The sequence below is a fragment of the Misgurnus anguillicaudatus genome, chromosome 14, assembly GCF_027580225.2.
Source record: "Misgurnus anguillicaudatus chromosome 14, ASM2758022v2, whole genome shotgun sequence".
Classification (NCBI taxonomy): Eukaryota; Metazoa; Chordata; class Actinopteri; order Cypriniformes; family Cobitidae; genus Misgurnus; species Misgurnus anguillicaudatus.
The window spans coordinates 4,491,312-4,563,400 of NC_073350.2; the positions used below are offsets into that span (position 1 = coordinate 4,491,312).

The 72,089-nt window shown below is 36.8% G+C and overlaps 4 long non-coding RNA genes across 7 annotated transcripts; 2 read left to right on the plus strand and 2 right to left on the minus strand.

Annotated features, from left to right (window-relative positions):
* Positions 1 to 7,852: 7,852 nt before the first annotated feature.
* LOC129442846 (uncharacterized) lies at positions 7,853 to 10,226 on the plus strand. Of its 2 annotated transcripts, none has more exons than XR_012373112.1 (5): positions 7,853 to 8,154; positions 8,737 to 8,796; positions 8,897 to 8,987; positions 9,084 to 9,163; positions 9,334 to 10,226. It is a non-coding gene; the product is annotated as an uncharacterized lncRNA (long non-coding RNA). The 2 variants fall into 2 exon arrangements; XR_012373113.1 differs by lacking the exon at positions 7,853 to 8,154 and adding an exon at positions 8,296 to 8,319.
* Positions 10,227 to 12,969: 2,743 nt separating this feature from the next.
* LOC129419354 (uncharacterized) lies at positions 12,970 to 14,732 on the minus strand. Of its 2 annotated transcripts, XR_012373114.1 has the most exons (5): positions 14,260 to 14,732; positions 13,610 to 13,669; positions 13,420 to 13,510; positions 13,244 to 13,323; positions 12,970 to 13,066 (listed from the first exon to the last, which is right to left on the minus strand). It is a non-coding gene; the product is annotated as an uncharacterized lncRNA (long non-coding RNA). The 2 variants fall into 2 exon arrangements; XR_012373115.1 differs by lacking the exon at positions 13,244 to 13,323 and having other exon boundaries at positions 13,024 to 13,066; positions 14,260 to 14,725.
* A 15,382-nt stretch (positions 14,733 to 30,114) lies between these two features.
* Positions 30,115 to 46,433, plus strand: LOC141369435 (uncharacterized). The gene is made up of 5 exons (XR_012373116.1): positions 30,115 to 30,167; positions 31,342 to 31,392; positions 37,309 to 37,363; positions 45,455 to 45,536; positions 45,738 to 46,433. It is a non-coding gene; the product is annotated as an uncharacterized lncRNA (long non-coding RNA).
* A 15,995-nt stretch (positions 46,434 to 62,428) lies between these two features.
* Positions 62,429 to 66,196, minus strand: LOC129428951 (uncharacterized). Of its 2 annotated transcripts, XR_012373117.1 has the most exons (6): positions 65,507 to 66,196; positions 65,118 to 65,415; positions 64,446 to 64,483; positions 63,740 to 64,270; positions 63,478 to 63,602; positions 62,429 to 63,353 (listed from the first exon to the last, which is right to left on the minus strand). It is a non-coding gene; the product is annotated as an uncharacterized lncRNA (long non-coding RNA). The 2 variants fall into 2 exon arrangements; XR_012373118.1 differs by having other exon boundaries at positions 63,478 to 63,808; positions 64,255 to 64,483; positions 65,507 to 66,191.
* Positions 66,197 to 72,089: the final 5,893 nt, after the last annotated feature.

The window sequence follows — 72,089 nt, forward strand, 5'->3', positions numbered from 1 at the left end:
AGCAGGCCATTTCATCTCCAGTCAACTCTGTCAATCACTCAAAATTCCAAAAAACCCACCCAGAAAGCCCACTCCATCACCGAGAAAACATGAACCCGATCTATTCAATTTCAGGCAGACTCCATCACATGAATTGTCGGAATGCTACATTAGGACAGAGGCTTGTGGCCCTGTATAGATTACCATTTACTCAATAAGATTTAAGTTAAGTTTGTTATCCCCTTTCCCTTAGCCCTGGAACAACTACAAGGATCCAAAATCTTGTCTAATCTGGACCTTCACAGCACGAATAATCTAATCCGAATACATGAAGAAGATGAATGGAAGACATCTTTTTGTTATGAAATCCTGATATCCTAATCTGCTCACGAAATCTATCTGAACATCAACAACATGTTGCTGAGGTCCTGCAAAGACTGGGGAAGTTCAATCCTCAAAATGTCATTTCATCAATCGGAAATTCCGTTTCTGGGATATGTTGTGAATGAGAAGGGAGTATACATGGAAGAGAGGAAGGTGGAAACCATCCAGACTTGGCCAACTCCTACAACCATCAAGTAACTGGATTTGCTCATTTTTATTGTTGATTTATCCACAACTACAACTTCATTGTCAATCCTCTTACCTCTCTCTTCCATGGCAAGCCTGAGTCCTGCAAGTCGCGTTCTGTTTTGCTCCTTTACTTACACATTCAGATCCAAACCTACCCTTCATCGTAGAAGTATATGCATCACGAACAATAGTAGGAGCCATCTTCTCCCAGCGGCAAGGGAAACCACCCATTCTTCACCCATGTCCCTATTTCTCTTGTAAGTTCAACCTGCCAAAGAAGAATTAAGATATTGTAAACTGTGAATTATTGGGCATAAAGTTGGCTTTGGAAAAGTAGACATTGGCTGGAGAGAGCCCGACATCCATTTACTGTTCAAAAGGGCCACAAGAACCTACAATCCCAGATAGCATGCAAACCATTGAAACAATATTAAAAACAGTTGATTTGTCAATGTTAACTGCATTGAATCAATGTCAGGTTTGCACCCTCCATTAATATTGAAAAAATATAAAAATTTCAACAAACCACCATTATCGTGATCAGTGTTTGCTTTAGTTGGGTCCTTGACTCTTGACATTCACTAAGTTAAATCTTTCTTTTCTTTTTTAGTATTTGTGTGTGTTTATGTAGAAACGCATGTACATTGGAAAAGAAAAATGTGTTTCAAAGTTACGTTGAAAAATATTTCTTTTTATGAAGATGTCAAGATGATATAAAATTAAGCTGCTTTATGTGATGATGTTGATCCATATTTGACCATTATAATTGTTCTGGTTTGTAAATCCACTGTGACAAGATAAGCAGAAAAAATGCTGACACATTCAGATATCATTACTCATCCTACAAATCTCAACAATGGTGACAATCGTCAAACAAATTCAGATAAAGTGATCAACTGCAATGCATGCTGGGAATTATAAATTAGTTTAGTACTACGATGATACCCAGCATGCATTGCAGCATGAAGCTTTCTTTTGTTGATCGTCACCATTGATGAGATTCATAGACCAATTCATGATGTCAGAGGTAGATTCAGTAGTCTAACCTTTAATGTGTTTAACACCTAAATGTGTTTTTATAATCCTCAAAATAACAGACCTGACACTGTTTCAAACTAGTACTGTAAAATCCATTTTTGCATAACTTTAACAGTATTTCATTAATATTATTTAGGTATATCTACAATAATTAAACTGTTTGATAACATTAGATCTTTGTTTTCCTTGCAATAGCAGATGTGTTTAAAACACTGCTTCAACAGGCAAAGAAAACTTAACATTAAAACACAAAAGTAAAAGGCCCAACTAAAGCAAACACGGATCACAATACTGGTGATCTGTTGAAATTTCAATATATTTTCAATATGGAGGGTGCAACATGATATTGATTCAAGGGTATTAACATTGACAAATCAACGATTTTTCACATTGTTTCAATGGTTGCATACTATCCGCGATACCTCTGTGATACCAAACGTCTAAATCCCCAAGAGGCACGCTGAGCTCTATTTTTCACCTGTTTTAACTTCACCATAGCTTACCGTCCAGGCTCCAAGAATGGAAAAGCTGATGCTCTGTCCCATCTCCACTCTCCAGATGATGACTATAACCACACCATCTCCTGGCTATTATTAACCCAAATTCAATGGAGTGACGAAGACACTCTACAGCAGGGGCCTAACCTTTTTTACACCATGGACCAGTTTCAGCTTGAATTTTTTTTCACTAACTGGGGGTGTGCTGGGGTGCTGTGCGAGTGATACTCGCGTATTTGTATCCAATAATAAAACCATGCATCTCCCACATAAAACATTGTACTGTCAGAACCCTGCCATAATGACTAGATCTAAATACAAACAAGGATCTGGCAGGATTCTGACAGTACTGTCTTAGGGCTCGTTAAGTAGGTACTCAGTGAAATTCAGTACCTACTCAGTAAGTATGCGATTTCGGATTTAGCCATTCGTTGCTTCCTCTAAACCTTCTGCCATAACCACCAGAACTCCTGGAGCTAGTCCCTCCCCTGAGCTGGGTATGCACAAAAGTCCTGGAGCCAACGGGTTAAATTATCAACCACCCATGTACCCCTGGTCAGGTGAGCCATTGGATGTATCTGTTAATTATAGGTTCCAGGAGAGTGAGAGGGTCTGGGACTCAGTTCACCATCATCTGCATAGAGCCATACAAAGACACAAGCAGCATTCTGATCTACATCTAGCCACTATCCAACTTATCGTCCTGGACAGAAGAGATGGCTATCGACAAAGAACATCTGACTGCATCTTCCATGCAAAAACTCCCATATACATTGGTTTATTTAAAACCATTAAGATTCACGTCTTTCAGCTCAAGCCATTTCACTCACCTGTTTCTCTTTCTCCCCAGGGCTGGGAAAAGTGATGCACCCTCAATTCCTTCAGTGGAGCATAACATAACAGAAGGATTTATACAGTCTGGACATCATTAGCTTCAGATGTTGAGGTGAGGTGCTTGTATACCTCAAATACTGGGAAGGATATGATCCAGAGGAATGTTCATGGGATCCTAGAGATGACATACTAAACCCAGATTTATTCACTACTTTCCACAATGCTCACCAAGAGAAACCTGCACCACACAGCAGAGGGTGCCCACCTTGTCATCGCTGGAGTCCTCTGCCCTTATGAGTGGCCCATGGAGAGGGGGGTAATGTCACGGAATCACCTTTCTCACTTACCCCGCAATGCTCACAATTACCGGAGTACTTATTAGTGCCAGCTGTCACCATACACCCACACAGTATAAGGACTCTGCATACACATAGACATACACACACACACACACACACACACACACACACACACACACACACACACACACACACACACACACACACACACACACACACACACACACTGCCTGATCTTGTTTGGACTTACCCTATATTCCTCCTGAGAGTGCTACTTATCAGATCTCTTACTTACCCTCCAACGCAGAACCTGAATTCCTTGTCCTCGTCCTCCATCATCTGGAAATACCTGAAAGTTAAAAAAGGAAGTGTTATCGTTCATTTCAGTGACTGTAAAGAACATTGTGTGTGTGTGTGTACCTGATAATTATGACATTGTGGGGACCAAATTTCCCACATATATAGGAATACAAGTATTTGTTTACCTTGTGGGGACATTTTGGGGTCCTAATGAGGAAACAAGCTCATACATACAAACAGAATAATGTTTCATGAAAATCTGAAGTAGCAGAAAGTTTTCTGTGATGGTTGGGGTTAGGGGAAGGGAAAAGAAAATACAGTTTGTACCGTATAAAAACCATGATGTCTATGGTGCCCCCCCACAAAACATGGAAACCTGTGTGTGTGTGTGTGTGTGTGTGTGTGTGTGTGTGTGTGTGTGTGTGTGTGTGTGTGTGTGTGTGTGTGTATATATATATATATGTCTATGTGCATGCAGAGTCCTTAAAGATAGGAATACCAGTATTTTTGTGACCTTGTGGGAACATATTGATGTCCCCATGAGGAAACAAGCTTATAAATCAAACAAAATGATGTTTCTTGAAAATGTGAAGTAGCAGAAGGGTTTTTGTGATGGTTGGGGTAAGGGACTCGGGTAGGTTAGGGGAATAGAATATACAGTTTGTACAGTATAAAACGCATTGCGTCTATGGAATGTCCCCACAAAACATGGAAACCAGAGCGTGTGTGTGTGTGTGTGTGTGTGTGTGTGTGTGTGTGTGTGTGTGTGTGTGTGTGTGTGTGTGTGTGTGAGTGTGTAGGCATATGTGGTTTATGAGACCAATTTTCAGGTTTACATACCAGCATTACAAGACCATTCGGTTTATGAGACCATTTTGTGTGGTCTCGTAATTCTGGAAATTTGAATTGTTATAATTAATGACTAATAATAATTCTAAAAATTATTAATGCTTGTATGTTTACTATATTAATACTTTTATTAAGTATTGTCGCTATTTTACTGTTATGACACTCCCTACCTTTTTTATGACGTTTATAAACATGGTCCTCTTAAACCATGATGTGTCTGTGTGAACTCGGAACAGTGCCCCTGTAGGTGGGAATTGGTATTGCGTGGTATACACATTCGCGCCATATTACACACATATTCGCGCCAGATTACACACAAATTCGCGCCAAGTGCCATTGACGGAACAGTCAAGGAGATTTGCAGCAGAACAAACGCAGCAGCTGGATCTGTGGGGATAAAAGTAAGTAATATCTTTTATTTTTTACAAATAGTTGAAACTCGTAGTTAGTTTCAATTGTCAAATGTTCATTTGATGTTATTTAATAACTTAAAACTCTAGCAATGGCGTGTAGCACTGTAACGTTAATGTATAATAAGCTCTCAGACGCAAAGATGATGTAGATCTCAACTAATGTGGTAAATTAATCATTAAGAAATACAATTTGAATGAAATACAGTATATCGTTGTAAAATAAAGTGGCCTTGGGCACAGCAGACTGTCACGGGGCCTAAAAAAAACAATGCTGCGATATATTTTTTTATTTGATAATTTAACAAACTCCTAATAATACAGTAGTTTGACATCTGAGTAAGCACAATTTTCTCTAATGTCGCAGTTCACGCGGTTTGAGCGAAGCTGGCTGAGGTGAACTCTACACGGGGCAATTGTCTCTCGCTTCCCTTGGCACGGAGCGTGCGATTTTCTCACCATGTCACGATTTCTGTATTTGATTTGAGACCTCGATTTAAAAAACATTGATTGCATGATTTTGCCCGTGGCAGTAACCATAAAACATGGCGAATATGGCGAATTTCAAGGATGAGAAAACATTAAGCATTATGAGACGGTTTTCCAAGGCTGCATTATATGTTAAAACCATGAAACGATTAGTCTACAACGCCGACAATAATTAAAATTGTCGACACATCTTTGTTGTCGAGTGGTCGTTTTCATCTCATTTTGACTTAAAAAAATATAAATTCATGTAATATAGTGATTTGACCGCGACGACGCTGTAGCGCTAGAGTGTAATGCAGCCCTAACAAATCTGCGATAGAAGAAGATGGATGAAAAAACACAGCGCAGGTTATGGCGAAGTGCAAATGAAAGTTTTACAACACTTAAAAACCAAGAATGCTGTCGTGTGTAATACATAAAAGACAGATATTGCCTTTCACGGGAGCACATGGTGCATGTTGGAGCACTTACACTGCATGAAAAGAGCAGTATACGGACAAATACAGGATGGGAAATCCCTGCTAAACTTTAGGTTTGCCAGATTTTTGAGGCAGAGTGCTTGGAAAGGTAATACACCAAAGTAAACTTGTGAAACATCCAGAAACTTTACGTTTGTGGATGTATATAGGAACTGGTGGAAGTTTCCAGTAATCCTTACAGCTGGTTGTGAGGAGAGGTGGGTGTGAGGTGTGAAGGGCTTTTTATATGTTAATGACCCACAGGTAGAGGTGTCTTCTTTGTTTTCAGAGCTGAGTGGGGTGGGGGGTTAACCATGTCTCAAGACAGCACATCCAGTATTGTGGTACATAAAAACTGTTTTCTAAATACGTTTATTATTAATAGAATTTAATTAGTCTATTTAAGAAACTTAGCATCATTCAAAATAACTAAAATTCAATGGACACAATTACAATTTGAATGTGTGACAATTATGTCTCTGACTCAAGAGAAATGCAACAAATGTTATTTCAGAATATATATTTCCAACACTTTGAAAACATGTCTCCAACTGCCCTAGGTCAGAATATTGTGCACGTTTCTCTCAATGCTGCATACATCGTTTAAAAGAAGCCGTTCAAATGACATCATGTAACACATTTTTGCTAGCTAGGATATTGATAAATTAGTCAGTGAAATGTAAAGCTGCTTGATTTTGCTGATGTCTCATGATTTGAAGTTCACTGTTTCTATTGTTATTATATTCTACCCTGACATTTCATTAAATCTTTTAAAATAGAAACAAAAATATCAATAGACAGGTCCATAATCTAAAAAACAGTCTTTCACATGTGAATGCAAAACATGTTCGGTGATACTGACTGACAAACTTGGGTAAACATATCTGCAGATACCTGTCAGCTACTGTACTTCTAATCCAGAGGTGCCCAAAGTTGGCCCACAATAGATCTTTAATTTGGCCCATCATGCCACGTGAGATAAGGAAAAAGAATAAAAGTCATTGACGCAGATGTTCATATTTTTAATTAAACATTTTCTAAAATGTATCATTTTTTTGTTGTATTTTTACATTACAAAAATGTAAATTAATATTAAATGCAAGGGATTAAAGTGATTTTTTTATGTTTCATGCATACTTGAAGGTGTATAGAATGCACCACAAAACTTAATGAACTCGGGTACTACAGGCTAAAAATGAAGAGGTTTTGGCAGTGGCACACAGAGAAAAGGAACTTTAAAATTGATTGGCAAAATGATTTCTTTTTTTTTTACAAAAGCATTGGAAAATAAAACTGCATTAGTTATGCATAAACAGAGTAATGTTTGCTTATTTATTTTTAAAATATTAGAAAATTATAAATTAGGGGTTATCAGAGCAACTTTAATTTTAATATAACACAACACCATTTACTTTTGGCCCACGGCCCTCAGTCAGGTTTGGCCCTTGTAAGGAAAATGTTCGGGCACCAATCATGTGTAGTCTATCTGAGGAGGTAACTGTTAGCATATGATAATGCGTGCTTGTACAAAGTCAGACCACATATTATCATGTTTGTCTTCAATCAATCAATCAATTTAAATAAAAGAGATGGGGACTTTATAATATAATAAGTCCGAACTGTCCATATATCACAGTGATAAAAGACATACATGTATTTTTACTTTAACATGAACTAATGCTGAGTTAAGGCATATACTATCATAAAGTAATGAAGAGTCATCATTAACATGACATGTTTTTCATTGTTAGTTAATGCATTCATTTACAATAAATTAATTTGAGTTCATGTTGTAATTAAGTAATCTCAGTAAGTTACATGTCTTAACTCAGCATTAGTTTATATTTACTTATATTTAAGTAAGAATTCATTTAGGTATACGTTCAATGTTTCCAATGATGAGCAGTTAATCCACTAAACCCAGAGATAATTCCTGAGGCATGTTTAAAGAGTTTTGTATTTCATCAAGTAAGTCCTGATTCACAAAGATTTTATATTTAAGAAAATCTGAGCATCATTCAAAATAACTGTTAACATGTTTGTCAACTAAACATGTTTTGTCAACGTTTTTAACTTTATAGAAATATTTTTTATTAATGACCAAGTATAAGAACAATGCATAGTTTGAAAACGCGGATTATATAAAAGTATATAATAAAGTGCGAGCAGAGGATCAATCAAACTTGGGCTGGAATGATTGTAGTGCATCTTGGAACTCGTAGTTTACATCTACAGCAGCATATGCGATAGCAGTGACAACGCCAAAGAAAAGGACTACATTTCCCAGAATGCACCTGCACCCACTCATCTGCCCTCACCCTTCAGGTGCGACTGCTTGACCTATGGGCTTGACGGGAAAATTCAAAATCGCGAACCGTTACAGCCTGGACTACTCGCTGTCTTTGTTTGTTTGTTCATCAACAGTAAGGTAAGTTTGATTTAATAAGTTTGTCTGCATCGCGCTGATCGAATGCCTATTTGTTCATATTATGTTATTTATGATTCGTTTTTGTCTTTATACTAGAACTTTTGAATTTAAAACACAAACAGTAAAACATTAAGGGTATACATGGTACACAGCGGTAAACATGAGGTTAAAAATACGCGAAGTAACATTCAAACCGGGCTGTTAAAAGAATCAATTCGATGTTTAAGTTTTTTAAAAACAATAAAAGAAGCCAAGATGAGACGTTCTTTGCTTAAAACAAACAAAACAGTAACTTGTGTGTTGGAAATGTTAGCAGCTAGCAAGTGTGTCTCTGCTATTTTAAATGATACACAGACGATCTTTTGTTGTTTAAAAGCTCATTGCTTTAGTTCGGGTAGATGTTGCTTATTTTTCAAGACGGTTTTAATAGCTTTTTATTGATTTGTAACAAAGCCAGCTTCACTTTGAGAGAACCTACATGCTAATTGTAAAGAAGCTTGGATTCATAATATATTTTAACGTAATATGTTTGCTGTTCTTCATCTTTTTAAATATGAAGTCTATCCATGTTTGTGTTTACAGAGGTCATGTACACTGTGGTCAACTTTGTGGACGCTGAAGAGGTTTCTGGGTAAAGATGATGTAAGTTTTTTCATTCAATTTTAAAAATCAAACAGGTTAAATAGTAAAAAGATGTGTTATGATGTATGTGATTTTTGATTTTTAATTCTGTGTTTGACAGAGAAATATAATGAAGTAACAGTGGAAGCTAAAACATCAGACTGATCCAGACACTGAAGAAATTGATGTCACTGCAATCTGGCCAAAATGATGTAAGTTTAATAATGAAATTATTAAATCAAAGAGGTTAAATAGTAAATAGATGTGTTATGATGTATGTGATTCTATTTTTATTCTGTGTTTGCTAGACAACTATATTGAAGTAGCCTACTGTAATGAAGCTGCAGAACAACACAGAGACTCTGAGGACATCAACACAGAAAATCAAGTTATGAAGACATTATGAAGTTCTTTGATAATATATTGTTGTATCTTTGTACAGTTAAAGTAAACTTTCTAAAATGTACAACTTTGTCATTTGATTTGTCGTGTGTGTGTGTATCTGTATATGTGTATTAGTATTATGCCAAATACTTATGTACTTTTATATTTCCAAAGGGCTCCAAAGAGATGTCTGTCCAGATGAGGGTGCATCAACGTTACCTTTGCTGACAAGTATATGCTTTTAGCAGTTAACTTAACTCAAACCATTTAAGGAAATCGGTTGCCTTAAACCTTTAAGTTTAAAAAAGAACATACATTTGAGTACTGTGAACTTAAGTCTTGTGCAATTATGCACTTATATTTAGGTAGTGTGAACTTAAACAAATTGAGTCACATGCAGTTAAGCACTTATATTTGGGTTCACAATACTCAAATCTATGTGTTTTGAAACTTGAATGGTTTAATGCAACCGGTTTTCTTAAATGTGAGAAATTACAGTGTTACAGTGAGAAATGTTTGAATAATTCCAAGACGGAGCTCTGTGATTAGTTCTGCACTGCAAAAAAATCACTTTCTAACACTTTTTGTCTTGTTTTCAGTAGAAAAACTAAAAATTCTTAAATCAAGATGTATTTTCTTGATGAGCAGAATTACCTTGGAAAGTATGTCTAGTTTTTAGACAAAAATATACAATTTGAGATAATTTGTGCCTAAACAGGAAAAAATATCTAACAATGGGGTGAGAAAATTGTGTTTTAACTAAGTTTTTAAGGTAAAAGAAAACGTAAGATTTTTTTCTCACACTATTGGAAGATATTTTTGCTTGTTTTAGGCACACATTCACTTAATGTATGTGTATTTTATTTATTTTGTCTAAAACTAGACTTATTTTCTTGGGTCATTTTGTTCCTCAAGAACAAGCATTTTAATTTAAATAATATTTGTACTGAAAACAAGACAAAAATACTATGTAAGAGTCATTTTTTGCAGTGTAGGACTGATTTCTTAAGAGCAAGATCAATATAGTTGTTGTTCATTTTATTTAGATATTTACTACATTAAAGTGGCAGCTGCACTGCATGAAAAGAGGTGTATCCGTACTAGGAAACTCCTGTAAACACCACTGATTTTCGGAAGTATCTACTAGTTCCACTGAGGGTAAACTACTAATTCCACCAAGTTAGGAAACTCCCGTAATGATACCAATTCGGATGTATCTTGCTGAGGGGATATCCCCGTGGAATATGCAGCCATTTGTTGCCATGGCAAGTAATCCCATTGAAGATTTTGGCAGGGGCCACTTTCACACCTACAGAGGTACTGGAATTTCACACCTTTGCACAATTCTAGTGTCCCCATTGGTGTTTAATCTCAACACTGATTGGTTGCTTTTAAAACCCCTCCCAAAACTCTGACAACTATTGGGACACAACTTTGAAACTTTCCAGTTGAGATGATTTGATTGGTTACACTTTGTTTTAAGCCCAACCCAAGCCCTCATAGCTTAGTGACTTGATTGGTTATTTGCCTGCTATGCAGATAGACTACAACCCCCCCCCCCCACTATATACTACTATACATCCCCAAAACCATTAAAAAAATAAAAACTTGAATTGAGTTTGAAACGTTTATTTAAAAAAACCTGAACAATCCACAATTGTCACAATCACAAAATAATATAATACGCAAATATTAAAAGTTGCATACATAAACAATACCATTTAAACTCATAAATATACAGACAGAGAAAGCAATATTAGAGTAAAATAAACAAAATAAAAGCAACAATGAAAACTACATTCAAAGCAGTACAATGTAATGTAGCAGTGGCGGCTCGTGACTGCTCATCCGAGGGTTGCAAATTCAAAATAAGTGTTCGGAGTGTCATGTGTGTTGCTTGTGTTTTTAAAATATGTGTTTGTTGCTTCATGTAAACCACGTGCATCACATGTTTAGTCAAAACACGTGATACACATTCACGCAGAACACATATTTTGAAATTGAGAACCACATAAATGACGGGCTATATACATGTTGTGACAAACTTCGCATCGAGTGCTCACAAAAAAAAAAGAAGTCACCAGCTGCCACTGTAATGTAGTAAATATCTAAATAAAATGAACAACAACTATATTGATCTTGCTCTTAAGAAATCAGTCCTACACTGCAAAAAATGACTTTCCTACATAGTATTTTTGTCTTGTTTTCAGTACAAATATTATTTAAATTAAAATGCTTGTTCTTGAGGAACAAAATGACCCAAGAAAATAAGTCTAGTTTTAGACAAAATAAATAAATAAAATACACTTACATTAAGTGAATGTGTGCTTAAAACAAGCAAAAATATCTTCCAATAGTGTGAGAAAAAAATCTTAAAGTTTTCTTTTATCTTAAAAACTTAGTTAAAACACAAATTTCTCACCCCATTGTTAGATATTTTTTCTTGTTTAGGCACAAATTATCTTAAATTGTATATTTTTGTCCAAAAACTAGACATATTTTCTAAGGTAATTTTGCTCATCAAGAAAATACATCTTGATTTAAGAATTTTTAGTTGTTCTACTGAAAACAAGATAAAAAGTGTTAGAAAGTGATTTTTTGCAGTGTAGAATTAATCACAGTCCTCTGTCTTGGAATTATTCAAACATTTCTCACTGTAACACTGTAATTTCTCACATTTAAGAAAACCGGTTGCATTAAACCATTCAAGTTTTAAAACACATACATTTGAGTACTGTGAACTTAAATATAAGTGCTTAACTGCATGTGACTCAATTTGTCTAAGTTCACACTACCTAAATATAAGTGCATAATTGCACAAGACTTAAGTTCACAGTACTCAAATGTATGTTTTTTAAAACTTAATGGTTTAAGGCAACCGATTTCCTTAAAGGCAGAATAGGCAGGAATTATCTAAAAAAACTTTTTTACAAATTTGTTTAAACTGACTTTATATATCAATACATAAGTAAAATGTAAGTACTCTGAAAAAGAGAGTATAAAAATCGAGTGTCTGTATACCTCTCAGCACTGTTTTAAACACAGCTAACTTTTCCATTCACTCCACCCCCTCCCTTCTGGGTTTCTTCTTAAGCCACGCCCCCAAAACACATGAACGCGCGAATTACCTCAGACAAGCGGAGAGGAAGGAGCGCGGTGCATGTAATAACATCAAGTCACAATCACATGTAATAATACACCTAACTTTATCACTAGGAATATAAACAGATGGCTTTTATAAACGGATGGCTTTTAGTACTCACTATTAAGCCAGTGTTTTGCATGGAAGAGTTTCTGTGATGAAAGCATTGTTGACTCTGACGAGGACTACACTCCGGAGACAATACCGCTACCGCATCATCGACTCGAGGAAAAGCCACGCGATATTTCCTCTCGTTTGATTGCTTCATTTATTCCTTTTTTGCCTTCGCTGACTGGATATGCAGGTACTGTAAGATGTGAATGCAGTTTCTGTGAGTTGTGAATGCTATTTCTCTGCTGTACTGTTGCTCTTCCTATTGCCTCGTGCACGTTCAAATCAATCGGGTGTGCGCATGTCTGGGCAGATCCCATAGCAACGGGTGGAGCCATGGTCGCGAGAGAGAGTGATATTTGAGCAAGCTAATCATATGTTTCGTCCCGGATGGAAATAATTAACTGTGTTTAACACAGTCGTGAGAGGTCTACAGACACTCGAGTTTTGTACTCTCTTTTTTAGAGTGCTTACATTTTGATTATGCATTTGTATATAGGGACGGTTTGGACGAACTTGTAGAGAAGTTTTTTGGATAATTCCTGCCTACCCTGCCTTTAAATGGTTTGAGTTAAGTTAACTGCTAAAAGCATATACTTGTCAGCAAAGGTAACGTTGATGCACCCTCATCTGGACAGACATCTCTTTGGAGCCCTTTGGAAATATAAAAGTACATAAGTATTTGGCATAATACTAATACACATATACAGATACACACACACAAGACAAATCAAATGACAAAGTTGTACATTTTAGAAAGTTCACTTTAACTGTACAAAGATACAACAATATATTATCAAAGAACTTCATAATGTCTTCATAACTTCTTACTTGATTTTGTGTGTTGATGTCCTCAGAGTCTCTGTGACGTTCTGCAGCTGCATTACAGTAGACTACTTCAACATAGTTGTCTATCAAACACAGAATAAAAATAGAATCACATACATCATAACACATCTATTTACTATTTTACCTCTTTGATTTAATAATTTCATTATTAAACTTACATCATTTTGGCCAGATTGCAGTGACATCAATTTCTTCAGTGTCTGGATCAGTCTGATGTTTTAGCTTCCACTGTTACTTCATTATATTTCTCTGTCAAACACAGAATTAAAAATTAAAATCACATACATCATAACACATCTGTTTACTATTTAACCTGTTTGATTTTTAAAATTGAATGAATAAACTTACATCATCTTTACCCAGAAACCTCTTCAGCGTCCACAAAGTTGACCACAGTGTACATGACCTCTGTAAACACAAACATGGATAGACTTCATATTTAAAAAGATGAAGAACAGCAAACATATTATGTTAAAAATATATTATGAATCCAAGCTTCTTTACAATTAGCATCTAGGTTCTCTCAAAGTGAAGCTGGCTTTGTTACAAATCAATATAAAGCTATTAAAACCGTCTTGAAAAATAAGCAGCATCTACCCGAACTAAAGCAATGAGCTTTTAAACAACAAAAGATCGTCTGTGTATCATTTAAAATAGCAGAGACACACTTGCTAGCTGCTAACATTTCCAACACACAAGTTACTGTTTTGTTTGTTTTAAACAAAGAACGTCTCATCTTGGCTTCTTTAAAGTTTTGTTTTTAAAAAACTTAAACATCAAATTGATTCTTTTAACAGCCCGGTTTGAATGTTACTTCGCGTATTTTTAACCTCATGTCTACCGCTGTGTACCATGTATACCCTTAATGTTTTACTGTTTGTGCTTTAAATTCAAAAGTTCTAGTATAAAGACAAAAACGAATCATAGTAAATAACATAATATGAACAAATAGGCATCCGATCAGCGCGATGCAGACAAATTAATTAAATCAAACTTACCTTACTGTTGATGAGCAAACAAACAAAGACAGCGAGTAGTCCAGGCTGTAACGGTTCGCGAGTTTGAATTTTCCCGTCAAGCCCATAGGTCAAGCAGTCGCACCTGAAGGGTGGGGGCAGATGAGTGGGTGCAGGTGCATTCTGGGAAATGTAGTCCTTTTCTTTGGCGTTGTCACTGCTGTAGCATATGCTGCTGTAGATGTAAACTACGATTTCCAAGGTGCATTGGATGCACTACAATCATTCCAGCCCATGTTTGATTGATCCTCTGCTCGCACTTTATTATATACTTTTATATAATCCGCGTTTTCAAACTATGCATTGTTCTTTATACTTGGTCATTAATAAAAAATATTTCTATAAAGTTAAAAACATTGACAAAACATGTTTAGTTGACAAACATGTTAACAGTTATTTTGAATGATGCTCAGATTTTCTTAAATATAAAATCTTTGTGAATCAGCACTTACTTGATGAAATACAAACTCTTTAAACATGCCTCAGGAATTATCCCTGGGTTTAGTGGATTAACTGCTCATCATTGGAAACATTGAACGTATACCTAAATGAATTCTTACTTAAATATAAGTAAATATAAACTAATGCTGAGTTAAGACATGTAACTTACTAAACTTACTTAATTACAACATGAACTCAAATTAATTTATTGTAAATGAATGCATTAACTAACAATGAAAAACATGTTATGTTAATGATGACTCTTCATTAGTTTATGATAGTATATGCCTTAACTCAGCTTTAGTTCATGTTAAAGTAAAAATACATGTATGTCTATTATCACTGTGATATATGGACCCTTATTATATTATAAAGTCCCCATCTCTTTTATTTAAATTGATTGATTGATTGAAGACAAACATGATAATATGTGGTCTGACTTTGTACAAGCATGCATTATCATATGCTAACAGTTACCTCCTCAGATAGACTACACATGATTGGTGCCCGAACATTTTCCTTACAAGGGCCAAACCTGACTGAGGGCCGTGGGCCAAAAGTAAATGGTGTTGTGTTATATTAAAATTAAAGTTGCTCTGATAACCCCTAATTTATAATTTTCTAATATTTTAAAAATAAATAAGCAAACATTACTCTGTTTATGCATAACTAATGCAGTTTTATTTTCCAATGCTTTTTGTAAAAAAAAAAGAAATCATTTTGCCAATCAATTTTAAAGTTCCTTTTCTCTGTGTGCCACTGCCAAAACCTCTTCATTTTTAGTACCCGAGTTCATTAAGTTTTGTGATGCATTTTATACACCTTCAAGTATGCATGAAACATAAAAAAAATCACTTTAATCCCTTGCATTTAATATTAATTTACATTTTTGTAATGTAAAAATACAACAAAAAATAATACATTTTAGAAAATGTTTAATTAAAAATATGAACATCTGCGTCAATGACTTTTATTCTTTTTCCTTATCTCACGTGGCATGATGGGCCAAATTAAAGATCTATTGTGGGCCAACTTTGGGCACCTCTGGATTAGAAGTACAGTAGCTGACAGGTATCTGCAGATATGTTTACCCAAGTTTGTCAGTCAGTATCACCGAACATGTTTTGCATTCACATGTGAAAGACTGTTTTTTAGATTATGGACCTGTCTATTGATATTTTTGTTTCTATTTTAAAAGATTTAATGAAATGTCAGGGTAGAATATAATAACAATAGAAACAGTGAACTTCAAATCATGAGACATCAGCAAAATCAAGCAGCTTTACATTTCACTGACTAATTTATCAACATCGTAGCTAGCAAAAATGTGTTACATGATGTCATTTGAACGGCTTCTTTTAAACGATGTATGCAGCATTGAGAGAAACGTGCACAATATTCTGACCTAGGGCAGTTGGAGACATGTGTTCAAAGTGTTGGAAATATATATTCTGAAATAACATTTGTTGCATTTCTCTTGAGTCAGAGACATAATTTTCACACATTCAAATTGTAATTGTGTCCATTGAATTTTAGTTATTTTGAATGATGCTAAGTTTCTTAAATAGACTAATTAAATTCTATTAATAATAAACGTATTTAGAAAACAGTTTTTATGTACCACAATACTGTATGTGCTGTCTTAAAGAGACATGGTTAATCCCCACCCCACTCAGCTCTGAAAACAAAGAAGACACCCCTACCTGTGGGTCATTAACATATAAAAAGCCCTTCACACCTCACACCCACCTCTCCTCACAGGATTCCTGGAAACTTCCACCAGTTCCTATATACATCCACAAACGTAAAGTTTCTGGATGTTTCACAAGTTTACTTTGGTGTATTACCTTTCCAAGCACTCTGCCTCAAAAATCTGGCAAACCTAAAGTTTAGCAGGGATTTCCCATCCCGTATTTGTCCGTATACTGCTCTTTTCATGCAGTGCTGGTGACTTCTTTTTTTTTGTGAGCACTCGATGCGAAGTTTGTCACAACATGTATATAGCCCGTCATTTGTGTGGTTCCCAATTTCAAAATATGTGTTCTGCGTGTATGTGTTTAGTCAAAACACGTGATGCACATACACGCAGAACACATATTTTGAAATTGCAACCCTCGGATGAGCAGTCACGAGCCGCCACTGCTACATTACATTGTACTGCTTTGAATGTAGTTTTCATTGTTGCTTTTATTTTGTTTTATTTTACTCTAATATTGCTTTCTCTGTCTGTATATTTATGAGTTTAAATAGTGTTGTTTATGTATGCAACTTTTAATATTTGTGTATTATATTATTTTGTGATTGTGGATTGTTCAGGTTTTTTTTAAATAAACGTTTCAAACTCAATTCAAGTTTTTATTTTTTTAAGGGTTTTGGGGATGTATAGTAATATATAGTGTGGGGGGGGGGGGGTGGTAGTCTATCTGCATAGCAGGCAAATAACCAATCAAGTCACTAAGCTATGAGGGCTTGGGTTGGGCTTAAAACAAAGTGTAACCAATCAAATCATCTCAACTGGAAAGTTTCAAAGTTGTGTCCCAATAGTTGTCAGAGTTTTGGGAGGGGGTTTTAAAAGCAACCAATCAGTGTTGAGATTAAACACCAATGGGGACACTAGTATTGTGCAAAGGTGTGAAATTCCAGTACCTCTGTAGGTGTGAAAGTGGCCCCTGCCAAAATCTTCAATGGGATTACTTGCCATGGCAACAAATGGCTGCTTATTCCACGGGGATATCCCCTCAGCAAGATACATCCGAATTGGTATCATTCAACCCAGTCTCACCCCATGGCGTCAATATTTGACGACACTTGACCATGCGTCAATATGTTGACGCGGAGGGTATACCTTTCGCGTCATTTTTTGACGAACTGGGGACCTCAACACCACTAAGTCCGTTGCATTCTCTTTCCTATTTTCTTACCATTTTCTACCATTTTCGCGTCGGTTTAGGGTCAGATTTACATAATGACATCACTACCCAAACCTTTCCCTAACCCCAATGCCAGGCGACAACTGTTTAATTTCGCGTACCTAATAGTATTGAAGTCCCCAGTTCGTCAAAAAATGACGCGAAAGGTATACCCTCCGCGTCAACATATTGACGCATGGTCAAGTGTCGTCAAATATTGACGCCATGGGTGTGAGACCGTGTTACATCATTACGGGAGTTTCCTAACTTGGTGGAATTAGTAGTTTACCCTCAGTGGAACTAGTAGATACTTCCGAAAATCAGTGGTGTTTACTGGAGTTTCCTAGTACGGATACACCTCTTTTCATGCAGTGTTAGGTGGGAGGTAATACCCTAAATCTCTTTATTAGATAAATGAGAATGCAGTACTACCTATAATAATAATAACATTAATAATATAATGGTTACACTTTATAATAAGGGTCCATGAATCATAATGAACTTATTTTTACTTCAGCCTGAACTAATGCTGAGTAATGCATGTATTAATTATAAATTAATAAGGATTCGTCATTAAGTACAACATAACATGTTTTTTAGTTGTTAGTTAATGAATTAATAAACAATGAATTTATGTGTTGAGTTATGTTATAGTTAATGATGACTCATTATTAGTTTATAACTAGTACATGCTCAGCATTACTTCATATTTCAGTGAGAATTCATTTACATCAGTTCATGATTCATGGATCCTTATTATAAAATGTTACCAATATAATTACAGTAATGTGATGATTTATTTTCCAAAGATTAAAGCCTTTATCGAGCCTAGGAGTTTGGATAGTGATAATAAATAGTGTTATTGTAGTAACTCTTTTAGATACTATAGTCTGTTTTAGAAAATAGGTTCTTAATACTGCTGACAAGAGATGTTTGGGTTAAAAAATATTTTGTCTGTAATGCTGCTCAGTTTTTGTTTATTTTAATTTTTAAATATATTTAAACAATGCTTAGAAAGCATTTGTGTATAATTTGATCTAGACAGAAATCTGAAAACTTGAGAGAATGACCTGCCCAAAATTCATTAAAACAACTATTTCATATGCTGAAGTGATTTTCTTTTTCATTTATTATTAGTAAGAATATGTAAAACGTAACTTTAACTGATTAAAAAAGCTGAATAATAGTTCAAAACGCACTGATTAGTCATCAAAATAATCGATGATCAGTTGATGGTCTAATAATCGATAGATTATTCGATTATCAAAATAATAGTTTATTGCAGCCCTAATTAAAAATTATAATAATGCATAATGCTATTGTGAATTCACAAACACTGATTGATTCAACTAAATAAATATATGCAGTGTCAATTTCAGTTAGAATAACGTATAGCTAATGATGAAATCTTTTATATTAGTAACTATGAATATGAAAAAGCAGCCATTTTGAAACAAAGCATTACCAAATTCTCTCAACTTAAGCACTTATTAATATTATACTGTTTATCTGTAAAGATTTACTTGACATGATATTTTGTAGTGATTCGGAGTCAGCGGAGAAGAGGACCAAATCCTCTGAAAGATGCAGAAATCCATGAACAAAAGGGCAAGGACAAAGACAACATAACCAGAAAATATATTAATCCCATCAAAGGTAAGTTTTTCTTTGTGTGTGTGTTGGCCATAAATAGGGCTGTGCAAAAATATCGATACAGCTAACTATCGTGATGTCTCAGAAGTTAGAGGGAGTGAGAAAATGGCAGAAAATTTAAAAATACCTGCAGCTTTCAAAGAGCTGTTCAGCTTGAAAAAGTATTGCAATGTATCGCAACATGCAACGTATTGTATTGTATCGTGATACGTATCGTATGCCATATACGGCCATTCAGCCAATGTCTCAGAAGTTAGGGAGTGAGAAAATGGCAGAAAATTTAAAAATACCTGCAGCTTTCAAAGAGCTGTTCAGCTTGAAAAAGTATTGCAATGTATCGCAACATGCAACGTATTGTATTGTATCGTGATACGTATCGTATCATGACCCATGTACAGTGTTGTATAAAGTACTAGAAAGCAGTACTTGAGTAAAAGTACAAGTATTGTACTAGAAAAAGACTTTGGTAGAAGTGAAAGTTGACTTTTAAAATATTACTTAAGTAAAAGTCTTAAAGTATCTGATATAAACTGTACTTAAGTATCAAAAGTAATTTTCTGATATTTAATGTACTTAAGTATTTGAAGTAAAAGTAAAAAGTTTTTTTTTTTAAACCAAGCAGTTAGAACTTTGATTGTGAACTTTATTGTGGCTTTCTTATGGTAAAGCATATTCAGGGTTCCCATTATCTTCTTAATCTCAATCATCAAATAAAAATCTGTCTTTTTTTCAGCACTTTTTAGGCACAATTCTCTTAAGTTCAAAGAGCAAACAGCATATTTTTAGAGCTGACATCAAATAAAAAAGCAGAAATTTCACTTTTGTATGAACTTAAGGTAAAAATGAAAAATACATTATAACTTATTTCTTTCAAAACATGAGCATATTTTTGAAAAAAGTGGAGTATCCCTTTAAGTTAGCTGCTCTACTAAGAAAAAAATGCCAACTCGTTGTGTGGCAATGAAAGCACTGTGACTTTGATACAATGCAAGCATACATTCACAATGTATAACATTAGCACAACATTATCCTATAACCACTGAGTTTTAAGTTAATTAACATAAAAGGAAATCTCAAGTTTGACAAAACGTATGATGCTTTTAAAGACGTGAATATAGTCCTTAACACTTTCTTTCTAACCTGCCACTGATTAACATGTTTTTAACAAATATTTCTCAATCTAACATTAGCCTACCGGAGGGAATATTTGGCTGGCAGTTATGCTATAATGTTACCATAAACAGTTAACGTTAAGCGTGTTTCAGTTGAGAGTTCTCTGTGAATTAAATAAATCCATGGGAAATCAGCGGTGTAATGTTAACGTTTATTAAACATGCGCCTGGCCATCACATTAGACAGATAATTATCTAATACGGCTTATGATAACTAATGTTTAATCACATTGACATTGTGGCTTTACTTAATAACTATTATTTTAACGTACCTTGATGTGATTCTTCAGGTTGGACGGGGAGTTTTTAAATGACAAAATGTAAGTGATTTTCGCTAGGCATAAGAGGCACTTTATTCGGTAATCGGGAATCTTTAATTCCAATGTGCAAAAACATTTCTTACAAATACGGCCACGGATGTATAACGTTAGCTTTCTCACCCTGTTCATCGTCGGGGTGGTCGTTTACTAGGGATGCTCCGATCGATCGGCCGCAGATCGGTATCGGCCGATAATGGCATTAAATGACTCGATTGGTCCTCGTTAAATTTGCCGATCTCGTGAACCGATCTTTCTGTTTACTTTTGTCTGTCATGATATGGCTCCTCAATGCGGCTGCACGTAGAGACAATTTTTACGCACTGAGAGCATTTTTATAACCCGTGGCTGATGAGCGACGTGTAGATTTGCATTTCTCTCTTTACCTTTACAGAGATATGTGTATTTTCTATGAGGACGCGGTCCGGTCCTAACATCGCGACCCGTCTTCACATCCCCATCAAACAGCGTATACAACACATATCTATCGCAGACAATTGCATCCTCATGTCAAAAGTTTATTATTTGCATGTGTTTTAAAGTTTTGAGCGTTTAAACTTTAATTTTCCTCACAGCTGCTCTCGTCTGCATACACCCGCCGCGCGCACACACAGCAGCCTGTCATCAGTGCACGTGAACAGAGCGATCTCTGTCAAGTCTTAAAGCTACAGTAACCTAATTCATCTCTCAATAAAATCACTCTCTGCTCTTCACTAAAGAACTGTTGTACTTCATACGAATGCGTGTATATTTAATTCATACAGTAAAGACTGTTAACTGTTTTATTTTCATTAGTTTTTACAGACATAAGCCTTTTTAAAGGCATATTAAATTTATCTTTGCAGAAGAAATATTTGTTGTGCTAATTTATTTGATTCTCTATGTAAGGACTAATTGACGACGGGCCATTGAATTATAAGAAAATAATGCACACCAAGGTGGTAATGCGGCACGACGCGAAGCGGAGCACATTCCGCAGGTGTGCATTATTTTCAAATAATTCAAAGGACCGGAGTCAATTATTCCGCTTATACCACGGTTACCACAAACATTGCTCTGGTGCCTATTTTTAAGACATTTGAAAAGTTAGGTGTGCGGTTTACAGAAAAATAATCAACACCCATAGAACACTTCTCAGCCAATCAGAATGCAGCATTCAACAGACCCGTGGTATAATAAAACAATAATATACCTAATTACTGCAAGTAATATAACAAAGACAACATCTGTGGTTTTACTTTATCTAGAAATTTTTTTAAAAGTTACAATCATCAAAGAGCTTGCATATCAGCTTGAAAAATCGGTATCGGCATTGGTATCGGCCGATCACGAAGACAACAAATCGGTGATCGGTATCGGCCTGCAAAAATCCTGATCGGAGCATCCCTATCGTTTACGATAACGGGAGGTCCTCCAGTAGGTGCTTTCGTTGCACTTACAGTTGTGCTTCCTCATCCTTTGGCAACACTACGCTAAAAAAGAGTGTGCGTGAAATAGAGTGTGCGGAGCATGCGTAAATCAATCTAGAAGCACTGATTCGCTAAAACCTCCTTTATTGAGGTCGCACACATTTGTTCTGATTTTATTTTGTAGTAACGAGTAACGAATATGCTTAGTGAAAATATATCGGAGTAAAAGTATACATTTTATCTAGAAAATGTAGTGGGGTAAAAGTGAAAGTAGACATAAATTTAAATAGCGAAGTAAAGTACAGATACGTGAAATTTCTACTTAAGTACAGTAACAAAGTATTTTTACTTTGTTACATTACAACACTGCCCATGTATCATGATACGTATTGTATCGGGAGGCCCTTGCCAATACCCAGCCCTACCCATAAATCTCTCTTACTTCGTTGAGTACTGCTGAGTCAAGTACAATAGTCACATGTGTCCTCATAAACCATGAGTAAACACACACAAGTCTTTTAAAGTTAAAGTCTACCGCTGAGTCACGTACAATAGTCACATGTGTCCTCATAAACCATGAGTAAACAAACACAAGTGTTGTAAAGTTATAGTCTACTGCTGAGTCACGTACAATAGTCACATGTGTCCTCATAAATCATGAGTAAACACACACAAGTGTTGTAAAGTTATAGTCTACTGCTGAGTCACGTACAATAGTCACATGTGTCCTCATAAACCATGAGTAAACACACACAAGTCTTGTAAAGTTATAGTCTACTGCTGAGTCACATCCAATAGTCACATGTGTCCTCATAAACCATGAGTAAACTCACACAAGTGTTGTAAAGTTATAGTCTACTGCTGAGTCAAGTACAATAGTCACATGTGTCCTCATAAACCATGAGTAAACACACACAAGTGTTGTAAAGTTACAGTCTACCGCTGAGTCGCATACAATAGTCACATGTGTCCTCATAAACCATGAGAAAACACACACAAGTGTTGTAAAGTTGTAGTCTACTGCTGAGTCACGTTCAATAGTCACATGTGTCCTCATAAACCATGAGTAAACACACACAAATGTTGTAAAGTTATAGTCTACTGCTGAGTCACGTACAATAGTCACATGTGTCCTCATAAACCATGAGTAAACACACACAAATGTTGTAAAGTTGTAGTCTACCGCTAAGTCAAATTATAGCTCATTTCTGTTTTTTTTCTGTCTTCCAGCTCGTCCATGAGCCTGTCGTTTCAGGAAGTGAAGTCACATCTCCTAAAGAGGTTTGTTAATAATTTTGTCAAATTTGTGTCACACGTGTTATAATTTGATCTGAAGTGAAATTGTAATTCCTACTAAATGTGATTCCGCAGTTAACATGTTAAAACACCTGTGTGTTAACAGTATACGGAAAGGCTTGTGACCTCATAAACCATGAGTAAACACACACGTACAATAGTCACATGTGTCCTCATAAACCATGAGTAAACACACAAGTGTTGTAAAGGAAAAGTCTACCGCTAAGTCACGTACAAAAGTCACATGTGTCCTCATAAACCGCTAAGTCACGTACAAAAGTCACATGTGTCCTCATAAACCATGAGTAAACACACACAAGTCTTGTAAAGTTAAAGTCTACCGCTGAGTCACGTACAATAGTCACATGTGTCCTCATAAACCATGAGTAAACACACACAAGTCTTGTAAAGTTAAAGTCTACCGCTGAGTCACGTTCAATAGTCACATGTGTCCTCATAAACCATGAGTAAACACACACAAATGTTGTAAAGTTGTAGTCTACCGCTAAGTCAAATTATAGCTCATTTCTGTTTTTTTTCTGTCTTCCAGCTCGTCCATGAGCCTGTCGTTTCAGGAAGTGAAGTCACATCTCCTAAAGAGGTTTGTTAATAATTTTGTCAAATTTGTGTCACACGTGTTATAATTTGATCTGAAGTGAAATTGTAATTCCTACTAAATGTGATTCCGCAGTTAACATGTTAAAACACCTGTGTGTTAACAGTATACGGAAAGGCTTGTGACCTCATTAAACCATGAGTAAACACACACGTACAATAGTCACATGTGTCCTCATAAACCTTGAGTAAACACACACGTACAATAGTCACATGTGTCCTCATAAACCATGATTACACACACACAAGTGTTGTAAACTTATAGTCTACCGCTGAGTCAAGTACAATAGTCACATGTGTCCTCATAAACCATGAGTAAACACACACAAGTGTTTTAAATTTATAGTCTACCGCTGAGTCACGTACAATAGTCACATGTGTCCTCATAAACCATGAGTAAACACACACAAGTCTTGTAAAGTTATAGTCTACTGCTGAGTCACGTGCAATAGTCACATGTGTCCTCATAAACCATGAGTAAACACACACAAGTGTTGTAAAGTTATAGTCTACTGCTGAGTCACGTTCAATAGTCACATGTGTCCTCATAAACCATGAGTAAACACACACGTACAATAGTCACATGTGTCGTCATAAACCATGAGTAAACACACACAAGTGTTGTAAAGTTATAGTCTACTGCTAAGTCACGTTCAATAGTCACATGTGTCCTCATAAACCATGAGTACACACACACAAGTGTTGTAAACTTATAGTCTACCGCTGAGTCAAGTACAATAGTCACATGTGTCCTCATAAACCATGAGTAAACACACACAAGTCTTGTAAAGTTATAGTCTACCGCTGAGTCAAGTACAATAGTCACATGTGTCCTCATAAACCATGAGTAAACACACACAAGTCTTGTAAAGTTATAGTCTACTGCTGAGTCACGTACAATAGTCACATGTGTCCTCATAAACCATGAGTAAACACACACAAGTGTTGTAAAGTTATAGTCTACTGCTGAGTCACGTTCAATAGTCACATGTGTCCTCATAAACCATGAGTAAACACACACAAGTCTTGTAAAGTTATAGTCTACCGCTGAGTCAAGTACAATAGTCACGTGTGTCCTCATAAACCATGAGTAAACACACACAAGTGTTGTAAAGATATAGTCTACTGCTGAGTCACGTTCAATAGTCACATGTGTCCTCATAAATCATGAGTAAACACACACAAGTCTTGTAAAGTTATAGTCTACTGCTGAGTCACGTACAATAGTCACGTGTGTCCTCATAAACCATGAGTAAATACACACAAGTGTTGTAAAGTTATAGTCTACTGCTGAGTCAAGTACAATAGTCACATGTGTCCTCATAAATCATGAGTAAACACACACAAGTCTTGTAAAGTTATAGTCTACTGCTGAGTCACGTTCAATAGTCACATGTGTCCTCATAAACCATGAGTAAACAAACACAAGTGTTGTAAAGTTATAGTCTACTGCTAAGTCACGTTCAATAGTCACATGTGTCCTCATAAACCATGAGTAAACACACACAAGTGTTGTAAAGTTATAGTCTACTGCTAAGTCACGTTCAATAGTCACATGTGTCCTCATAAACCATGAGTAAACTCACACAAGTGTTGTAAAGTTATAGTCTACTGCTAAGTCACGTGCAATAGTCACATGTGTCCTCATAAACCATGAGTAAACACACACGTACAATAGTCACATGTGTCCTCATAAACCATGAGTACACACACACAAGTGTTGTAAACTTATAGTCTACCGCTGAGTCAAGTACAATAGTCACATGTGTCCTCATAAACCATGAGTAAACACACACAAGTGTTGTAAAGTTATAGTCTACTGCTAAGTCACGTTCAATAGTCACATGTGTCCTCATAAACCATGAGTAAACTCACACGTACAATAGTCACATGTGTCCTCATAAACCATGAGTACACACACACAAGTGTTGTAAACTTATAGTCTACCGCTGAGTCAAGTACAATAGTCACATGTGTCCTCATAAACCATGAGTAAACACACACACAAGTCTTGTAAAGTTATAGTCTACCGCTGAGTCAAGTACAATAGTCACATGTGTCCTCATAAACCATGAGTAAACACACACAAGTGTTGTAAAGTTATAGTCTACTGCTAAGTCACGTGCAATAGTCACATGTGTCCTCATAAACCATGAGTAAACACACACGTACAATAGTCACATGTGTCCTCATAAACCATGAGTACACACACACAAGTGTTGTAAACTTATAGTCTACCGCTGAGTCAAGTACAATAGTCACATGTGTCCTCATAAACCATGAGTAAACACACACACAAGTCTTGTAAAGTTATAGTCTACCGCTGAGTCAAGTACAATAGTCACATGTGTCCTCATAAACCATGAGTAAACACACACAAGTGTTGTAAAGTTATAGTCTACTGCTGAGTCAAGTACAATAGTCACATGTGTCCTCATAAATCATGAGTAAACACACACAAGTCTTGTAAAGTTATAGTCTACCGCTGAGTCAAGTACAATAGTCACATGTGTCCTCATAAATCATGAGTAAACACACACAAGTCTTGTAAAGTTATAGTCTACTGCTGAGTCAAGTACAATAGTCACATGTGTCCTCATAAATCATGAGTAAACACACACAAGTGTTGTAAAGTTATAGTCTACTGCTAAGTCACGTACAATAGTCACGTGTGTCCTCATAAACCATGAGTAAACACACACAAGTCTTGTAAACTTATAGTCTACCGCTGAGTCAAGTACAATAGTCACATGTGTCCTCATAAACCATGAGTAAACACACACAAGTGTTGTAAAGTTATAGTCTACTGCTGAGTCAAGTACAATAGTCACATGTGTCCTCATAAACCATGAGTAAACAAACACAAGTGTTGTAAAGTTATAGTCTACTGCTGAGTCAAGTACAATAGTCACATGTGTCCTCATAAATCATGAGTAAACACACACAAGTCTTGTAAAGTTATAGTCTACTGCTGAGTCACGTACAATAGTCACGTGTGTCCTCATAAACCATGAGTAAACACACACAAGTGTTGTAAAGTTATAGTCTACTGCTGAGTCACGTTCAATAGTCACATGTGTCCTCATAAACCATGAGTAAACAAACACAAGTGTTGTAAAGTTATAGTCTACTGCTAAGTCACGTTCAATAGTCACATGTGTCCTCATAAACCATGAGTAAACACACACGTACAATAGTCACATGTGTCCTCATAAACCATGAGTACACACACACAAGTGTTGTAAACTTATAGTCTACCGCTGAGTCAAGTACAATAGTCACATATGTCCTCATAAACCATGAGTAAACAAACACACAAGTCTTGTAAAGTTATAGTCTACCGCTGAGTCAAGTACAATAGTCACATGTGTCCTCATAAACCATGAGTAAACACACACACAAGTCTTGTAAAGTTATAGTCTACCGCTGAGTCAAGTACAATAGTCACATGTGTCCTCATAAACCATGAGTAAACACACACAAATGTTGTAAAGTTGTAGTCTACCGCTAAGTCAAATTATAGCTCATTTCTGTTTTTTTTCTGTCTTCCAGCTCGTCCATGAGCCTGTCGTTTCAGGAAGTGAAGTCACATCTCCTAAAGAGGTTTGTTAATAATTTTGTCAAATTTGTGTCACACGTGTTATAATTTGATCTGAAGTGAAATTGTAATTCCTACTAAATGTGATTCCGCAGTTAACATGTTAAAACACCTGTGTGTTAACAGTATACGGAAAGGCTTGTGACCTCATAAACCATGAGTAAACACACACGTACAATAGTCACATGTGTCCTCATAAACCATGAGTAAACACACAAGTGTTGTAAAGGAAAAGTCTACCGCTAAGTCACGTACAAAAGTCACATGTGTCCTCATAAACCGCTAAGTCACGTACAAAAGTCACATGTGTCCTCATAAACCATGAGTAAACACACACAAGTGTTGTAAAGTTAAAGTCTACCGCTGAGTCACGTACAATAGTCACATGTGTCCTCATAAACCATGAGTAAACACACACAAGTCTTGTAAAGGTAAAGTCTACCGCTGAGTCGCATACAATAGTCACATGTGTCCTCATAAACCATGAGTAAACACACACAAGAGTTGTAAAGGTAAAGTCTACAGCTGATTCATGTACAATAGTCAAATGTGTCCTCATAAACCATGAGTAAACACACACAAGTGTTGTAAAGGAAAAGTCTACCGCTAAGTCACGTACAAAAGTCACATGTGTCCTCATAAACCATGAGTAAACACACAGAAGTGTTGTAAACTTATTGGGGCAGTTTCCCGGACCAGGATTAGCTTAATCCAGGACTAGGTCTTAGTTTAATTAGGAAATATAAGTAGTTTAACAAACATGCCTTACTAAAAACATTACCTGTGTGCATTTTGAGGTAAAACAAAGGGCCCTGATATATTTGAAGATATGTAAGTGCAAGTTGTTTTCAGTTTGGAGAGCTCTTAAAAGTGTTTAAGTCTAGGACTAGTCTAATCCCTGTCCGCGAAACCGCCCAATAGTCTACTGCTGAGTCACGTACAATAGTCACATGTGTCCTCATAAACCATGAGTAAACACACACAAGTCTTGTAAAGTTATAGTCTACTTGCTGAGTCATGTACAATAGTCAAATGTGTCCTCATAAACCATGAGGAAACACACACAAGTGTTGTAAACTTATAGGGCCGGTTTCCCGGACAGGGATTAGACTAGTCCTAGACTAAAACATTTTTAAGAGCTGTCCAAACTGAAAACAACTTGCACTGACATTACTTAAAATACATCAGTGCCTTTTGTTTTCCTCAAAATGCACACAGGTAATGTTTTTAGTAAGGCATGTTTGTTAAAACTAGTTATATTTCCTAATTAAACTAAGGCCTAGTCCTGGATTAAGCTAATCCCTGTCTGGGAAACCACCCCATAGTCTACCGCTGAGTCACATTATAGCTCATTTCTCTTTTTTTCTGTCTTCCAGGTTGTCCATGAGCCTGTCGTTTCAGGAAGTGAAGTCACATCTCCTAAAGAGGTTTGTTAATAATTTTGTCAAATTTGTGTCACACGTGTTATAATTTGATCTGAAGTGAAATTTCTAATTCCTACTAAATGTGATTCTGCAGTTAACATCCTAAAACACCTGTGTGTTAACAGTATACGGAAAGGCTTGTGTCTTCATAAACCATGAGTAAACACACACGTACAATAGTCACATGTGTCCTCATAAACCAGGAGTAAACACACACGTACAATAGTCACATGTGTCCTCATAAACCATGAGTAAACACACACAAGTGTTTTAAAGTTATAGTCTACTGCTGAGTCACGTTCAATAGTCACATGTGTCGTCATAAACCATGAGTAAACACACACAAGTGTTTTAAAGTTATAGTCTACTGCTGAGTCACGTTCAATAGTCACATGTGTCCTCATAAACCATGAGTAAACACACACGTACAATAGTCACATGTGTCCTCATAAACCAGGAGTAAACACACACAAGTGTTGTAAAGTTATAGTCTACCGCTGAGTCACATTATAGCTCATTTCTCTTTTTTTTCTGTCTTCCAGGTTGTCCATGAGCCTGTCGTTTCAGGAAGTGAAGTCACATCTCCTAAAGAGGTTTGTTAATAATTTTGTCAAATTTGTGTCACACGTGTTATAATTTGATCTGAAGTGAAATTTCTAATTCCTACTAAATGTGATTCTGCAGTTAACATCCTAAAACACCTGTGTGTTAACAGTATACGGAAAGGCTTGTGTCTTCATAAACCATGAGTAAACACACACGTACAATAGTCACATGTGTCCTCATAAACCATGAGTAAACACACACAAGTGTTGTAAAGTTATAGTCTACTGCTGTGTCACGTACAATAGTCACATGTGTCCTCATAAACCAGGAGTAAACACACACGTACAATAGTCACATGTGTCCTCATAAACTATGAGTAAACACACAAAAGTCTTGTAAAGTTATAGTCTACCGCTGAGTCACATTATAGCTAATTTTTTCTTTTTTTCTGTCTTCCAGCTTGTCCATGAGCCTGTCGTTTCAGGAAATGAAGTCACATCTCCTAAAGAGGTTTGTTAATAATTTTGTCAAATTTGTGTCACACGTGTTATAATTTGATCTGAAGTGAAATTGTAATTCCTACTAAATGTGATTCTGCAGTTAACATCCTAAAACACCTGTGTGTTAACAGTATACGGAAAGGCTTGTGTCCTCATAAACCATGAGTAAACACACACGTACAATAGTCACATGTGTCCTCATAAACCATGAGTAAACACGCACAAGTGTTGTAAAGTTAAAGTCTACTGCTGAGTCAAGTACAATAGTCACATGTGTCCTCATAAACCATGAGTAAACACACACAAGTCTTGTAAACTTATAGTCTACCGCTGAGTCAAGTACAATAGTCACATGTGTCCTCATAAACCATGAGTAAACACACACAAGTTTGTAAAGTTATAGTCTACTTGCTGAGTCATGTACAATAGTCACATGTGTCCTCATAAACCATGAGTAAACAAACACAAGTGTTGTAAAGTTATAGTCTACTGCTGAGTCAAGTACAATAGTCACATGTGTCCTCATAAACCATGAGTAAACACACACAAGTCTTGTAAACTTATAGTCTACCGCTGAGTCAAGTACAATAGTCACATGTGTCCTCATAAACCATGAGTAAACAAACACAAGTGTTGTAAAGTTATAGTCTACTGCTGAGTCAAGTACAATAGTCACATGTGTCCTCATAAACCATGAGTAAACACACACAAGTGTTGTAAAGTTACAGTCTACTGCTGAGTCAAGTACAATAGTCACATGTGTCCTCATAAACCATGAGTAAACACACACAAGTGTTGTAAAGTTACAGTCTACTGCTGAGTCAAGTACAATAGTCACATGTGTCCTCATAAACCATGAGTAAACACACACAAGTCTTGTAAAGTTATAGTCTACTGCTGAGTCACGTTCAATAGTCACATGTGTCGTCATAAACCATGAGTAAACAAACACAAGTGTTGTAAAGTTATAGTCTACTGCTGAGTCACGTTCAATAGTCACATGTGTCCTCATAAACCATGAGTAAACACACACAAGTTTGTAAAGTTATAGTCCACTTGCTGAGTCATGTACAATAGTCACATGTGTCCTCATAAACCATGAGTAAACACACACAAATGTTGTAAACTTATAGTCTACCGCTAAGTCACATTATAGCTAATTTCTCTTTTTTTCGGTCTTCCAGCTCGTCCATGAGCCTGTCGCTTCAGGAAGTGAAGTCACATCTCTTAAAGAGGTTTGTTAATAATTTTGTCAAATTTGTGTCACACGTGTTATAATTTGATCTGAAGTGAAATTTTCTAATTCCTACTAAATGTGATTCAGCAGTTAACTTGTTAATTAACGGACAAATTTGGTATTTTACACTTCAAGCCCTGTTTTCAGATTGTTTATGATGAAATAGAACGGTTTTGACTGAAATTTGGAGATATGCGGCTGCCCCGAGAATTTTTGGGTGTTTGTGTTTCACCTCCCACCTTTACAATGGGTTTAAAGGCGGAGTCCATGATGTTTGAAAGCCAATGTTGATATTTGAAATCACCTAAACAAACACGCCCCTACCCCAATAGAATCTGGACCTTCTGTTGATAGACCCGCCCCACACATACGCAACCCGGCATTTGATTTGATTTGATTGGCTATAAGTGTGTTTTGGTAGTCGGCCCGTCTTCTTTTCCAAAGCGTTTTTCAAACATCGTGGACTCCGCCTTTAATGGTGCACTGGAACAATCCTTCCTAAAATGCATTAAACTTTCGTTTACAAAGACGTGAAACTCAGCGAGTGGTCAGGGGTGTTCACTGATATGTTCACACAAAAATCGCTGCAAAATACACATTCTAACAGGTTTTATCGTAGTTTTTGCCAACTCCATTGACATGTATTAGATGTGCTGTGAGGTACGGTATTACTCCGCGCCGGGAACTTTGTTTCTATTCTTGCAATTGGCAATGGCGGATTAGCGCCACCACCTGGGCTGGAGTGTCTATTATTCAAGCTCTAAGCGGAAGAATGTACAGGTGTGAGGTTTTTTTTTTTTGGGAAAAAAGGTCCACAAGTTAACAACGAATGCTAAAACAGCTGTTGAAAAGCATCTTTTGCAACGATTTTTGTGTGAGCATATCAGTGAACACCCCTGACCACTCGGTGATTGTCACGTCTTTGTAAACGAAAGTTTAATGCATTTTAGGAAGGATTGTTCCAGTGCACCATTAAACCCATTGTAAAGGTGGGAAGTGAAACACAAACACCCAAAAAATCTCGGGGCAGCCCCATATGTCCAAATTTTAGTCAAAATCGTTCTATTTCATCATAAACAATATGAAAACAGGGCTTTAAGTGTAAAATACCAAACTTAAAACACTTGTAAACACACACAAGTTTGTTTAAATTTAAAAACAAATTTTCTTCTGGGTGCCATGCTCCACAAGTTCGGTGTTTTACACTTAAAGCCCTGTTTTCAGATTGTTTATGATGAAATAGAACGGTTTTGACTGAAATTTGGAGATATGATGCTGGGCCGAGAATTTTCGGGTGTTTGTTGTATCACCCCCACCTCTACAATGGGTGTAAAGGTGCACAGGAACAATCCTTCCTAAAATGCATTAAACTTTCGTTTACTTTCATTTAATGCATTTTAGGAAGGATTGTTCCAGTGCACCTATGCAGCCATTGTAGAGGTGGGGATCATGATACAAAAGCACCCTAAAATTCTCGGCCCAGCATCATATGTCCAAATTTCAGTCAAAACCGTTCTATTTCATCATAAACAATCTGAAAACAGGGCTTTAAGTGTAAAATACCGAACTTGTCCTTTAAAAACTCCTTCACTAGCATTAAATAAGACCCATCCAATTTAGCTACTGCCATCTATTAGCAGCTGTGCATAATGATGAACTTGAATGCATTTAGGAGATTGCAGGTATTCACACTAATTTGTCCCTGGCATTAATTTGAGACTGGGATTTATTTGTCCACGATGTCCACGCCCCCGGCCACCATCAGAGGCCCGGCGTTTATTTGAATACCGGTCTTTATTTGAGGAATTACTTTATGATGTTTTATTAACAAAGTTAAGGAGGAGCAGGTTCAGATAATTAACCAAATGGTTACACTTTATTTTACTAAGTACAGTTGAAAGAAAAGGTTTATGAACCCTTTGAGCTTACTTGGATTTCTTCATAAATTGGTCATAAAATGTGTTCTGATCTTCATCTAAGTCACAACAATAGAGAAACACAGTCTGCTTAAACTAATACCGCACAAAAATTATATGTTTTCATGTTTTTATTGAACACAACATGTAAACATTCATAGTGCAGGGTGGAAAAAGTATGTGAACCTTTGGGTTTAATAACTGGTTGACCCTCCTTTGGCAGCAATAACCTCAACCAAACATTTCCTATAGTTGCAGATCAGACCTGCACAACGGTCAGGAGAAGTTTTGGACCATTCCTTTTTACAAAAGTGTTTCAGTTCAGCAATATTCTTGGGATGTCTGGTGTGAATCGCTCTCTTGAGGTCATGCCACAGCATCTCAATGGGGTTGAGGTCAGGACTCTGACTGGGCCACTCCAGAAGGCGTACTTTCATCTGTTGAAGCCATTCTGTTGTTGATTTACTTCTATGCTTTGCGTCGTTGTCCTGTTGCATCGTCCATCCTCTGTTAAGCTTCAGTTGGTCTTAAGTTTTTCTGCAAAATGTCTTGATAAACTTTGGAATTCATTTTTCCATCGATGACAGTACTCTGTCCAGGGCCTGAGGCAGCAAAGCAGCCCCAAACCATGATGGCCCCTCCATTATATTTCACAGTTGGGATGAGGTTTTGATGTTGGTGTGCTGTGCCTTTTGTTCTCCACACAAAGCATTGTGTGTTCTTTCCAAACAACTCAATTTTGGTTTCATCTGTCCACAGAATGTTTTGCCAGTAGTGCTGTGGAACATCCAGGTGCTCTTTTGCAAACTTCAAACGTGCTGCAATGTTTTTTTGGACAGCAGTGGCTTCCTCCGTGGTGTCCTCCCATGAAGTCCATTCTTGTTTAATGTTTTCCTTATTGTAGATTTGTCAACAAAAATGTTAGCATGTGCCAGAGATTTCTGTAAGTCTTTAGCTGACACTCAAGGATTCTTCTTCACCTCATTGAGCATTCTGTGCTGTGCTCTTGCAGTCATCTTTACAGGATGACCACGCCTAGGGAGTGTAGCAACAGTGCTGAACTTTCTCCATTTGTAGACGATCTGTCTTACCGTGGACACATGGACATCAAGGCTTTTAGATATACTTTTGTAGCCCTTTCCAGCTTTATGTAAGTCAACAATTCTTGATCGTAGGTCTTCTGAGAGCTCTTTTGTGCGAGGCATGGTTCACATCAGACAATGCTTCTTCAGAACAGCAAACTCAAAACTGGTGTGTGTTTTTTATTGGACAGGGCAGCTTTAATCAGCACATCCAATCTCATCACATTGATTGGACCCCAGGTTGGCTGACTCCTGGCTCCAATTAGCTCTTGGAGAACTCATTAGCCTAGGGTTTCACATACTTTTTCCACCCTGCACTATGAAAACATATAATGTTTGTGCGGTATTAGTTTAAGCAGACTGTTTTTCTCTATTGTTGTGACTTAGATGAAGATCAGAACACATTTTATGACCAATTTATGAAGAAATCCAAGTAAGCCCAAAGGGTTCACATACTTTTTCTTTCAACTGTATAAATAACTTTGCAACTTCATGTCAACTAACTTTCATTAATTTGCAACTATACATCAACTAACTGTCATTAAAGTATTAGTAGACTGTAAGGGTTAGGAAAGATGTTAGGGTTAGTGGAATAAGTTGACATGCACCTGCAAAGATACTTGTAGACCAGGGGTTTTCAAACCTGTCCTGGAGGACCAGTAGTACTGCACAATTTGCATGTCTCCGTCATTAGACACACCTGGTTTAAATCTTCAGCTCATTAGTAGAGACTGTAAGACCTGAACTGGGTGTGTAAGGTAACTGAATGAGGTGTGTCACAAAAGGTAAACACACAAAATGTGCAGTACTTGTGGTCCTCCAGGACAGGTTTGAAAACCCCTGTTGTAGACAGTTAAATGTCTGAGGAGATTTAATCACAATAAAGTGTTAGTAGATATTAAGCAGACAGTCTACTAATTCTCTAAAGATTGGTAGTTGATAAGTAGTTGCAAAGTTACTTATAATTAGTAAAATGTCTAAAGTGGACTATCGAAATAAAGTGTCACCAGCCAAATTAGCAGAGGTGTAGAATTCCATGGACGTGGTAATCAAAGGGTACACGTCATGATGAAAAGGAAAATAAAACTTAATTTTGAAGAAACTGACAGAAAATGAACACATACTAGATTATTAATGAATTAAATGTTATTAACAGATACCTCTAACGGGAATAGCTGCGTGATGAAGTGAAACTTAAGGGTTAATAAACACAAACTGAAGCAGATTTTGTAGAACATTATATTATCTTAAAGGAGTGTAGCTACTGTAGCATGTAAATAATGCACATAAATAACGTGAGCAAGAGCGAATCAGGCACGTGCCGCCTAGCTAGGTTGCTCAAACAACAAAATCACCACAGGGCTCGACATTAAGGCTTGTCTGGGACAAGTGGATTTTTTGAAGGACAAGTGTAAGAGAAAATTAGTTGTCCGACTGGAGAAGTTAAATTTCAAACAATGTTACTTAACGTTATGTGCCGTTAACGACAGAGCAGAACGCGCAGCGCAAACACCGAGCGGAATATTGAACAGAGAGCACAGTGCACCGACAAACACACAAACGCACGTTTACACCTTATGTTGTTACTAAAAAGCTGCACGCGCATGAAACCTGATCACCGAACATGGAGGAGCGAGACGGCATGGAGTGGAAAGTGATGTTTCTTCAGGCTCCGGTGTGAATATAAATGATTTTGAAACCGCATTTTCATCACTGTGTGTCAAAAAAGCCGATTTAAGTCCGTATTTTATCTCTTCTAAAGTTTGGTAAAAACACATAATGGGCTTGAAATCTTGTTTAAGAATCTGTTTTATAATGAGAATCTCTCTTTCAGTGCGCCTATGTGTGTGTGCTGCGCGACAGCTGATTTGAATCTGACAGAGTTCGTCACTGTACATTAAAAATCCCACACAAACATTACAGCGTAAATGCTAGGTTTAAAATTTATTTTATATATAACAGATAATCTAGATACATTTACCCTAATAAGTTTTTTAAAACATGGTAATGTTTTAATGTTTTGCTTTAGTGTTTTAATGTCAGATCATTGAAATGTGGGAAAAAATGAAGAGAAAGGCAGCAGCAGATATAGCATCATTCTTCAGAAAGAGTACCAAGAAGCAGCCAAATGAATCTTAGTAAAATACATTTCAGTGGCCTACAAAATTCACGTGATTTTCTGGTCTCTATTGTTTTTTCAGCAATTGGAGATATAAATTCTGGTTTCAAAGTAAATTTCAAAAGTTTTATTTGATTAAATAGTAAAAAAAATTAGGTTGAATTATGACTATAAATTGTATGTTAATCTCAATTCATTTTAATTAAAATTGTAGAAAGTAGAAATTGTATGTTATACATCATTGTGATTATTGCATCTATAATACTTAATAGTATTTTAAGGTTGCATGATAGAGATTTTATGTGCCACCCCAGAGTAACTGGCACCTGCCTGGCCACCCCTATGAAAAATCCCTGGCTCCGCCACTGATTAGCAAAACACAAAAAATACATTATATTATAAATCTTTACCCGGACAAGTGACTTTTGTGCATTGACAAGTGAAACATAAATTTACTCCGAAGAACAAGTTCCTCAAAAAGTTAATGTCAAGCCCTGCACCAGCTAACTTGCATTACATTTGCAAGAACCACGTCTTTCTCTCACTTCAGCCGTGTGGCACGCGTGCCTGCTCACGATGTGAAGCACGTCTGCGCTATTCTCTGAAAAGCACTTGACAGGCTTTTGTGCAGTGCCTGAATTTGTGTAAATGATTTTTGTCAAAAAATAGAATTCTGGTTTATCTCAATCAGTTTCCCAGCTCATTCAAAAGCGACTTCAATACTGGTTTTGAAAATTAGCTCATCACTAATATCTTTATCCTCTATGTCTTTCATGAACTTGTTTTTTCCCCTCAAGGTAATAATGGTAAGATCCCAGCAGGAAGCTAGAAGGCCAGGCAGTGGCAATGATGGTAAGAAAATTCCTTTAAAAAAAAATAAAACAGAGTCCACGAAGTCTAAATTAAAATACTTAGTTAATTTTTAAGGAAAAATATTGAATATTGAAACTCTTTGGTTATTTTTAGCGCGATGCTAAATGGTCTGTTCAGATTCAATGGATTATGCTAAGCTATGCTAAAAAAACTAAAAAGTGGACGTGGTGCCATGCAGAAAGGAGGGGAAAGAGGGGAGACAGACAGACAACTTAGGATTCAGACAGTTTCAATTCGCTTCCATTGAGTTAAAAACACAATAAATGCACAGCCATTGGCACTCTGCATTGAAAACGTATAGATAAAACCACTGTTGCAGTTTGATAATCTAAGGCTTATTCTGTGGCATTTATATAAGCCTTTTGACGGGTTGTGTCAAGGAGTTGTAAAAATCACTCACTAAAATGAATGAATAACATTTGTGCCGAACTCTTATTACAAAGCAAAAACAAACATTCTCTTTCGATTCATGAACGTTTCTCTCAGTTAATGTATGTGATCTCACAGTCTAAAGCGTCTGTCATAACATGCTGTTGTGAATAATTAAAGGAGCGGTGAATCAAATACTTAATTTTAACTTGATAATTTGTTATATAAGAGGTCATCATACTTAAATGAACATTCTGCAAGTTTCAGAACTGAAATGTGCTACTGAAATATAACAGTTTTTGGCACCAAGCCAGTATTACAAGCGAGTGTGGAATTCCAAAAAATATGACGTCAAAGTAGAATTGAAGCACCTCCCCATAGCCAAATACACTTTTGTAGCCCCTCCCACAGCTTCGCGTGACACGTGTGTCTCAACAATAAGTAAACATGTCTTTAAAGATTGCCAAATGTAACCAAAATGACTTTTAACACTCTGGGGTCGGCTGCGGCGCGGGCGCCGCCAACTCTTTATTTTTCAATCACTCCGTAAAGAGACTTAGATAACTCTGCTGATTTTGGACATACAGATATGATTTATACATCATTTAAAACGTTAAAGTGTCTAGTTTTTTTCTATCCACTCCCAATAAAAACAGAAAGTTGTGCTTTTCGCAAAATTAAGAAAATAAACATGATGCGCGTTTTGTTCTCTCTCCCTCAGTGAAGTCATTTCAGAAACGCGTCAGAAAATTAACTGTAACTTCACGAATACATGTCATATAAACAAAAGATAAATGTCTACATAATGCTTGGAATGTCAGCTTTTAAATGATGTAAGTGAGATCGAAAAAATATATTGTCATTCGGTGTAAACTGTATGAGAAGTAGGAGAGGGACCGTCTTTCTAATGTTACCTGATTATCTGTAATGAGAAGAGATCGCCACGCCCCCGCGCCATTGAAGTGAATGAGCAGAGACATCCATATGCATAACTTGTGCCTCCTGCAGTCAATGGATACGCAATCCAGTCCACAACCCAGTCTCTCTATTCCTTGTTGTTTCATCCGATTGCACCAAAACATGACATTTAAATCCTTACTTACTTGCGTATGTGTGTCAGTATCTCCAGACGCGAGTGTTTTCATTGTTATTCCGTCAAACATTTCACGCGAGGGGAACACACGTAAACAAACACACGAGTCAGGAAACTCGACGCGGTTTTTGGTATTCTTATAAAATACGCGATTGAAAACAGTACAATCCTTATTTACTTGCGTATGTGTGTCACTATCTCCAGACGCGAGTGTTTTCTTTGTCTTCCGTCAAACAGTTTACGCGATGGGAAACGCATGCACAAACACGCGAGTCAGGAAATCGACGCGGTTTTTGGTATTCTTATAAAATACGCGACTGCAAACAGTACAATCCTTATTTAGTTGCGTCTAAGCATATATCTCCGTACAGCACGTTTATTAAACACAGGATCACTCGCATGTGCACACATAAGTTAATAGGCTTGTTCGACTTAATGCGGCGCCACAAGAACCGGCAGCCGAATGACGTCAGAGTTTCGCGAGAGCGGTTTAAAAGCAAACTCTTCCATATAATTTCGCGGATCACTCTCGCGGTAGTTTGACGTCACCCGGCTGTCGATCTTTGCAGCGCCGCATGAAGTCGAACAAGCCGACTGCTTTCATGAGCAACACGTGAGGTAATGGCGGCGGCTGTAAACAAACATTGAGCAAGTTTATCATGCTTGTCCCTTGTTGTGTTTCTACTATAATGATATAATGATTACAAAAACACAACTAAGAGTCCAAACAACGACAGGCAGTTGTTCTTTTGAGCTTTTTGCCACACACAAACCCTGTGTTCACTTTGATTAGGCTACTATGGTTTTTAAAGGTAACTTATAGCCTACATGTGAAATTAATATAATTAATATATATATATATTGTGTGTGTGTGTGTATTTACATTTAAATTGAAAAGTAAACCATCATGGTTTTACTACAGAGAAAGTTACATTCCTGTTGAACATCCCCACAAGGCTCATGTGGCTCATTATGCAACCCTTTTGTCTCTCAGCTGTCAATCACTGATTATTCAGGAGCATTCCCGCCTCCACGCATACAGCCTTTCCCAAGCAAAAGTGTCTTAGAAATTGTAAATCAATATCTTGCTTTATGTGAACGAGTAGGGAATGATTTTCACATCATTTTGAAGAAAAAACTCTAGACTACTAGATCCTGTTTTGAAAAGTCTTGGGAAAACATGTTTAGAATTAGTTTTGTGGACTTATATCAGTGACTTAAAATTTTTGCTTTTTCAAAAACCACGCATAAACATTTTTCTCTCAAAAATACAAACATGTACATACATGTTGATTATATGATATTGTAGCCCAGTTTGTGCTGAACGCAGTGTTATGAGACTTTTGCCATTAATATGTTTTTAAGCAACTGAAAAAAGCACAAATGTCAGTGCATGTCAAAACTTCCCCAGGGCCCTAAAAACCCCTTAGACCCCAGAGGGTTAAATACATTTTTTCTTAGAGACTTTTATTTTGACACGGTGATCTAAAGTAACCATGGAAACGCATTTTCGGTTGTGGAAGAACCGTCTATGGGAATAACACAGACGCTGGATAACGGAGGCTCAACATTAGGAATGCGTGGATAAAGTTTGTTTTTGAAGAAGTTCCAGCTCGCGTGGGGAGTGTTTGTTGTGTACACGGATTCATTTGTAAAGAAGTCGATGCTGGATTTGCAGAGAGACTGTGATTAAAAACACCACTAATATTGGATCTGACAAAAATGACACAGCAGTATACACTAAGTTTATTTAAGTTACTGCGTTTCACTATTGCTTTGTTAGAAGAGATCGCTTGATATGTCTGTTGTAACATCCCTGTCTAAACACGTATGTTTGACTGTTTTAATGTACTAAAAACATTAAACGATTAATAAAGGTACAACACTTAACAACACGACTGTAATTTAACGGTAGAAATATACAAAGTTAGTGATAAAGAAGGATTTATCAGCCGCAGTTTCTGATGCCCGCTTACTGTGTTGTATACGGTAATTTAGGCGAGTTGCGTTTGAAAGGTCAAACACTCCACAAAGCTTTTTTATCATATAACTGTGGTATGTAGCGTTACGTGTATGTCAGAGCAACCTCACAAGCACAATAGAAATATGCAAAGTTATTGATAAGGATTTATCAGCCGCAGTTTAGATTCTAATGCACGCTTACTGTGTTGTATACGGTAATTTAGTCACGTCGAGTTTAAATTTTTGTTTCTACTTTACTATACGTATTGTCATTTATGTGTATCATTTTTAGCACCCAGAATCTTTTGTGGCTCAAACATATTTGTGTTCGGCTGTTATTTTTACACATTAACGTTTTTAAAACATTTCCCCACATGTAATGACGGGGAATGAAGCTGTCCAATCATAGCAGTGGGTGTTACGTCCAGGTCTTCAGTGCGGCCTGCCCCTTCAAACAAACCATTTCTCCAGACAGCCACTAATCCATGTTACAAAATAGCCTATTACTTATTGCTTTTGATGTTTTTAAATGTAAAAACCACGCGAACATCATAAGTAGACATCAGACAACAGTATAAAACAATAAAATCAACAAATTCACCGCCCCTTTAAGCTAAGAACCTTCTCATAGGATAAGAACACGCAGTCTCATGAATAATTTTATAGACACTGAAGCGTTATCAATGTACTAGTTCTTTGCCACATGTGACGTCAACACAATGTAGATTTTAAACCCAGAAGATGAAAATAGCACAGAAAGCTCAAAATTAACCAGCTTTCAGATGCTAACATTGTCTTCTATGATGTGCAAAGTAGTCTGGGGTTTCATGACCCTTTAATTCAGTTCAGTGTTGATTCAGTTTAAGTTCATTAACCATATAAAAAAAGTGAAATATTTTCAGATTTCAGGGCGCGGTTCCCCAATAACGCTCACTCTTAGCGCCCTAAGAAGACTCAAAAAGATATATCTTACCAAAGTTGTTTATGTTCCTAAGTGTGTTCCCCGAAGTGTCCCTTAGGAAGCTTCTTAACACGCTGCCTCTAAGTTGGACCTAAAGATGCCACTGTCCCAAGTGAAGGTGCTGAATTATTTGAATTGATCACTCAGGGATTGATTTTCCACTTTATGTGCATTACGGCGCTATAAAAGACAACACGCTCTATAGAAATGGAACATTACTCAAATTATTCCAGTAACATATATTTTAACTTAGTTTAAGTTATCCGTAAAATATAGACTATTAATTAAATTATCAGTAATACGGGTAGACGAACCACTTGTCACTTGTGCTGCTTCTTGACATGGGTTTAATGACTTTAATGACTTTTAAAAATTATGTAATACATTTTAATACTAATAGGTACTTTACAACAAGAAATGGCTTTAATGGCTACTGAGATGTATGTGTGCATTTCTATATTTGAAGAGTTTCGTTGCAAAACGAGATATCCATTTTTTTACATTTTTGTCAAAACATGTTTATTATTATGTTATCATGTTATTATTTTGTTTTATGGTGCTACTTAGCTGTATTTTTTAAGTTATGAAGGTTTAAATCAAAACAAACCAACTGCATTTGAATTGATGTTAATTGGAATGCACAACCAAAAAACGAGATTTCTGGACAATTAAAAAAACGGTGGTTATCTCGTTTTGCAACAAAACTCTTCATTTATTGTTCTTAATGGTAAGTCAGTTATTTTTATAGTATGAATCATATTATATGTATAATATATAAATTTATTATGTATGCACGTATTAAAACAAACAGTATAATGTAATAAAGACATACCATAATATAAAACTGTGAAATGTATGAAATATTTAATAAATTGTATAATAGAATACATGATATTATTGCTTTTTAGTATAACCAATTCAAATCTTTAATCTTTCTAAATAAATTATAAATGTAACGTGATGAAAACGCTATAAACAGAGGGAACAGACTTCAATGGGGAACAACCTTCGAAACAACACCAGCGCCGTCTTCGATTCATTAGTTCTGATACCAAATAAAGTCAACTGCATAAAAAGTCCTGTATCTAATGCAAACATATATTATTATAAGTCCTAAAATGTCCATAACATAAAATCATTGTCAACATACCATAGTTTGACTTGTACTGCGCTGCGCTGATGTCTAAAGACTGCTGCACAGTGGCGGCGATAGCGTTTTGCGCTCAAGCAATGCGAAGAGAGAGCTTACGAATGGTCCAGACCAACCTTCCGAAAGTGTGACTAAGGGCATACTTTTTTTCGTACCACCTCGGTTTGGGTACCAAGCGACTCGAGCTGATACCAAACATGACGCGAAAACACTGTAGGTCACTGATTGGTCTGAGAGAATATTCACTACAGCGTCATCGCTATAATGTAGCTTAGCTTTACCTGTGTTAGCTTGCGCTGTCTCAAGCAAACATGTTGTCATCTGTGCTATGCTATAAGTTCCCAAACACAAAATTGCATTAGGCAATGTAAAACAGAAACTGCATCTTAAACAACAGTACTGTTTGCACATTAGGCTTCACAGAGGGCGTGCAACATCGGCAATTTGGCAAGTAGATGGTAAGCTGTTGATTCATTCTAAAATGCTTTTTTGCATAGTTGTGTTTGACACATGAAAACGTGTTGGGTTACGTATGTAACTGTTGTTCCCTGAGAAGGGAACGAGACGCTTCGTCTCCCTTGTCATACTTCCTGCGTCCCTGTAACACCGTCTTTGGCAATATTTTAGATAGCGTTATACTTCCTGGCTACCACCTCACCCTTTGTCGTTAAGCCTCACCATTGGTTGAATTTCTTATATGTGAAATATAAAAGCAGAACATACAGAGCAGAACATTGTCAGACTTGTTTCATTGGCCTCGAAAACACTGCAAACTCAGGAAAATGTGATGATTGACAAAGAGATAACAATAGCCACCTTCTGCCGCCTCGCGTGCTTAACACTCACAGCTTTGACCAAAATAATTTAACAGGATTATGTTTTGCAATAAACCTCCGTCTTGGCGTTGTGTACTGCATGCATTTGTGTTCACAGCGCCCAACATCTTGAGGTGTTGCAAGGTCCTCGTCTTTTTTGTACTTATATACCGTTTTGGTGCTTAACCGTTTATGGCTTTTGGCACATGAAGCGATCAAGATTTTGGTGTTATTAAAGTGTAAACATGCCTGTACGAATATTTTGATCTTTGAAATAAAGCATTTGGATTTATTTTGGTTTATTATTGGATTTTTCTTGTTTGCTGTTTTTCTTTTTTTTCCTGTAAGATCTGGCAACACTAGTCAGCAAACGCTCGTGCCTTTGTCATTTTCTGCAACGCGCATAAAGAAGACTTTTTCCCCTTCTAGGCATTTTAAAATTTTAAAATACTTATTTTAAGTACTCCTAATAACAAAAAAGTTAGTCTGGAGCCCTGAATTACTAGACTTAAAAAAAAATTAAGTTAGTTTTTTATTCTACTTTTTTTTAGGAAACCTGGCAGTATACAGTAAAAAATTCCGTTGAAGTCAAAATGTTCAATAAATAAACTTAACAACAAATACTTTCCTCTTCACTTAAAGGCGGAGTAGGCAGGTTTAAGTCTAAAAAGTCTAAAACACTTTTTACCAAATTTGTTTGAACTGTCTTTATATTTCAATACATAAGTAAAATGTAAGTACCCAGAAAAAGAGAGTATAAAATCGAGTGTCTGTAGACCTCTCACGACTCATTTTTCCATTCACTCCACCTCCTCCCTCCTGGGTTTCTTCTAAAGCCACGCCCCCAAAACACATGAACGCGCGACTGCTTTGCTGGGAGAACCATCATTTACCTCAGACGAGCGGAGAGGAAGGAGCACGGTGCATGTAGTAACATCACGTCAGAATCACATGTAATAATACACCTAACTTTATCACTATGAATATAAACAAATAGGATGCCTTTTAGTACTCACTATTAAGCAAGCATATCGATACTGGAAAAGTTTAAAATATATTTAGTTTGATTCGGTAACGAACAAGTTAGTTATATTTAGCCTATAAGACATCTAAAAATAGGTTGCATTGATACAAGTTTTTTCATTACCATCAGTTACACTGTAATAAAGGTGAATTTCGTGGAAGATTCATAACATAAACAATGTTTGCATGTAAGAGTTTCCGTGATGAAAGCATTGTTGACTCTGATGAGGACTACACTCCGGAGACAATACCACTACTGCATCGTCGACTCGAGGAAAAGCCATGCGATATTTACTCTCGTTTGATTTCTTCGTTTATTCCTTTTTTTGCCTCGTTTGCCTTCGTTGACTGGATATTCAGGTACTGTGAGTTAATGCTCTTTCACTGCAGTACTTTTGCTCTTCATAGATTTCGTGCCCCGTGCACTGGATAATCAATCGGGTTTGCGCATGTGTGGGCAGATCCCGTAGCAACAGGGGTGTTGCCATGGTCGCTAGAGAGAGTGATAGTTGCGCAAGCCAATCATTTGTTTCGTCCCGAATGGAAATAATTAGCTGTGTTTAAAACAGTCGTGAAAGGTCTACAGACATTTGAGTTTTATACTCTCTTTTTCAGAGAACTTAAATTGTATAATAATAATATTTCTATATGTAGACAAAGCATTGTAAAACAATTATTTGCCTATCCATTTCCATAGAGCCTTTGAAAAGGAGGAAACCATGCCTGAAGTACCCATCTGAAGGAACAAACACTTGTCATAAATGTCTCTCAAAACAATGGTGTGGTAAATTTGGGTTTTATTTCATTCATGTAATGAGTTGGCTTACCTGTTCTTAACTTTGAACACTGTCATGCTTAATTTGAGTAAACATTACTTAAACAAATCTTTATATTAGTTCAGGCAGGGAACCAGTTCTGGTTAAAAGGTAAAAAAATGGTAGTCAGTTATGTTAACAATTTATCATCTTGTTTGTTTTCAGTCTCTGGCAGAGGAAAGGGTACGCTCAAAAAACCCTGGACAAAAGCTGAAGAGAGTGGTAAATGGACTGCATTTTATATAGCGCTTTTAACAGACCTATGGCCATCCAAAGCGCTTTACAATTTACCTCACATTCACCCATTCACTCTCTCATTTATACACCGACGGCGGTGTGAGCCATGCGAGGGGCCATCCAGCTCATCAGGAGCAGCTGGGGTTAGATGTCTTGCTCAAAGACACCTCGACACTTGATCAGGTGGAGCCGGGGATTAAACCACCAACCTTCCGGTTTGTAGACAACCTACATGAACCACTGAGCCACTGCCGCCCCAGTGAACGCTGTAATGTGACACTTCAGATCTCACATCAGCAAAGGTCACTTGGCGTCAGTGAGAGAATGTGAGGTCTGTAAAAGATGTGAGCATCCAGTGCTACAAAATAGGACAGAGCAAAATCTCAGAGAGTTTGTTTGAAACCGAGGGCTTACCTTTAAGCGCATGGAAAAGTGAGTCAAAATGTTCAGAATGTAATGCTGTTGATTTTAAAGTAACGTTTTGTAATTGCCGTCATTGAAGTAACACGCCAACATTTTGGGAATTTAGCTTATTCACCGTATTCCCCAGAGTTAAATAAGTCCATACATATTTTTCTGTGCCTGCTGTAACCCTGTCTGACGCAGCCCTTGCTAGCTTAGCTTAGCACAAAGACTGGAAGTGAATGGCTCCAGCAAGCATACTGCTCCCAATACGTGACAAAATAACACAAACATTTTCCCATTTATGTGTTGTGATTTGTACAGTCGCACCATGTACAAATAACAAGGTGATGTGAGACACAGCCATCTTTTAACGAATACATACTGGGAGCTGTGTTCTCAGAAGGCGAAGCACTGCTGCTTGGGCGTAGTGATTTGCTCGCAGCCCCCGAGAAGCCCCCTGGTGAGGAGCAGAGAGTTCGGTCAGAGTTGTGCGAGTCGCTCCGCCCGGGTGGCAGTGCTTCGTCTTCTGAGAGTGTAGTTCCCAGTGTGTATACCAGGGCTCGAAATTGCGACTGTTTTGGTCGCATATGCGACCAAAATTTAATCTGTGCAACCTTAAAAAATATTTGGGAGCATTTTTGCGACTGCTTATTTTGTTGTGGTGTGACTTGATTTAGATAGTGTATGCTGTGTGCTGTTCCAGGTTCAGCGTTCTCTCCCGCATTACATAACCAATCAAATTTCACCATTAAGTTTTTGCGTTTAATGAAGAGCACAGATTGGTTAATATGAATGTCAATCATTCCTTGTTGCCGTGCTACGTTGGTACGCAAAGCGCGAAAATGTGAAAAAACGAACCACGAGAATGAAGAGAACGAGACGACTACAGCCAATCTTACTACTGTATTAATGGAGGTTGCAGGTAAAACGGCGTTGGTGGCGGAATCCACACATTTTAAGCGCGAGACCTTGCTTGAACATGGCGAAAGTGCCAAAAACACAAAAAGTGTCATGACAAATGTGTTCATTATTGAAGGAGACACTGACCTGTCTATCAAATCAAATAGTGTTTGATGATGTATGAGCGCATCCTGCTTGAGGGACATCCGACAAACATCCTTTTGTAATGTCACAATTAATCAGTGTTTTACGTGTTTGCTAGATTTTTTATTGTCATCATAATTATGTTACCTATAATTGTTTAATTATTATTGCGGCTTTATTATTTAAACAGCATTTGGGTACTATTTTAGGAATCTGCAAAAAAAAAATTCAAATCCTGGCCATAGGATGTGTAAAGCCCAGTTGTGTTTATTTTTAATAAAATAAATCTATAACTATACATATTGTGGTGCTTCAAAATTTGGTGCTTCTAACTCTTTAAAGTTGGGAGCATCAGTGCTACCAAATAAAAGGGTTTATTTTGAGCCCTGTATACTAGGGGTGTAACGGTACGCAAAAATCATGGTTCGTGCGTACCTCGGTTTTGAGGCCACGGTTCGGTTCATTTTCGGTACAGTAAAGTAAAATACATTTATGAACGATTAGCCTACATTTTTGCCACCAAAAATGTTTTGGTTTTGAATTATTTTGGATTTTTTAAGTCACAGTATTGAATTGGTTATGTACCATCTCTGTATAAAAATAATATTACTTCTCTATGTGTAACTGCACAGCAAGCAACATGATGATATAGTTATTATACACTCATATTAAGATGGGTGAGTTGCATACATAGCCTTCTTTTACCTTTTGCACGTTTCTCCTAATCTTTGCTTGTGTTGCCAATGTAAGCTGTGACTTGAACTAACGAACCCCTCCGCAGCTGAGTAACAGCTGAGTAAGCCCGGGTTACAGCTCTTCTCTGTCCCGACCAGCTGATCACATTGTGACAATGATATGATTGACGTGAGGTGCAGATGAAAAATCTGATCACGCATTCCGTTATTCTCGCGTGTCACAGAAAGCGCGACTCATGATTGCGTAGCAACGAAAGAACAAACAGAACAAAACAGCGCATCAACACGTGTTTAACATGCGCTTTTAGACGCGACACGTAAACGTTTACATCAATAATCAAACGAATATACAACTAAGTAAATAAAAATCTTTCTGCGGGCCAAATTATGTTATATGTTTGACAGAAGACTTGCGCTGAACGCGGAGACTTCCGCCACTTAATATGTTCGTGTGGAAACGCACACAACATATTATGTTCCACCTATGTTCCGCACACAAAAGATTGCATTAGGCCTTCGGTGCACATGTGCACCGTGCCGAAAGCACTGTACCGAAACGGTCCGGTACGAATACACGTACCGTTACACCCCTACTGTATACTGTTGAAAGATGGCTGTCTCATATGACCTTGGTGTTTGTACACGGTGTGACTATACAAATCACGACACATAAATAGGAAAATGTTCGCATTATTTTGTCACTTATTTGGAGCAGTATGCTAGCTGGAGCCATTCACTTCCAGTCGTTGTGCTTAGCTAAGCTAGCGGGGGCTGCATCAGACAGAGCACGCACGGAGATAAGAATAATATGTAGGGACTTATTTAACTCTGGGGGATACTGTGAATAAGCTAAAATGTGGGTGTGTTCCTTTAAGTAAAATTTTTCTGATTGTAATGTTATTGCTGTTGAAAGTAATGTTTTTTAAATTCCCGTCACAAAGTAAAAATGTTCTGAATGTAATCGTGATTAATCATTTGGCAGCACTAGATTGTAATGTTGACAGTTTTTAAATTCAAAAAATGATTTTTTTATTAAACGTTTTTACTCTCTTAACTCTTTCCCTGCCAGCGTTTTAAAAAAGTTGCCAGCCAGCGCCAGCATATTTCATGATTTTAACAAAAGTTTAATTCCATCCAGAAAATAAAATTCTATAAATATAAAAAAAAACAATATATCAAATGAAAGAACAGACCCTCTGCTTTCAAACAAAAAAACCTGTTTCATCAGACCTTCATTCGTTCTCTTTTTATCACCTCTCAAATATGGGAAGTTTTCTTCAAAAACACCCAATTTTGAGCAAAAAGCTGAGATAATTCCATTTTTGTGAAGGACTTTTTATAGAGATCAGATGCAGAGCGATCTTTAAAACATACACGGAGTTCTTTCATGTGAGGCATTTCTTACGGGTTGTATAAGTTGCGGTATTGCGGAAAGCCGGAAATTCTCGTCATTGGCAGGGAAGCGTTTTCTCTTAATTGACGAGTTATCTCATCAATGGCGGGGAAAGAGTTAATTATCCAAGATTATCATCATTACATTATTGTCAAAATGAATTAATTGTCAAAAATACAATAAAAACTAATTTGTGAAATATTTTCAATTCATAATAACTGTTTTTTATGTGAATATATATTAAATTATAATTTGTTTCTATGATTGAAAGTCAAATTTTCAGCATCATTACTCACGGTCATATTTTTTGTGGAAGCCATAATATATTACCAATCAAAAAAAATAAATAAATATATATATATATATATATATATATATATATATATAGAAGAGACTTGTTTTAAAAGCAATGAAAACCTTTGACCACTTGTGAAATTGAGCTGTGTTTGTCAGTCCCCTTAAACCAGGATGAGGCTAGGTCAGTGGCGGTTCTATGCAGAGGCCAAGGGTGGCCCGTGCCTGTGTAGACATGTCTCTGGCCACCTTTGTTTTTCGTAGCGGGAGGGCTGTTCTCTTGAAATTTTGCAGGTTAGCTATAGAGTCATTTCTACACGCCAACTTCTGATGCCTATACCACATGTACATTTTCGTCACTTCTTACTTGTGTGCAAAGTTTCATGAGTTTTTGAGCATGTTTAGACCTCCAAAAATGCGATTCATTTCGGAGAAAAAAAAGAAGAAACCGGACAAAAACAATAGGGCTTTGCACCTCCTTGGTGCTCGGGCCCTAATAAAGTTTAAGGAGCGGTTTCCAAGACAGGGATTAGACTAGTCCTAGACTAAAATAAATGTAAGAGCTGTCCAACTTGCACTGACAAATCTTAAAATACATCAGTGCTCTTTGTTTTGCTTTAAAATGCACACAAGTAATGTTTTTAGTAAGGCATGTTTGTTAAAACTAGTTATACTTCCTAAATATAACTAAATAAAGGTGTAGTCCTGGCTTAAACTAATCCCTGTAACCACCCCTATAATCTTGAAATATCATTTGTTGCCCTTTTTTAATGTGCACCTCCTTGGCCCCCATAGTGAAATTTGTCTAGAACGGCCACTGGGCTAGGTTTGTGTGTAGAGAAACCTCATAAACTTTGAGTGTCCTCATAAACCACCATTTGGCTCGGACCCCATAAGCCTGTGAAATATCACATACTTATTATTAGTGTGTTGTAAAAGTGAAATTGCTGTTTTGAAGCATGGTTTGTCTTTTGTAGATCAAATGAAACATTTTTACATAACTCTCATGTCGATTGGATGTTGGGAAAGGTGTGTCCCCGTAAACCACTAAAAAGTCACATTGTCCTCATAAACCACAATTTGGCTCAGACCCCATAAGCCTGTAAAATGTCACATAATTATTATTTGTGTGTTGTAAAAATGAATTTGCTATTTTGAAGCATGTTTTGTCTTTTGTAGATCAAATGAAATTTTTTGACATAACTCTCATGTCGATTGGATGTTGGGAAAGGTGTGTCCCCGTAAACCACCAAAAAGTCACATTGACCTCGTAAACCACATATGCCTGTATGTGTGTGTGTGTGTGTGTGTGTGTGTGTGTGTGTGTGTGTGTGTGTGTGTGTGTGTGTGCACGCGTGTGCACGCGTGTGTGTGGCAATGTACCTGTTTCATCCACCTGACTTCTTCTTCATCTACATGCTATTTGGATTTATCGATATTACAATGCTTGATTGTTGTTTCAAATAAACTTATTTGTTTTCTTTTCCCGTCTCCCTCTTTTCTATGTTCCCTGAAAGTTCATGGTTTGATTATGTTTTATTTGTCATTGTGTTTTTATAACATGGTGTTGTTTTGTGCGTTTTACCGGCCTCTGCTGTCACTGCAGAAAACTCACTGCATTTATTCATCTGCTTAGTTTGTTGTTAACATAAAAAAGTGATGCACGGTCTTTGTTCATCTGTTCTCTTTACAAATAAATTAAAGGCGGAGTGCACAATGTTTGAAAGCCAATGTTGATATTTGAAATCACCTAAACAAACACGCCCCTACCCCAATAGAATCTGGACCTTCTTTTAAAAGACCCGCCCCACACATACGCAACCCGGCAAGGATGTCGGTTAGTAGACACGCTCCTTACTGTTGATTGGCTATAAGTGTGATTTGGTAGTCGGCCCGTCTCCTTTTCCAAAGCGTTTTTCAAACAGTGTGCACTCCGCCTTTAATACATATAACGCCTTTAACTCATAGGCCTATGTTCTATGCCCTGTCAGTTCATGATAATAAAAGTGAAAATTAATTGTGACGGAAAACAAAAGCTACTACATGCTTAGTGGGTGTTTGGCAGCACAACGCTGTGCGTACCCTGATATTAATTTCTGAATGCGCCCCTGCTAAAATCTATCTGGTTTCTAGGTAAATCAAATTGTATTAGTATTTGACTACTTTTCTAAGTGGGATTTGGGAATACAAACAAATTTCCTGAGAGTACAGTAGGTCTACCTCCACACGAACAGTCCTATTCTGGTGTCCTTGGGTGTATTATGCAAACTTACCAGGTTTATCAGGTTTAGACATTTTGCTAATATCTAATGCCAAAGAAATTGTTCAACAAATAAAGAGAGAGAAATCAAAACTATTGTTTGTTTGAATCAATTATAGATAGAAATAATCCCAGCTCTCATACAGGATAGAAAGTGGGCCACAAAAGATCAGTACATTTGTAATACATCACCCTTGTAATGTAATGACCTCATTCAAAACCCTAACGGCCATCCTTTTTGATTTCCATAGCAATTCAATCATATGACTTTGACTTTTGAGAACCTTGCTAGAAAGTAATCAACACAAACGCTCAACCGCAGTCGCTGTCCAGGCAGTGACCGGATCAATGTTTCCACCCATCAGTGAGGCTGAACATCAGATTCTGAAGGGGAAAGTCATGTCAGGTCAGAGCACAGGGTTTGGTGTGAACATGAGGCGCTGTAGGCGAGGGACTGTGATTACTGCTGCCAATCAAAGCGGCTGTTACTGAAACAGGGCTCTGATCACAGGTGAAAGACCAGCTGATGGTGGAGACTGATAGCCGCTGTACCGGACATTTGCAATGGGAATCAGTGGATGTGTCTGATCTGCCATCAGTAGACTGAGACACACAACATTGTGTTTATTTTAATTACAGGCTGGTGAACCATTAATGATCTACAGTAACTAACCTTTCTGTGGTGCACAGATTCATGAAAGGAAGAAAATAAAGTGGAAAAACAGGAAGCTGATAATGGCTATGTAAAAGAAGACATTGATTGCTATTATTTATTATGAGAAAGTAGTTTTTATGTCTTATACAGAATGGTGACCTATATAATAATATATTGTACTCACAGGCTTGTTATGCACTTATGAGTGCACAATAGTGTCTTGGTTGAGCTCTCATGGTCTGTAGATTTGGTCAAATGGAGCCGTTGCCTAGGGTAAGAGTGCTGATGTTTCTACCTCTGTGCCAGCTACTAATAGATTTGGGCTTTTACTCTGATTAAGCCATATTTGTAAAAAGAATCTGCAGCCAGCTTTCACTCTAAAAAATGTTGGGATGTTTTTTTCACCCAAATGCTGGGTTTAACATTTTGAGGCATTAAGTTGGGCCATTTTCTTAGTGTTGGGTTGTTTTGTGTAACGCAACTGTTGGGTTACCGTCTGGGTCACTTTCACTGACAGTTGAATGAATGCACCCCATCCCAACACATTAACCAAACTCTTTGAGTAAAATCAAGTTAGTGCGTGACAGTGGGGTCCTGTTTAGTCACCTTACGTGAAGATGCATCGGTTTATACACAGACTGTTTATGCAGAGAAACAAGGTTTGTATTACGGTAATATATTTATTGATAAAACCATTATAGATGGTTCAGCAGTAACAACATAAACAAATGAGCTTTCGTTGAACAAACGTAACTTCCACAAAGAATCATTGACAACAGTCCTTTTAGAGTAGTTTATTTCTGATAAGAAGCTAAATAAACAACAAGTAGATTACTTTAGTTTAAATCAGCTAAAGCGTATCAAAAACGACACTGAGTTAACATTACTGTGTAAAATTAATGTATACAATCCTAACAAAAGATCGTCTGCCAAACATCCCTTTACATAGTGCTGATCCATGATCGCAGTCTCTCCTCCTCTTTAGGAAACCAAAACATTTATATTGTTCGATAAGACCATTACGCAAACAGAAACCCGAGAGTCAAGATCTGTAACCGCGACAACGCGTGTGGGGCCGCACCGTTTATAGTAAAGAAAACAAATATGCATGATAAGTGTCTATTTTACATGACATTAAACTCCAGGTAAACTCCATACAGCTGTTCAGAGTAAAAACACTGCTGCTGAGTTACCTGTCACATGCATTTTGGACAGTCATCAGAAGTCAGCATTTTTTAAGGTAAACTGTACACTAAAGAGGGTCGCACACCGGACGCGCCATGCCGCGTCGAGTCACGTCTATGACAATGCGGAGGTATCATACACTGGAAGTGCACATTAAATAGCGCAAGCTTATTCCGATAGCATCTACTTCAAACTATACATGAGCAGCCAATGTTAATCATTAATGATTTGGGACAAATATGATGTTATTTAATGTTAAACTATGTGAGTGGCTCTCTGTGGCACGAATTTCCAGAGTCAAAGCTGGGCGCCACGGACACCTGTTTTTTTAGACCGGCGCGGCGCTGAGCTGTGCATCTGGTGTGCGCCCCACTTTAGGGTCCACTCACATTTTCCAAATCAAAGCAAACCATGCCCCTGCACGATTGTCAAATATGCCCCTACCCCAATAGAATCTGGACCTTCTTTTGATAGACCCGCCCCACACATATGCAACCCAGGCAACGATGTCAGTTAGTAGACACGCCCCTTATACTGCTGATTGGCTACAAGTGTGTATTGGTTCTCTGCCCTTTTCCAAAGTGTTTTTCAAAAATCATGCACCCCGCCTTAATGAAAACTGATACCACGTTGGCATTTGTTTATAATCTTTAATTTTTGCAAAAAGTAAAGAAAAACTATTAAGCTTTTCATAAAAAAAAAACTAGACCAGTTTTTAAATAAAATTAAAGGCCGAGTTTTTTGAAAAACGCTTTGGAAAAGAAGACGGGCCGACTACCAAAACACACTTATAGCCAATCAAATCAAATCAAATGCTGGGTTTCGTATGTGTGGGGCGGGTCTATCAACAGAAGGTCCAGATTCTATTGGGGTAGGGGCGTGTTTGTTTAGGTGATTTCAAATATCAACATTGGCTTTCAAACATCATGGACTCCGCCTTTAAAGCATACTTTGGGTTAAAACTAATTTGCAGGGTTAAAATTGAAAACCAACTTGATGGGTTAGTTTAGCCCAACATCTGTTCCGTCCTATATTTACCCAGATATTGGGCTAAAACTACCCAATTTGGTTTTACAGTGTAAAAAGGGTAGACACATTTCTCAACCTGCAAAATGCGAGATGTCCCCAACAGTGGCAGCCTGTGACTTCTTTTTTTGAGGGTGCACGATGCGAAGTTCTTTACAACATGTATGTAGCTTGTCACGTGTGTGGTTTGTAATTTCAAAATATTTGCTCGCCGCGTCGAGTGAACCTATGCACATCACATGTCTTGTCTTGCTGCAGACCCGCCTAAAGGGGGTTTATGATAAAAGAGATACTCGCGTTTGCCAGATACTTGCATAATCTCGTGTAATCAGAGTTTACTGTTAAATAAGTGTCTTGCATTTGTATTTTGTGAACGTGAGCATCTCTTTTATCATAAACGGTTTTGAAAGTGTTTGCCGAACACTTGTTTTGAATTTGCGTCCCCCGGAAGAGCAGTCACAACCGCCACTGGTCCCAAACATAGTTTGTTGGCCCTGGAACAACATTTTGGTTGAAAATAAAATAATCCCTACTCCAAACCCTAACTATAGGTTATTCCTAAAATCAGTAGGAAATGATAGATAAATAACAATGGTGGTGGAGTGCCTAACCATTGGTTGTAAACCTAAACTACACATTAACTGTAAACTGAAAATTAATTGAATTGTTGTCCCAAGGTCAACAATGATGGCAACCCAGAAACATCTCTCACTTTGCAAAAGATCATCTGTCTGTCGATGCATAACCAAGTTTGTATGGTAAAAGATTCAAGCAATAGAATTTTAGCAATCTGTGTTTGATAGCAAAGTGTAGCCATTGAAATTGAAAATACATTAAACTTATAATGTTATTGTTCCAACTTACATATAGAAAAACTATTTCTGACCTGATTGATATAAAAGAAAAAACCTAAAACAGATACAAAACCTTAATACGCAGTTGAAGGGTGAGAAAAGCACCTCAGCATGTCCCGGTGTTTTGCACCATTAGGAAGTGTGCTAAACACAGACCCACCCCCTCTTCCCAATGCTTTTTCTCATGGTGAAGCCCTCATGCTGTTTAGAGAAAATACAAGAAAACAGTGAGTCAAGCCTCAATGTTTGGGAGCCGCTGCCTGGACTGTTAATTAAAGAGGATGAATTAAAAGAAGCCCTGTCTGGACCTCCTCGCCTGCCCCCCAGCCCTTTGAAAAACTTTGGCTTTGAAGGCTTTCGAACAAGAACAAGGGGAAAAAGAGCAAAACATTGGGTATCCTACTTTTCCCAAATTACTTCCAAATTAATGTCCGCAATTGTCCTGGGAACCCATGCTGTATAATTTCAGTTGAATTAAAACAGGATTATTTGTAGTCTTCTATCTGCTAGAACATGCATTTTAGAGCAAAATTGATTTGACCTAATTCATAAAAAGTAAATGCAATATAAAACAAATAAATACACTACACATAAATACCGCCAGTTACTATTGTGAATTGTTGTTTTGTTTTTTACACAAACAATGTTTCCATGTGATGAGGGGAAAATATGCATGCATAGGCATACCAATCCAAGCACACTGTTCTTAGTGGTCTCCATTAGGAGGTCATATATACATGATTTAGCTCATTTTATTATGGCTATAGAAACTGCTACATTTAGAAAACCAGGGCTTAGGTTCCCCAACCAAGATTCACTGCGGGTTGTTTTGTGTCTACCCCCAGATTTCTCACAATAATCTTGAGGAATGCTTCCAGTTATTACTTTGTTCAACTGGTTTTACATGATTACCAGAATCATATTAATAAACTGTTAACTTGCTATAATACAACCAAACCACACACTATTATCACTACACTCCAAAAACCAACTCCTGCGGTTAGCTACATCTTGTCGTCTTATTCCCAAATCTCTTCATGCAAGTCAAATTAAGTCATGTTTATTTATAAAGCACATTGTGCTCATGCATGGTCTTAAAGGGATAGTTCACTCATTTACTTACTTTTTTATTATGATTTTAGATCATCTTCAGAAACCTTAAGGAGAATATTAAAGATTTTTGCTGCTTTATCCATGCAACCAAAGTCAGGGGAATACATTTTTTTCACCAACTAACTTAAGTATGTAAAGTATGGACCACTTTTATGATACTGTAATTTTGCAACTTTAAATAATTGTAAAGATTTTTAGGGCTTTATCAATTGTGATTTCAAGATCAGAGATGTTTTTGTTTGAAAGAAAAATCAACAACATAAAGTAAATGATGGTTAAAATTATGTTTTAGGTAAACTAATCCTTTAAAACAAAATCTTAAAATCCATTCTAAATCCAGGAGTTTTTGTTTATAGTAAATAGATTTTTTGCATTTATATTTGTTGTTTAGAGGGCACCCACTATTAGATCAAACCTAAAAGGGATGCACACCAATAATATGACATTGTATTTGTGTAAAATGCAACTGAAGAACAGCATGAATAACAAGAATAATAAAGGACCTAACACAGAACCTTGGGGAACATCACCTGTAATGGGTGTGTGGTAAAAAAGAACATTGCAAATAAAAACACAAAGTTATTAAAGTAAGAGTAGGGGTCATGTTAACAGAATATTGCCCCCTCTTTACTGCCAGAAATAATCTGAGGGATGTCTGTCATTTTCACAGTTTATATTGAGATTGATGACTGTAACTGTAATTCCCAGCCCTGTGCAGTTCGTGTTTGACTTTATGCAGTGTTGCACAGACCAATCCGTGTATGATGTGAAAGTTACACAAGAGCGAGTAGTAAGCACTGGGCTCGAAACTCTCTTCCAATACGTTGATGTCATGTTGTGATCGGTCTGCTCAGCACTGCATGAAGTTGAACACACTCCAATGTGTTAAAAGAACATGGGTTCAGCCTTGAGAAAAAATGAACAACTGCAATGAGAAGTCATCTGTCCGAGGTGAAGACACACAGTTCAATAATAATAGAGTCTGCATTAGTCTGCCTTAATTTGTTTATTACACACAGAGAAGCACTCAGTTTAGGGCAGTGCGAATCAGGAGATGGTTTGAGTTCAGGCATATAAAGAAGGTCGTTTGAGTTTAGTTCAGTTCACTTTCACATGTTTTGTTCATATTTTAAGCATAACTGTATTTTGTAATAAATGCCAGTTTAGGCACAAAGATTGCATGGTTTGCCTGCCTCTGAAATCACAGAACACAAACATTTATTCTCCTGCTTCATGTGGTGGTCAACATGTAAAGTGTTCATCTGTTTTCTTTACAAAAAAATAAATGCATATTCTAGCCTATGTGCTTGTTCTGTAAGTTCATGATTGAAATAAAATAAAAATGTAAAGCTATTAAATATCCTATTATCATTCAAATTTGAAAATTGAAATTACGATGTAAGGAATAATTGATGACAGGCCATTGAATTATAAGAAAATAATGCAACGACGCGAAGCAGGTGTGCATTATTTTCAAATAATTCAAAGAACCAAAGTCAATTATTCTGCTTATACCACGGTTACCACAAACATTGCTCTGGTGCCTATTTTTAAGATATTTAAAAAGTTAGGTGTGCGGTTTACAGAAAAATAATCAACACCCATAGAACATTTCTCAGCCAATCGGAATACAGCATTCAACAGACCCGTGGTGTAATATGATAATAATTGATTATGACAGAATTTTTACGGGCCTGTATGTCAAAATGACGGACAATAAAAAGGTTTAATGCAACCTCTGAGTAAGAGATAAACTATTTTCAGCAGAGCCCTGCTTGGATGCCAAAAAATGCAAGATGAGGATGTCATCCCTCATCTTTCGTCAGGTAAGGTTTAGCTTACTGTATGTCTTTTCCAAAAACTGTAAAATTATACAGCTCTACAAAACTCATGATTTTTGAATTCTAATTGGTTTTTCTTGTTTTAACTCGGATATTTGTAAGCCTTGCATTGCAGCTGTGTCTGTGCTGGTATAATTTTCCACTACAATTGCACTTTACCATGTCAAGACCGTCTATGCAAATAAATGGGTGTCAGCTGTCAGCTGGTTAATGTCTATCACATTCATCCTATAGCCTAGCTGATGCATCTGTTGTGAAATAAATAGCTTTTTCTTCCTTATCTGCCAGGGTTAATTTGTTCAGAAATTGGAGGGTGTCATATGTAATGAGAGAGCGACCTTGCCCCCTTTTGCTGTGCCTCATGCCTTCAAAGAAATTAAATAAATCTTAGTGGCAACTGCCAGGTAAACAGAAATTGTACTGGGAAATACAGTTATCCAAATCAACATAATGAGGTGACTGCATCCTCTACTGTACACTGATCACATGACATTCACACAGGGCTTAGTAAACAGAGCTACACTGAAATCGGCCAGCTATAGCACACAGTAAGCATTTTAAGGCACCGTGGCATCATACAATTACTGTGCCACTGTAATTGAATGTACTTATTAGCAACAGAATGCATTAGTAATTAGCCAAGAGCTTGTAAACTGGTACTAAAGTAGCTTCATCTTCAGAAATATTTTCCACTATGCGAATAGGATATAAACTATAATAACAATAAGTTAAAGGGGTCCTAATATGCTTTTTCATCTTTGTTACTTCAGTTACAATGTTTAATTATAAAATAGATCTGCAAAATTACCCCACTCAAAGTTCACTGCAAAGGGAGATATCTACAATAACTTACGACTGATAATGGACTACACGAAAATTAACCATGGTTTTATCGTGGTAAAAGTGTAGTAACCATGTTTTTTTGGTGTATTGATTACTATCAGCAAAACTATGATTTTACTACACTAACTATGGTTTATCTATAGTTTTTGAAAACCATAGTTGTCAAAACCATGGTTATTTTGTGGTTACCATGGTTTTACTACAGTAACCATGGTTTTTTGGTTTTAACCGTAGTAAAACCATGGTTAATTTTCGTAAGGGTCTTCCTGGGTTTGTGAAATCCTAAAACCCTAAAATTAAATAAACCCCACAGCTTAAACTCACCCAATGTCCTCTGTCACGCAAAACTGGACGAGACCACTTTGATTGGAACTCTTGCCAGAAATCTGTGTGAACACAGTTCTGCGTGTTGGACTGATGCCACTGTTTACATGTGAGAAGCTACAGCACACACTTCCTGATGAACTAAGTATGGTAAGGGGGCAGGGCATTTCTGAACTCTAATCCAAAGACCTTTAGAAATATCTAAAAACGAAAGTCCAAAAAGCTTGTCCGTTATGTGATAACATGAAGACTTTAGTAAGTTCCAGCTCATAGTAAGCCATTGAAATACATTGGGTTGGGGCAAAGAGCTGTGATTATTCCTTTTTTATATTTACAATATTTATATATCACACTAATATGTGTAGGTAGTATTTTATGTAGTTCTATCAACAATGTTTTCTGACCAATAAAATCCACTAATATTGTTAACATGTTTCATACTGCCCTCAAAGCTTTAAAATGCATCACGCTGTATCAATCTTTATAATCTTTATGCATGTTTATATTGTGCATGTTTATATTATATTGACTGTGTGCTGTGTTTATATATCTTGTTCCTCTTTGATTTATAAATGTACAAAGAACAAGATTTAAAAGAGACTTATAATCCACTTCTTTAATTAATTTATTATAAATTATAATAATACCCTTTGGCTCAGTGTTATTTTCTTTTTGTTATTAATATGCCATCTTCATCACTTTCAATTATTATTACTCCCTAAAGGTATTTATGTATGCATTATATTAATACATTAATTTAATGCATTTAATTTAATTAACCAGCAGAATCACAGTGCCAAAAACACTCCACTCATACGTTTTATGGATAAATATGCACTAAATACCGCCATCGCATTTAATAGCCTCTCTAATTACACAATAATGGATGAATCTGCATTAAGAAAAAGTTGCTAACGTCTTTCTTAGCCTGACCCATTTTCTATCTCCTAAATGTATTAAATGAATGAGAAATAATACTCTACAAACGCATTGATGCACAAAGTGATTTGATTATGATGTATTGCTAATATACAATCTTATTTTTTAAATGTCTTAAGTCCTAAAAGAGCAGTCACAACTAAGGCCGTAGCCAGGATTTTTCAAATACCGAGGACAATTTCTGTCCATGAAGTGCCTTGTTAAACTCGGTTGCATGTGAATAAGTTTTTGCATGCAATGCATAAGCTGCTGAGTGTGTTAAACAATCAAAACAGTCTCTTTATTTTGAATGTGACATGATGTTTTAGTTCAGGCCAAGTTATGATTCAAGTGTACAAGCTGGTCTGAGCTGCCAGGTTAATAACAGAGACTATATTTGTTGGAGACTTAAAGTCAAATGTCATGTCCCAGCACATTTTCTAAAAGCGGCAGTGATGGCAGACTACACTTGTGATTAAGGTAATGTGTGTGTGACCTATTTCAATACCAGTTTTAATCATAAAAACAATCCCTAGAGTATTTTATTGTGATTTTCCAAACTTAGACATCTGGACATTACAGTGGACATCTACGGTGTTTTTGAGGAAATTGTGTTTTGGTTTCAATATTCTATTCCTGTTGACCCTATAAAAACATGTCTGCCTTTTAATGGTAAAGACATACTGCAGTGCAAAATTAGCCCTAGAAACCTAAGCGAATCCAGTGTAATTGTGCTCCACACCGGTTACAAATTATCAGGCTTCTGCACATGTAGACGACGAACAAAGATTGGGCAGCCCCCCCCTCGATCATAATCAGCCCTGCCAATCGATAGGCTCTCATTGTTGTATTTTCAGCTTGATAGAGCTCATCCCTCATTGGTCGACTGCGTCTGATACTGAGCGACGGACGCCATCAATTCATGCCTGGCAAAAGCAGCTGCTGTTTTTGTATTTCCCTGTAATCTTGCAATGAATTGTAAAATACAGAGTGCTACAGAGAGCCTGTGTAGAGCAGAGCCACCATCAGCTGCATTGAAGTGCTTGTGAAAATGGGCTGAGATAGAGCTCATCGCTGAAGGGATATTATGAGCTACCAGACACAGGCAGCCTGGAGGCTGAGCAACTTAGCATGACTGAAAGAGTGGGGGAGGAAGCCAAACGCTGCATGCGGTACAAATAGCTTCTTAGATCTTACATCGTCTATCCAATGCGCACACGGGGAGATGTCACATGAGGCTAAGAAACACAAACGACATTTAATCTCGCAGGAGAAGCTAGTTTGTCTGAAATGTCACGTTCCTCGCAGCTGTTACAGCTGAGTGACGGCTGTAAATAATGAGGAAAATTGGCAAATTAAACCTATAAAATACAGCACAGCATGCATGAGATTGTTATTCATTTATGATATTTACTATTGTTATAACTATCTACAGCAGTGCTACAACAATGGCTGAGAATATATATATATATACTATGCCAATATCCAGGCCTACAACACAAAAAAACTGCTCAAAATGGCTACCAGATGTCGTTTTATAGAGTTAGGCTCCTACCAAATCTGGAAAAGCATCATATAACTACATAAATAAACATCATAAATGGTATTAACATGAAGCAAATATATCACACTATTGATTAAATTAGTAAATCATAAATATTGCAAACAAAAACCATGGGAATGGCAAAATTAAAAATGGCAGCACTCTTCCTAATGGGCAAATGGAAGTGTCACGGAGTGACTTTGTAAGGGCGGAACCGAAAGTACACTCTTAAGAGAAATGGTTCTATATAGTACCAAATAAGGGTTCTTCAGCTTGTAACAATAGCAGCACCCTTTCTGGTACTATATAGAACCCTTTTTTAGATGGTTCTATATAGAACCTTGCCTTGAAAAAGTGCTAAATAGAACCTTAGTGGTGCTATAAAGAACCCTTTCATTTATCAGCAGTCAGAAGGATTATTTTTTATTTGTTTTTTCTTATTTATAGCACTTTATAAGGTTTATCAGTTTAAAAACAGAACAGCAAGACATCAGAACATACTTTTATTTTCATTTTTTCATTACATGAGGTGTCATACAATAATAAATATTTGCATTAAAATCACAATCAGAATAAATATATGAATTATTATGCAAATATAACAAATCACTACTCAAATAAGATATGGATGTTAAATAACAGCTTCAATATTAAACAAAGTAACAATAAAATTTGGCAATTAAAATAATTTTAAATAGACAACAATTACATGAAATCAATAAAATCATGATATGCAACATCAAAACATGCAAATGATAATAAATCCTGAATATTAACATATTATTGACATTACATTCAGATGTATACATTTTAGCACAAACAGATCGATGACATAGAATACAAATGAATGGGATGTTTATAATGCATTATTAACTGTAAAAATAAAAGTCAATAGGATTGTGTCAATCTTTGTAGAATCTCACCAAAAAAGTCCATATTATTTTCTTTACGGGATCATCCAATACTCCATCTAATGTTCTTTGTTTTGTTGAAATGATGCTGAACATTTAGTCAGATAAGAGTAAGATAAGAAATGGTCTGCTATTGTCATGTTGATCTTGAGATGCAGGCTGTGAATAACACAGATCTCCTCCACCTGGCTGTGGTCATCATCATACAAGGTTGAGCATCAGGCTGAACAAGATTTGGATCTGTTGGAGATGGGAGAAAGGATAAGACATGGAGACAAAACAAGTTAATATTAGCCTGGAGTTTGCTAACATACTGTATGTAAAACATGATTTGACAGTTTTAATATGACTCTGCTCAAGATACCTGTTTTGTCCGTAAATAGGTGAATGCTTGGTGAAAGATTTATTTATAAATTGAATTCACTCAATTCACATAAACCACTGTTATCAAGCTAATGGCAGACCTGCAGAGCTTCACTCATGATCCACCTACAACAGATAGACAAAAATAATTCTGTTATCACAAGTAAATGTGCCACAAGATCACACACACAATCTCCAAAATGTTTAAACAGTAAATAACTATTATTTTAATGCCAGCATTGAAAGTAACATGCATACATCACCTTTAAAAACAGGATGTGTCTTTCATATCAAGTGGTCATATGCACTGCCTTCACTCCCAGTAAGATTACCTCACATATGAAAACTAAACACATGTTGTACCACATTCTTTTCATAATTAGTTTAATAAACTTAATGTAAAATATACATGTATATGCTTGATAACAAACACTATAACAAATCATTATCCTAAGTCATTGTTAAAGCAGAGTCCTCTAAATATATCATTTAAAACAATATGAAGATTACCTGCTTTAAAGGGAATGAAGCTTACAGTATGTTGACCTGTTATAAAAGAAATAAAGTACATCAAAAACACACAAAACCTCAATTTACTAAATGTTTAAACAGTAAATATTATTATTTTAATGCCAGGATTGAAAGTAACATGCATACATCACCTTTAAAAATAGAATGTGTCTCTCGTACAATCTAAAAAATGCTGGGTTGCTTTTAACCCAGGGCTGGGTCACTATTGGACAGAACACACTGCCTTCACTCCCAGCAAGATGATTACCTCACATATGAAAACTCTGAAATATCAATAAAAAAACTAAACACATGTTGTACCACATACTTCTGATAATTAGTTTAATAAACTTAATGTACACATGTTTATGCTTTATAACACTTTAACAAATCATTATCCTAAGTCATTGTTAAAGTAGAGTCCCCTAAATATATCATTTAAAACAATATGAAGCTTACCTGTTATAAATGGAATGAATTTTACGTATAAAGTTGACCTGTTATAAACGATATAAAGTACAATAAGAACACACAAAACTTCAATTTTCAAAATGTTTTTAACAGTAAATAACTATTATTTTAATGTCAGGATTGAACTACCCAGTCTCACAAAGTTTCGTTATATAGTCACGTATTTTTTTGATTCTTTTTTCGTGCTATTATCACGAAATTTCGTGTTTTTTCGTAGTCGTACAACGAACTCCCGTTTTCGTGCGATTATCACGCACTGGTTACTCGACTGCTTCTTCCCACCTCTAAACCATTGTCGCTTCGGTTTAGGGTTAGATTTGGTGCTTGCATTAGAATGTCACTTAATATATTGATCTATACTATTTTTCCTGATTTATTTTTTTATATGTCGCCTGGCGTTAGGGTTAGAGTTGGGTTTGGTTAGGGATGTCATTTTATGTAAATCTAACCCTAAACCGAAGCGACAATGGTAAGAAAATAGGACAAAACAGTCGAGTAACCAATACGTGATAATCACACGAAAACAGGAATTCGTTATACGACTACGAAAAAACACGAAATTTCGTGATAATAGCACGAAAAAAGAATCAAAAAAATACGTGACTATATAACGAAATTTCGTGAGACTGGGCTGGATTGAAAGTAACATGCATACATCACCTTTAAATACAGTATGTGTGTCTCATATCAAGCGATCATACGCACTGCCTTCACTCCCAGCAAGATTACCTCAAATAAAAAAACTCTGAAATATCAATAAAAAAACTAAACACATGCTGTACCATATTCTTTTCATAATTAGTTTAATAAACTTAATGTAAAATATACATGTATATGCTTTTGAACACTTTAACAAATCATTATCCTAAGTCATTGTTAAAGCAGAGTCTCCTATCATTTAAAACAATATGAAGCTTACCTACTTTAAAGGGAATGAAGCTTTCAGTATAAAGCTTACCTGTTATAAAATAAATAAATTACAATAAGAACACACAAAACTTCAATTTTCAAAATGTTTTTAACAGTAAATGATTATTTTCCTCTCTTACCTGTTTGTGATGTTAGTCTGCAGGCAGTTCAGCAGGACTGATGATTCAGGGGTTTTACAGGTGAAAATAATCAAGAGGCAGCTTGAAAATAACTGACTAAATTTAAAATCAAAAAAGGAGGGAAAAAAGAACCATTTTGCCAAGACAAAGAACCATTTCAGCAAAAAAGGGTTCTTCAGTAAGCTATGGTTCTATATAGAACCTTTACCATCATTTCAGAACCTTTGAAGAACCATTTTTCATAAGAGTGTAGGAGAGAGAAGTTCCGCCCGGACCTAGATGCTCAAACACCCATCACTTCCAGAAACCCCGGGCAACCGAAAATCGAGTGATATCGGCAACAGGTGTGCTAGCGGGCGTGGCGAACACGGATTGGGCAATTCGGACGGCATGAGGAGTATAAAGAGGACGTTGGAAATACAGGAAGTGAAGTTAATTTCCAAGAGATACCACGGGTGAGACGGAGTGTTTGGGTGACTTGAGACAGGGAGAAGTGGATACGTATGTACACTGAGGATTCTTTGTTGTGAAAGGGCTACGTACACTAAAGGTCCGTGGGAAACCCGATAACGGGGTGGACAAAGGACATTATCTCTTTGGCACCTGTGAGTAGCTGAGTAGCCGGAGAAACGTCACCCGCCGGCGCAGCCAGAGACACGTCACCCGCCGGCGTGGCAACAACAGAACTGTGGGACTCATTTTTGTCACAATGGACATGTTACAGCCCCTGTTGTTGTCCCACCCCCCCCCCCCCCATTGTTTATTATTTTTGTTAAATCACCCAAATCCGTTTGTCACTTATGTTTGTTTGCCTTTGATGTTTATTGTAGTGTTGTCGTGGGTGTTCTCTGTTGTGCAGTCTCTTGTGCCTCGTGTTTAATGTTTTGTTTTATGTCGTCTGGAGTACGTCTTTAAAGAAGGGGGTACTGTCATGGGCTTGCCAGACCTTTTGGTACTAGACTCAGGTCTGAGTGTATCTGGCAAGACCATGACAGTACTATGTTCTGTGTGGGGACATGTGGAGTCATATTGTGTGTGTGGCTTCCACGTGTTCCCAGTGTCTTGTCGCTGTCATGGTCTTGCCAGACCTTTGGGTAGATTCAGGTCTTATTTCAGAGGGCAAGATTATGGCAGCATTGTGTTCTGTGTGGGGACACGTGTTTCACATTATGTATTTGTGTCACGTGTTCCCAGTGTCTTGTCACTTTCACCCTACTCCCTTATGTACTTGTGTCTTACGTAATTAATTATGTTCACCTGTTCCCCATTGATGTGGTGTCTTTATATTGCCCTCTCGTTCTCTGTCGTGTGCGCGTTCGTTGTCTAAAGTTGTCTTGCTTCAGTGTTTCATGTTCTCCGTGTTGCTGAAGATCTGTTCCTGGATTAGTGTTTATTTGTTCCAGTGTTTGTTTCTGAGTCCGTGTTCATCATCGTGTTTATTACCTGTTTTTCCCCCACGTGGGATTTTGTGTTTATTCATTAAACAAACTTTCAGTTTATTTATTATTTAAGTCGTGTCTGCGTGTGGGTTCTCTCTTCATTAATTGTAACGTGACAGGCATAGGCAACACATGGGCACAGCGGCATTTTGCGGTGGGGGACACAGGGCAAAAAACGGAATTCACGACCAGGTTTCATTTGCATGACCCATCAATGGTTTTATGTCACCATGCGCTCAGTTAATCTACCAATGAGTCTAAACGCAACCCCGCATGAAGTTGTTCATCCCTGGTGTTGGGTTTGAATTGGGGCCCATAGGTTTTTGTATGATTCAAACCATACAAATTAGGCACCTCGTAAAATACTTGTGAATTTACGATTCAAAAATACAGTTTTGCACAAGAACAAAACAATGTGGTAATATTATCTTGTCTATAGTAAAACTTCTGCAGTCACACTATTCCGAGATTTCGAAAGGTATAGTGACTTAATTTGGACACTGTTTACTATAAAATGAATAAAATGTTTAACACAAACGATATGTGTGTCTTTTCGAGATTGAATTTATATGTAAGAGGTAAGGTAATAATTAAATATTTCCTAAATATCTGACAGAGAACAGAAGGCAATGCCAAGGAGGAAAAAAAAACATTTAAAACAACCTTGTGAAGTTATATCAGATGATTAATGACTAAAAACAAAAAGAAACTCATTATGAATTCTTACCACTATATGACTTCAGAAGACGTTTTGTGCCTGAGTTGTGTGGACTTATTATGTATCAGCCTAGACTAAACATAGACCCATTATTGTTGACTAGTTTGTCGTGTGTGGTCCAATCAGACTCCATGGGGACATTGGCCATCATCGTGGCTCCTGTGTGATTGGCCCTCCCAGCAGGTGAAAAGGACAAAATGATCTCTCATCACTCATCTTTAGACCGAGTCTGGCCGTGGTCCCTGGTTATGGTTTCTTTGTTCTTTCTCAGTATATGATGAGAGGCAGGCAGCAGTAATGGCCCTTCAGTCAGGCCCTGCTGCACACACTCAAATCACTGAGGTAATTATCCTCAATCAAAGAGGCCAGAAAAATCTATTGACACTTAAACATCCTGTGCAGTGGGCGATTTCACCTTCATTCAGCCGGGTTCTCTGACCGGGCTCGTTCTCTCTGACTTTGACCCAGTCGTTAATGGCAATAATTTGGCTAATTCCCCTGGCTTTTCAAGGCGAATTTTCCAGCACAGTGAGTAAGAAGCAAAGCACTGATATAGAGATATTGAAATAGCATTTTAGATTTTGAAATCTGAAAATCATTGAGTAAAGCCATTTTAAGAATTAAAATTAAATTAAAAATAAAATTTTAGTGGAGCAAAACTCACTAACACAATGCATCATTGTTGTAGGTGGTTGCCAGGGCATTGCTACAGTAAGAACAATAAGTTTAGGTTTAGGTTAGGGGAAGGGAAAAGAATATACAGGTTGTACGGTATGAAATGCATTATGTCTATGGAATGTCCCCACAAAACCTGGAAACCAGAATGTGTGTGTGTGTGTGTGTGTGTGTGTGTGTGTGTGTGTGTGTGTGTGTGTGTGTGTGTGTGCGTGTGTGCGTGTGTGTATTCTTCTCTTTTTAAGTTATATAGGCTAAACCGCCTTTCCATTGTACACTACATTTGGATGCGACTGTCAGAGTTCTTCCCCTAGTGGCACGTAATGAAATCTCAGTTTAATCTTAAATCTGTTTTAACATGGTATAGAAGCTCATTCCAGCACAACACCCTTAAATCTACGACTATAGTTAATAATTTACTTATTAGTAATCAATCGGTTTAAAAGGTCACATTCTTTCTGATCCCATTTTTTAAACCTTAGTTAGTGTGTAATGTTGCTATAATAGCATAAATAATACCTGTAAAATGATAAAACTCAAAGTTCACTGCCAGGTGATATATTTTTTTTTAACAGAATTCGCCTTTCAAAGCGAACGGCCGGTTTGGACTACAGCCCTCTACTTCCTGCTTTAATGACGCCAGTAGAACAATTTGTTGAATAAACTTCGCCCACAGGAATACGTCAGTCACCAGCTAAGCTAACGGCAAGCTAAGCTGCTATCGAATCACAACACACGAAACAAACTACAGAATCAGAACTCGATACGTATTTCTGAAGGAGAACAAGGAAGACATCAGACCGTTTTTAGGACAGTAAAAACGGCGCTATACAGATGAACACATGTTATATTGCGCACTGTAAACACAATCAAAGCTTGAAAATCACAGAAAGAACGGGACCTTTAAAGGATTTAAGTGTTCCTGATAAAGTTAAACAAAAAAAGATGAATATTTTTTACCTTGCAAACAGTGTTTTGATTGAAACACATTAAAATACATCACTTCCGGTCAGCGTGTTGTGACACTACCACACAAGACGCATGTTTTAACCGCTCAATATATATTTTATGGTTTTATGTATATTTGAGTTTTAACTAGGTTTTACATGTAGTCTTAGCCATTTTATTCCATTTTATCTCTTACTTTTAATTTGTGTGTATGTCTTTTATTTTGATATGGTTTACCTTTCATGTGAGTGATCACATGACAGGAAACAGGAAGTAACCCTATAAAAGGAAGTAGCATAGAGCACATGGGTAGCATATGCTAAAGCTAATTCATTGCTGGATTGAGGAGTTTCTTTCTTTGTGGACTTACCCTTCCAGACATCTTTTGTGGATTACACTATCACTGGATTGTATATACACTGGAGAACACTTTGCACATTTGGACTTTTAACACGCTTGAACTTTTAGATTGTTTTAGGTTTGATTTTCTTGTATTCCTTTCTTTTAACAGTCTTAAGTTTTATGTGTTGTTTTAAGTTCATTGTGATCTTGTAAATACACTTATTTAATTTCATTTCACTTGTTTGTCATCCTTTTAACATTGTTTTAACCTCACACGGTAAGATCTGACCCCTTTTAACTATTTGTAACTCAGCTGATAGGGCTGATTGTTACCGTGTCACATGCGGTGTAGTCACAGAAGTTTATTCATTTTTTTGATGCATCCAAAGCTCAAATTGGATGCGATAATTGTGCACCCACAGATGGTTGGCACCCCACACAGCCCCTTTCCATCTCTCCTTATGGTTTATAGGGCATCATTTGTTATGTACAGTGGAAAAGTAAAATGAACCACACTGATTTTAAATCAGACAAAGATGACCGGTGGGATGGATAAAGATGATTGGAAGGCCACATTTGGCCCGTGGGGCGCCAGTTGACTAGCCCTGCTATAGATGGTTTCATTGGATGCACGTGATACACGTCTGGATCCGAACCTTACTTCCGGTTTCGTTTTTTTAATGCTCTGACTAGTTGCTAAACTGATCTCTTGAACAAATGCCTCGTCGAAAATAACAAATGTTTTGGCTTCCTAGGTAATCTATGTGTTGTTTTTTTGCTTGTTATATAAATAAACTACGTTTAAAGAACTTTGCTGTTATTTATTCTTAGCGGAGTTTACCGGAAGCTACGTGCAGCCGCTTGTTTATGTTGTTACTGCTGAAACGGTCTATACCAGGGGTTCTCAAAGTCCGGACTCTGGTCCGGATCCGGACCCGACGGGAACTTGATCCGGACCCGCGTCCACTTCATATTACAAGTGCATTAATTTATATGTGATTGATTTAATGTGTGCATTTGCTACTTTACAAATGCATATTAAACTTGTCAACCATTCGTTTAGTTATTTTTTCTTTTTAGATTTAAGAGTATTCCTGGTCCGAAAATAAAACGAGTTATTTAAAAATTTCCTGTGTGACGCTGTAGCCATCACACCCAGATATTATGCACAGGTACTTCATGTACTACGGTTTTTGATCAGTAAATCCTTATCGATCTGAAATCACTGTTGGTTTGAGTCGTTTAAAACATGCATTTGAAAAAGCAACACTCATCAAACATAATCACTATACATGTTCTTTATTATCATGAAAATACCTGAAAAGGTTTGAAGAACAGCAATATTAATTTATCCTTAAGACATTTCCTGGAGCTGCGTGTGTCTGGTTCTTCGTCTGCAGCGCATATTGAGTTTCTGCACGAGAGCGCCCCCTGGCTTATGGATTTAGCGTCATTTCACCGTAATTCATTGAGAAGCATAGCAAGCATCATCAGCCAATTTATAGGTGCACCCCTAATTTTGGTCAGTGTCTCTGCCTACCAACCACACTTTTTTTGCCACGGTTTATGCGGTTTATCTGATGGAGAACAAACTATGCCATTTCTCTAATTAGGTTGCTCTGTATTTTGCACCTGGTTACTTTTGGCATATTTCTTGTGTTTATGTTTAAAAAAAATTTTTTACTTTAAATGCAAAATACACTTATGTTTTTCCCAAACTGTTGTGTTAATTTGTTTTATAAACAAATGATTTACATAAAGTTTTTCCGGACCAATGAAAATGATGAGAATTCAGATTTGGACCTTTGAATGTAAACTTTGAGAACCCCTGGTCTATACAGTACACTGTAAACAATTTGTTGTAATTATGCAGCTGGTTGCCAGGAACTTACTGTAGAAGATGAAGACTGCAAATGTTTCATGTTCATTTAACTTTGAACAAACTGTTGCCAGTAAATAACATACTGTAGATTTTACATTTAAGTTACTGGCAGCTAGTTGCCATAATACCCAGTAATACTGTAATTTCTACAGAAATGTTTTACAGTGTATGTGAAAAATCATGTTTTTTTAACCATACCATGCAAACACATTGTATTACACCAAATACACAAAATAATGTTGTTTTTAACAATGTAATAGGTGCTCTTTAAATCAAACATAAGCTACATCTGAACACAGTCAGGTATATAAGCATGTGTTTTACTTATGAGTGAAAAAACATAACTCATAATTTAGGGCTTGAAGCTATCACCTGACTGACTCCATAATATTGGGTGAACACAGATAATGAAGATTGCTGCTGTCAAAAATTGTCTAACTGAATGAATTGTAACTTATCACTTGTCAGGATAGTTAAAATGACTTGTAAGTCCTAGTTGATTAAACTTAAAAATGTAAGTAAAAAAAGACATACAAAAATTCCAAAATGCAGTATCCTTTAAAAAGATCCTAGTATACA